Source organism: Lactuca serriola, chromosome 1, assembly GCF_051521515.1.
Source record: "Lactuca serriola cultivar US96UC23 chromosome 1, Lser_US96UC23_V15, whole genome shotgun sequence".
NCBI classification, from domain to species: domain Eukaryota; kingdom Viridiplantae; phylum Streptophyta; class Magnoliopsida; order Asterales; family Asteraceae; genus Lactuca; species Lactuca serriola.
This window is the reverse complement of record NC_136408.1, coordinates 137,747,723-137,819,811: the sequence shown is the minus strand read 5'-3', so window position 1 is coordinate 137,819,811 and position 72,089 is coordinate 137,747,723. Positions and strand designations below refer to the sequence as shown.

At 38.2% G+C, this 72,089-nt stretch overlaps 1 protein-coding gene across 5 annotated transcripts; it reads right to left on the bottom strand.

The window, feature by feature from the left end:
• Window positions 1-42,098: 42,098 nt before the first annotated feature.
• LOC145099286 (disease resistance protein RUN1-like) lies at window positions 42,099-48,452 on the bottom strand. 5 transcript variants are annotated; one of them, XR_013704607.1, is made up of 6 exons: window positions 46,499-48,452; window positions 44,612-45,740; window positions 44,207-44,524; window positions 43,226-44,125; window positions 42,503-43,144; window positions 42,099-42,381 (listed from the first exon to the last, which is right to left on the bottom strand). XR_013704607.1 is itself a non-coding variant. In XM_079036878.1 (6 exons), the coding sequence occupies exons 2-6, from the start codon at window positions 47,053-47,055 to the stop codon at window positions 42,797-42,799; spliced, it is 3,252 nt and encodes a 1,083-aa protein (XP_078893004.1). In that variant the 5' UTR covers window positions 47,056-47,208; window positions 47,471-48,452; the 3' UTR covers window positions 42,392-42,796. The 5 variants fall into 5 exon arrangements, 4 of the variants coding, with proteins under 4 accessions (XP_078893004.1, XP_078893018.1, XP_078893008.1 ...); XM_079036878.1 differs by lacking the exon at window positions 42,099-42,381 and having other exon boundaries at window positions 42,392-43,144; window positions 46,499-47,208; window positions 47,471-48,452; XM_079036892.1 differs by lacking the exon at window positions 42,099-42,381 and having other exon boundaries at window positions 42,392-43,144; window positions 46,499-47,194; window positions 47,471-48,452.
• Window positions 48,453-72,089: the final 23,637 nt, after the last annotated feature.

Genomic DNA, 72,089 nt, shown 5'->3' with positions numbered 1-72,089 from the left:
GTTTTTCGTGATTTTAAAGCGGGATTTTCTCCAGAAATTATATTTTAACATAATAAACTCTAAATATTCATAATTTAAACATATTTTGATGAAAATCATTATTTAAATAATAAAAATCAAATGGGTGAATTATTAAAGGTGGAGTGTTGACTTTGCCTTATCCAATGTCACAAGCAACCACCCCACACCCACTCTATGACCAGCCATACCTCCCCACCTTACCTAGGTCACTTCAATATCCCTTACACTCAATTTACACTCATTCTCACGTTTTTAGAGCTGGAACAAACATCCTCTCTCCTCATTTCTCTCATTTTCTCTCATTTCACTAAGTATCAAACACCACTTTTCTCTCAAACTTTTTCTCCACCAAACTCGAGATTCAAGGCTGATTACCAAGTGTTCTTCCACATTTGGTAAGCATAATCCATTCTCCTTATGATTATCTCACTTATTTTCACTCAAATCATGGATATCTTACACAAATTCCATCATATTTGTGTTAGAGCTTCGAATCTTCAAGTGTTCTTGGCTTGAACACTTCTCTTATTCAACACTTATCTACTGAAATCACTCAAGGTGAGTTCATACCCCTACATTTTCATGTTTTCTCAAGTTTTCAGGGGGGGAATACAAGTTAAAACACTAAGAACATAACTAAATTTTTTCTAACAGCCTTCATCGGAAAAGTTCAACTCCATTCACGGACTGTTTTGGGCATCTTAAACATTTTTGTTTTCAAAACTGTACAAGGTGCGAATAGTTCAAGTTTTTAGCTTTAAAATGACTACTTGCATATCTCCATACGATTTTTCTACAATTTATGGTGATTTTTACAAAACTGCCTATCATTTCAAACAACAATCCGGACCAGTCTGTGATTATGGACTTTTTCACCCAAGTTGGAGGTCATTAAAAATCGTGATAAAAATTATGAGTAAACTAGACACATTTTGTGAACTCTCAGAATTTACGGATCTAGTTTTCGACTTCGTATGATTTTTCTATGATTTTTCCAAAACAGGGCAGAATGGCTAAAGTTAGCCAACAGCATGTAAATATCATAACACTTTGTATTATGTTGAGCAAAGTGTATAATCATAAGTTCTAATTATTGAATGTGTTTCCTTGTTAGTTTGTCATTATGAACTGAAACTAAGTAATTCATAATAAATATTAATCATTCATTTTAGAACACGTATATTAAACTATAAAGGTATAGTTTGACAAATTCATAACACTAATACATTTTCATAAAAGAGTTCATACATATTACATACATTTTAGATAAACTATAATAGGTATAGTTTATGATACATCACTCAACACACTCGTACAAAAAGGGTACATTCATACAAGAAAGATTTATATTCACACACATTTCACGTAAACTTGTTAACCTATATTGTGAGACTCTCTCTCTCTCTCTCTCCCCGTACGTCCGAGTGCGGGATATAATTCCTGGTAGTTATAATCAGAATCTCCTTGAGGGAGAACGTGATACTTGTATATAGATCTATATTGGGTTTGACACCCCACACCTTGCTGCTAGCTATAGTGGGACCTGCAGGTCTACGGGTGACAAATGTCATTTTAGTTTTCGCGACGCCTGAGAACGTCGTGGCAGGTTCACATAGTCATAGTATGATTATAGCGACTCACATAGGGATATAACAATCCATAAGTTTACGGGATTTTATATTTAAAACCTAAATGAGTTTTATGTCGATTTAAAATCACTTTTATCTCTATGAGTACAGATATTACTGTACACTTTTGGTTTTGGTAGTTACGACTACACATCATTTGAAACCACATTTATACTTTTAAGTATGGTCAATACTTGTTATTTCTCGGTCCTCTAATTTAAGACTACATATATATAAAGTATTAACAAACATGAGAACATACAGAAATTTCATTTAATTCAAACGCGTCCATGTCCATTTAAGCACATAACATTTTCTATTAATAAGAAAGGTTAATTATACATTTTGGTCTTCAGTCATAAGACTACATTACACAAATTTTAAAGAAAATATCGGATTTTCTGGATACATATTCTAACGCTTTTACAAGGAAAACGATTTACTTTTCTAATGAAATCTCTTATGAACTCACCAACCTTTGTGTTGACACTTTTCAAAACTACTTGTATTCTCAGGAATTCAGTGAAAACAGGAAATCAACAACGTTTTGAGGATGGGACGATAAATCGTCAAACAGTTCATTTTGTATCATAATGTAATTGATGTGAATAATGTAAACATGTGCTTTGATGTAACGTTTTCAATTATATTTGTGTTGGTTGTATTTACTTTGAGCACTATTATACTCATTGTTGTGATACTCTACATGAAGTCCTCCACCCCCGGACGTTTCCGCCATCCTTGGTTTGGGGGTGTGACAGATTGGTATCAGAGCATTGTTTATAGTGAACTCAGTATATCAAACCACATAAGATATACAAACTATAAATGCATTGGGACTAAGTCTCTGATTTAAAGTTTCAAAACAACTATACTTTTAGAAATAAATAGTTTCTTATTAAAGGTATACATGCATACATACATATTAAGGTCGGCACCACTCTAGAACAAAACAAAAGTAATGATTGTTGAATATCACAGGTAAGCTCGGGGATGTATGGTCAGTCTTGGGAATGACATAGCCTGATCAACTATGCTGGTCCGATGAGTGATTAGCACATGCCCAAGAATAGTTGTGATATGGCAACAAGTCTAAAACTTACCAACACTACCACAATGAGAACATTAGAACAGAACATGAGTTTAAAATACTATAGGAGTATTTTGTAATATCATTACTTATATGAAAACTAAATAGATCCTTATTAATAGGTCTATAGTCCCTAAGTGGATAGTTTAAGGTTATATATAACTTAGAAATTATAGACTTAGAATTTGTGGTCATTACTTTACTTCCTTTTCCTTGTTTGGATGTGGACCTAGAGTGGGATCACTTATTCAAAGGTCTATCGTATCTTGTTATATGTAATTAGTATGCACTATGTCATTATAGAAGTAACTAATAAGGATTACCCCTATAAGTAATTGAGAATAGGGTTAGACGCATAATACTTATCTCCTCCACTTCTATTCTCGCAAATACGGTATAGCAAAATCCTACTTACCGGACGACCCTTACTTTCCTAATCCGAACTCGAGGAATGGTGAATGATTATGAGAAGAATCATAAGCGGGACCGGAGGTAATCAATCCTCCATGCATAGCAACGGTTCCGTGAACCGTTTCGACTATAACGAACCCGTGAACCGTTGGGCAATCGTGATCGAGGGTTGAATGTCGACAATAATGACAACAACCACCATGTGGAGACCAACGAGGATGCTATGACCTCAACCACGGGGGACTGACGGACAGAGCCCTCCCGGAAAAGACCCGGCGGATCGCGATCATCGGGGATTAAAACAGGAAGACTACAATCTGAGTTCAGAAAACTGGGCACTACTATAGACCCCACCATCTCATGTACCGGTGACTCAGAATTATACTACTATTCCCAAGACCAACTCTCTTTTCAGGACCTTATCGCCACTCGTGAAGAGGAAAGAGAGTAAAAGGGTAGGACACACGACATTCAAAGAAAGGATGATTGTAGCCAAGCGTTGATTGGCAAAGCTACAAAACTACATCGACCTTGCCTCAGGCATCACAAGGGATGGATCATCGCAAGTAGAGTTCGTACCGCTCACCAGACCTGGTAAATTAGCTTCATAAGTATGCGCTGGTGCTACTCTATTGTAAGTAAAATCACGACACTACAAATTAAGTGGTCATACTAATCGAGAAATCTATCTACTATCAAAACCCACCGATGCACAAATATGAAGTAGACTGCATCGAGGTCAAAATTTTCACTGAAACCATGATTTCTAGAGTCATATTAACAAGATGGGCTTAGGATGTACCTATCCAACTCGAATGTCTGTCTAGCCTTAATTATATAACTAAGCATACATCAATAGGTCGTGATAAGGACCTAGCTTGGGTCAAGTATAAGGTTTCACTTGGATACAGAACTACTAAAATACATGAGTTTATTTTACAAAGAATCTCGTTATAAATTGTTTTCAGAACACCCTAAACAACCGAACTTTGATACAAATCGATATGAGATAAACTTAGTTAGAAAACTCGCGACATATAGCCATTCTAAAAACTCATTATCGTCTCACCTTTAAACAATTGTTGAGAAGTTTCTTCTTCATAGACCTATGGAGTGCGAACGTTCCAACACTAATACACCGGATCCCATCAAAATTCATCAGCCAAGTGTGTTCGGACAAACATGATTCTAAGAGGAGTAAAGCTCAACGTCTGTATGAAACCTACTCCTACCTACTGCCATAACTCCATCTCGGGAGCGTTAGCAGAAACACTAAGAATAGTATAGTAATGTGCAAAAATTTATATGCGTAAATATAAATTGTAAGGATGCACTTAAGACAATCATTTCCACTAACGAAGTCGTTTTGCGTCATGAAACAGAGCTATGTCTTCACCAAGAGGCAACAAACCGACTAGCAAGGCGCCAACACTTCAGATAGACGTTGCTACTTTTCAAGCTGCAGTCACGGCAGCCATGGCAGCCGTCATGGTGCATTTCAATACTAACAACGTCAGCAAGGGTGGAAGCGATACTAACAATACAAATTGTGGTAACAATCAGGGACACCAATGGGTACCTACCAACAAAAATACCTCAAGCCACGAACCTACGAACAAGAAGAGAAAGTTTTGGGACATGAAAGAGCGCCACCAACCTAAAGGATACACTAAAAGACAACAACCTAGGGCCGCCCCTACCATTACAACAACAGTCATGACACATGCCTCGACACTAGCCTCGGGGTCTGCCACCCAAATGCCTGCCAGACCATATGAGGGATCACTCCCAAAGTGCAACAAATGTGGCTTTCATCACCATGGGGCTTGCCAGGAGATGCACTGTAAAAACTGCAACAGGAAAGGGCATACCGTCCGTTTATGTAAGATCCTGACCCAGCACTTCCCTTCAATCACCTGCACCAAGGTAGGCCCAGTATGCTACCTATGTGGTGAAATGGGACACTTCAAGAGAGAATGTCCAACTGAGAAGAATGACGAAGGAACAGGAGGAATGTGATGAACACACCAACAGGAGCAGCAAGGGAACCATGTTAGGACTTTTGTAATGTTCCCAACGATAAAATGTTTAAGTACTATATGTTTGTAATGAATTTGGTACGCTTACTAAAGTAAACCTTCCTTCTAAAAAGTAGCTAAAATATTTTCTCTCTCATACAAATCAAACCAAAGACATTCATATGTGACCTTAGGAGCATTACTTGTAAGTTGTGGTGACCTTGTCCATACATCGGGGTTAATTTAAAATCAAAATACTTAAGTCTTGAAATAGATAATTCCATCCTGACTCCGATTCCATGTCTAGTATTAGGGGTTGAGTGGGGTCACCCACTCGACGATTACACGATATCAATTTACATACGACGATCATATACCGCTCGATCGTGAGGAGACCTGTCAGGAATCATGATATCAAGTATCATTACTGGCTATCGAAAACACATCCACTACTAGTGCTAGGCACTGTGGTATGAATTATCTGCAATAATCATAACATTTAACAAAACAGAACACACAGAAAAGAAATACAGGACACTCTATCACTCTAGTGATCTCTTCCTTCGAATACAAATTATCTCATGTTATCTAAAAAAGATATTTTTGTCGTTATCTAATTTTGATTGATATAGCCCTCGTTTTCCCGATTTAACGACTACAAAAGGGCCCTTCGCCTAACCCCCCGAATATCGAAACTATCGTCTCTCATAAACATCCAGCACGGACCTTTGGGTCATCTCTCGCTGTGGAACTCCAAAACACGCACCAGAGGAGTGTTATACTTCCCAAAGCCTTATCACATGTATATACAGGAGACCTTCGGGAATGTCGCGCATGTAGCAGACAAGATTCAAGCATAGAAGCTTGGGACAGATATGGTACGAGTCCTGCCATGAGCTTCGGGCTAAGGTTGCCCAGAAGGACGAGTAAATGTCCTACCATTCAAAAAAGGCCTAGTCGCGTAAACCAAACCCAAATACTTCCTACTGAGCTACAAGAGGTGTCAGGTCAAACCTGTCGAACTACTCAACAATGAAATTGAAGAACCAAGATTCTCACCCTGGAAAACTCTGGTCTTATTCTTCAAATAGAAAAAGCAAATTGCTCATAATTCCATCGATTTCAGAGGCCCCGACAACATCTCTAATAGAAACCTTTACTATCTGCCTCGCATAGACGAATAGGCCGACCAACCGCAACGAACGAGGTACCCTTCAGGATTTGGACCTGAGATCAGAATATCACCAGTCACGAGTATTGAAGAAGGATGTCCGAGAACAATCCTCCAATTTCGATGCAGACGCTGAAAGTTCGTAGTGATAACCCTCGGATAGGACCAAACCCACTCGTTGGATTCATGAACGTAATAAATAGGATATGCCATTCTTGCTAGGATCAGTTCATCATCGTCATTACAAATGACTTACTTATCTACCCTCGTAGTAAGAAGGAAACCAAGGAGAGCAGCTACAACAAACCACGAAAGCATTACGATCAGAGAAGTATTACCCGAAGTTCTCTAGATACGAGTTTTGGAATTGAGGAGTTCAATTCTCAAGACACATCGTTACCAAGGTGAAAATTCATAAGGACCCTTTCAATTGATCAAAACCGTTGAGAAACAGTCAGCACCGAAGGCGTTAGCAGAAATACGCCAAAATTCTGGGTCTCGCTGATCTACCGTCTTAGTTCCTTTGGAACTTCTCGAAAAATATGGACCCCCTCCCAACTTTGACCCTAAAGGGAGCAACCCTTGACAGGAAGAGAAGCAAGAGGAAGAAACCTTTAGAATGCCGGTATAACCGACCAAATTCCTCTAGGGACACTCACTCTGGGAAGGCTTAGTACGCTTCGGAAAGCATGGAAAGCCAATACCCCAAATAATTGTGTCTTCCGAAATTCTTGTCAGAATCAGCCATGTAACTCGCTACTTCAATCTACCCCCGCGAGCTTGGTAAAGTACACTCTACCCAACACGTCCCCAAATTTACAAGAAGTATCTATCCGAGGAGACTCTTGCAATTCCCCTCGACGAGATCGAGTTCCACAAGAGCCTCACCTTCTTGGAAGAACCATGGTGACCATGGACCGAGGTCAAGCGGATGAAACAACGCCACTTCCCATTAGTGAAAGTTCGCTGGAATACTAACCAAGGACGTAGAGTCACTTGGGAGCGCCAGAATTAGTCGATTAGGAAGTACCCCCACTTCTTGGCTTGATTATTCATGCCTACTCCTCGCCTAAATTCAAATTTCGGGAAAAAATTCCCTCTAACGGGGGGATGATGTGACAACCGTCAAATTTCGGTCAAGTCAAAGTCAACTAAAGTCAGCAAGTCAAACCGTTTGACTCAATTTGCCCGTGAGTACTAAAAATTACATTATGAAATTTCTACATAACTCTCTATTCTAATGAGAGATCATAAATCAAAAGTGCGAACATCTAGATATCCTTAACCATAAACTATGGTACGTGGCGAGCCCAAACCGAAAAAACAATGTTGCATACTCATCTAGAGTGTGTAAGATCCTTAAACAAGGCTTAACAGGGTTTACGAACCATGCATTGCGATGCCGGACACTCACAATTGTCACACATGGAACCTCTCTCAATCGTTTTCACTCTATCTCTCTCTATGTCAAATCTCTCCCAAATCTCTCCAAGTATGTGAAATCTCTCTCAAATATCTCTCTGTATGAGAAATCTCTCCAAGAATGTCAAATCTCTCCCAAATCCCTCCAAGTATGTGAAATCTCTCGCAAATATCTCTCTGTATGAGAAATCTCTCCAAGAATGTCAAATCTCTCCCAAATCTCTCCAAGTATGTGAAATCTCTCTCAAATATCTCTCTGTATGAGAAATCTCTCCAAGAATGTCAAATCTCTCCCAAATCTCTCCAAGTATGTGAAACCTCTCTCAAATATCTCTTTGTATGAGAAATCTCTCCAAGAATGTCAAATCTCTCCCAAATCTCTCCAAGTATGTGAAATCTCTCTCAAATATCTCTCTGTATGAGAAATCTCTCCAAGAATCTCAAATCTCTCCCAAATCTCTCCAAGTATGTGAAACCTCTCTCAAATATCTCTTTGTATGAGAAATCTCTCCAAGAATGTCAAATCTCTCCCAAATCTCTCCAAGTATGAGAAATCTCTCCCAAATCTCCCTCAAATAGTTCCCGTAACTTTTTAGAATCATTCGGGTCATTCCGGCCCTTAACCGGGTCAAAAACGGCTTAAAACGGGGTAAAAACGAGAAAAATGGACCTTAGGAACCGAAACCCTTCTCAAGGAGCCGAAGCTCCTTAAGGCCGAGACCTAGGACCGAAAGTACCCTGGACGAACCGAGCCTCTGTTGGCCGAACCCGGAGGACCGAATCACTGTAGCGAAGACCGAGTCTCGGTCTCTGTCTCTGTCGCTTCTCGCTCTGTCGCTTCGCCTCTCTGTCGCTTCCTCTCCTCTTTGTCGCTTCTTCACTCTCTGTCTCTACCCGTCTCTCGATCTCTGTCTCTACCCGCCTCTCGGTCTCTGTTCTCTCTTCCCTCTCTGTCTCTTCGCGCCTCTCTGTTCTCTTCTCCCCTCTCGGTTCCTGCCCTCTCTCTTCTCCCCTCTTGGTTTCTACCCTCTCTCCTCTCGGTTTCAACATCAGAAGGCCGAACCTCGGCCAGATTTCGGAAATTTGTCACTTTTAGCCCATTTTTGATATTTTTAACATTTTAAGCCCGTTTTTCGTGATTTTAAAGCGGGATTTTCTCCAGAAATTATATTTTAACATAATAAACTCTAAATATTCATAATTTAAACATATTTTGATGAAAATCATTATTTAAATAATAAAAATCAAATGGGTGAATTATTAAAGGTGGAGTGTTGACTTTGCCTTATCCAATGTCACAAGCAACCACCCCACACCCACTCTATGACCAGCCATACCTCCCCACCTTACCTAGGTCACTTCAATGTCCCTTACACTCAATTTACACTCGTTCTCACGTTTTTAGAGCTGGAACAAACATCCTCTCTCCTCATTTCTCTCATTTTCTCTCATTTCACTAAGTATCAAACACCACTTTTCTCTCAAATTTTTTCTCCACCAAACTCGAGATTCAAGGCTGATTACCAAGTGTTCTTCCACATTTGGTAAGCATAATCCATTCTCCTTATGATTTTCTCACTTATTTCCACTCAAATCATGGATATCTTACACAAATTCCATCATATTTGTGTTAGAGCTTCGAATCTTCAAGTGTTCTTGGCTTGAACACTTCTCTTCTTCAACACTTATCTACTGAAATCACTCAAGGTGAGTTCATACCCCTACATTTTCATGTTTTCTCAAGTTTTCAGGGGGGGAATACAAGTTAAAACACTAAGAACATAACTAAATTTTTTCTAACAGCCTTCATCGGAAAAGTTCAACTCCATTCACGGACTGTTTTGGGCATCTTAAACATTTTTGTTTTCAAAACTGTACAAGGTGCGAATAGTTAAAGTTTTTAGCTTTAAAATGACTACTTGCACATCTCCATACGATTTTTCTACAATTTATGGTGATTTTTACAAAACTGCCTATCATTTCAAACAACAATCCGGACCAGTCTGTGATTATGGACTTTTTCACCCAAGTTGGAGGTCATTAAAAATCGTGATAAAAATTATGAGTAAACTAGCCACATTTTGTGAACTCTCAGAATTTACGGATCTAGTTTTCGACTTCGTATGATTTTTCTATGATTTTTCCAAAACAGGGCAGAATGGCTAAAGTTAGCCAACAGCATGTAAATATCATAACACTTTGTATTATGTTGAGCAAAGTGTATAATCATAAGTTCTAATTATTGAATGTGTTTCCTTGTTAGTTTGTCATTATGAACTGAAACTAAGTAATTCATAATAAATATTAATCATTCATTTTAGAACACGTATATTAAACTATAAAAGTATAGTTTGACAAATTCATAACACTAATACATTTTCATAAAAGAGTTCATACATATTACATACATTTTAGATAAACTATAATAGGTATAGTTTATGATACATCACTCAACACACTCGTACAAAAAGGGTACATTCATACAAGAAAGATTTATATTCACACACATTTCACGTAAACTTCTTAACCTATATTGTGAGACTCTCTCTCTCTCTCTCTCTCTCTCTCTCTCTCTCTCTCCCCGTACGTCCGAGTGCGGGATATAATTCCTGGTAGTTATAATCAGAATCTCCTTGAGGGAGAACGTGATACTTGTATATAGATCTATATTGGGTTTGACACCCCACACCTTGCTGCTAGCTATAGTGGGACCTGCAGGTCTACGGGTGACAAATGTCATTTTAGTTTTCGCGACGCCTGAGAACGTCGTGGCAGGTTCACATAGTCATAGTATGATTATAGCGACTCACATAGGGATATAACAATCCATAAGTTTACGGGATTTTATTTTTAAAACCTAAATGAGTTTTATGTCGATTTAAAATCACTTTTATCTCTATGAGTACAGATATTACTGTACACTTTTGGTTTTGGTAGTTACGACTACACATCATTTGAAACCACATTTATACTTTTAAGTATGGTCAATACTTGTTATTTCTCGGTCCTCTAATTTAGGACTACATATATATAAAGTATTAACAAACATGAGAACATACAGAAATTTCATTTAATTCAAACGCGTCCATGTCCATTTAAGCACATAACATTTTCTATTAATAAGAAAGGTTAATTATACATTTTGGTCTTCAGTCATAAGACTACATTACACAAATTTTAAAGAAAATATCGGATTTTCTGGATACATATTCTAACGCTTTTACAAGGAAAACGATTTACTTTTCTAATGAAATCTCTTATGAACTCACCAACCTTTGTGTTGACACTTTTCAAAACTACTTGTATTCTCAGGAATTCAGTGAAAACAGGAAATCAACAACGTTTTGAGGATGGGACGATAAATCGTCAAACAGTTCATTTTGTATCATAATGTAATTGATGTGAATAATGTAAACATGTGCTTTGATGTAACGTTTTCAATTATATTTGTGTTGGTTGTATTTACTTTGAGCACTATTATACTCATTGTTGTGATACTCTACATGAAGTCCTCCACCCCCGGACGTTTCCGCCATCCTTGGTTTGGGGGTGTGACAGATTGGTATCAGAGCATTGTTTATAGTGAACTCAGTATATCAAACCACATAAGATATACAAACTATAAATGCATTGGGACTAAGTCTCTGATTTAAAGTTTCAAAACAACTATACTTTTAGAAATAAATAGTTTCTTATTAAAGGTATACATGCATACATACATATTAAGGTCGGCACCACTCTAGAACAAAACAAAAGTAATGATTGTTGAATATCACAGGTAAGCTCGGGGATGTATGGTCAGTCTTGGGAATGACATAGCCTGATCAACTATGCTGGTCCGATGAGTGATTAGCACATGCCCAAGAATAGTTGTGATATGGCAACAAGTCTAAAACTTACCAACACTACCACAATGAGAACATTAGAACAGAACATGAGTTTAAAATACTATAGGAGTATTTTGTAATATCATTACTTATATGAAAACTAAATAGATCCTTATTAATAGGTCTATAGTCCCTAAGTGGATAGTTTAAGGTTATATATAACTTAGAAATTATAGACTTAGAATTTGTGGTCATTACTTTACTTCCTTTTCCTTGTTTGGATGTGGACCTAGAGTGGGATCACTTATTCAAAGGTCTATCGTATCTTGTTATATGTAATTAGTATGCACTATGTCATTATAGAAGTAACTAATAAGGATTACCCCTATAAGTAATTGAGAATAGGGTTAGACGCATAATACTTATCTCCTCCACTTCTATTCTCGCAAATACGGTATAGCAAAATCCTACTTACCGGACGACCCTTACTTTCCTAATCCGAACTCGAGGAATGGTGAATGATTATGAGAAGAATCATAAGCGGGACCGGAGGTAATCAATCCTCCATGCATAGCAACGGTTCCGTGAACCGTTTCGACTATAACGAACCCGTGAACCGTTGGGCAATCGTGATCGAGGGTTGAATGTCGACAACAATGACAACAACCACCATGTGGAGACCAACGAGGATGCTATGACCTCAACCACGGGGGACTGACGGACAGAGCCCTCCCGGCAAAGACCCGGCGGATCGCGATCATCGGGGATTAAAACAGGAAGACTACAATCTGAGTTCAGAAAACTGCGCACTACTATAGACCCCACCATCTCATGTACCGGTGACTCAGAATTATACTACTATTCCCAAGACCAACTCTCTTTTCAGGACCTTATCGCCACTCATGAAGAGGAAAGAGAGTAAAAGGGTAGGACACACGACATTCAAAGAAAGGATGATTGTAGCCAAGCGTTGATTGGCAAAGCTACAAAACTACATCGACCTTGCCTCAGGCATCACAAGGGATGGATCATCGCAAGTAGAGTTCGTACCGCTCACCAGACCTGGTAAATTAGCTTCATAAGTATGCGCTGGTGCTACTCTATTGTAAGTAAAATCACGACACTACAAATTAAGTGGTCATACTAATCGAGAAATCTATCTACTATCAAAACCCACCGATGCACAAATATGAAGTAGACTGCATCGAGGTCAAAATTTTCACTGAAACCAGGATTTCTAGAGTCATATTAACAAGATGGGCTTAGGATGTACCTATCCAACTCGAATGTCTGTCTAGCCTTAATTATATAACTAAGCATACATCAATAGGTCGTGATAAGGACCTAGCTTGGGTCAAGTATAAGGTTTCACTTGGATACAGAACTACTAAAATACATGAGTTTATTTTACAAAGAATCTCGTTATAAATTGTTTTCAGAACACCCTAAACAACCGAACTTTGATACAAATCGATATGAGATAAACTTAGTTAGAAAACTCGCGACATATAGCCATTCTAAAAACTCATTATCGTCTCACCTTTAAACAATTGTTGAGAAGTTTCTTCTTCATAGACCTATGGAGTGCGAACGTTCCAGCACTAATACACCGGATCCCATCAAAGTTCCTCAGCCAAGTGTGTTCGGACAAACATGATTCTAAGAGGAGTAAAGCTCAACGTCCGTATGAAACCTACTCCTACCTACTGCCATAACTCCATCTCGGGAGCGTTAGCAGAAACACTAAGAATAGTATAGTAATGTGCAAAAATTTATATGCGTAAATATAAATTGTAAGGATGCACTTAAGACAATCATTTCCACTAACGAAGTCGTTTTGCGTCATGAAACAGAGCTATGTCTTCACCAAGAGGCAACAAACCGACTAGCAAGGCGCCAACACTTCAGATAGACGTTGCTACTTTTCAAGCTGCAGTCACGGCAGCCGTGGCAGCCGTCATGGTGCATTTCAATACTAACAACGTCAGCAAGGGTGGAAGCGATACTAACAATACAAATTGTGGTAACAATCAGGGACACCAATGGGTACCTACCAACAAAAATACCTCAAGCCACGAACCTACGAACAAGAAGAGAAAGTTTTGGGACATGAAAGAGCGCCACCAACCTAAAGGATACACTAAAAGACAACAACCTAGGGCCGCCCCTACCATTACAACAACAGTCATGACACATGCCTCGACACTAGCCTCGGGGTCTGCCACCCAAATGCCTGCCAGACCATATGAGGGATCACTCCCAAAGTGCAACAAATGTGGCTTTCATCACCATAGGGCTTGCCGGGAGATGCACTGTAAAAACTGCAACAGGAAAGGGCATACCGTCCGTTTCTGTAAGATCCTGACCCAGCACTTCCCTTCAATCACCTGCACCAAGGTAGGCCCAGTATGCTACCTATGTGGTGAAATGGGACACTTCAAGAGAGAATGTCCAACTGAGAAGAATGACGAAGGAACAGGAGGAATGTGATGAACACACCAACAGGAGCAGCAAGGGAACCATGTTAGGACTTTTGTAATGTTCCCAACGATAAAACGTTTAAGTACTATATGTTTGTAATGAATTTGGTACGCTTACTAAAGTAAACCTTCCTTCTAAAAAGTAGCTAAAATATTTTCTCTCTCATACAAATCAAACCAAAGACATTCATATGTGACCTTAGGAGCATTACTTGTAAGTTGTGGTGACCTTGTCCATACATCGGGGTTAATTTAAAATCAAAATACTTAAGTCTTGAAATAGATAATTCCATCCTGACTCCGATTCCATGTCTAGTATTAGGGGTTAAGTGGGGTCACCCACTCGACGATTACACGATATCAATTTACATACGACGATCATATACCGCTCGATCGTGAGGAGACATGTCAGGAATCATGATATCAAGTATCATTACTGGCTATCGAAAACACATCCACTACTAGTGCTAGGCACTGTGGTATGAATCATCTGCAATAATCATAACATTTAACAAAACGGAACACACAGAAAAGAAATACAGGACACTCTATCACTCTAGTGATCTCTTCCTTCGAATACAAATTATCTCATGTTATCTAAAAAATATATTTTTGTCATTATCTAATTTTGATTGATATAGCCCTCGTTTTCCCGATTTAACGACTACAAAAGGGCCCTTCGCCTAACCCCCCGAATATCGAAACTATCGTCTCTCATAAACATCCAGCACGGACCTTTGGGTCATCTCTCGCTGTGGAACTCCAAAACACGCACCAGAGGAGTGTTATACTTCCCAAAGCCTTATCACATGTATATACAGGAGACCTTCGGGAATGTCGCGCATGTAGCAGACAAGATTCAAGCATAGAAGCTTGGGACAGATATGGTACGAGTCCTGCCATGAGCTTCGGGCTAAGGTTGCCCAGAAGGACGAGTAAATGTCCTACCATTCAAAAAAGGCCTAGTCGCGTAAACCAAACCCACATACTTCCTACCGAGCTACAAGAGGTGTCAGGTCAAACCTGTCGAACTACTCAACAATGAAATTGAAGAACCAAGATTCTCACCCTGGAAAACTCTGGTCTTATTCTTCAAATAGAAAAAGCAAATTGCTCATAATTCCATCGATTTCAGAGGCCCCGACAACATCTCTAATAGAAACCTTTACTATCTGCCTCGCATAGACGAATAGGCCGACCAACCGCAACGAACGAGGTACCCTTCAGGATTTGGACCTGAGATTAGAATATCACCAGTCACGAGTATTGAAGAAGGATGTCCGAGAACAATCCTCCAATTTCGATGCAGACGCTGAAAGTTCGTAGTGATAACCCTCGGATAGGACCAAACCCACTCGTTGGATTCATGAACGTAATAAATAGGATATGCCATTCTTGCTAGGATCAGTTCATCATCGTCATTACAAATGACTTACTTATCTACCCTCGTAGTAAGAAGGAAACCAAGGAGAGCAGCTACAACAAACCACGAAAGCATTACGATCAGAGAAGTATTACCCGAAGTTCTCTAGATACGAGTTTTGGAATTGAGGACTTCAATTCTCAAGACACATCGTTACCAAGGTGAAAATTCATAAGGGCCCTTTCAATTGATCAAAACCGTTGAGAAACAGTCAGCACCGAAGGCGTTAGCAGAAATACGCCAAAATTTTGGGTCTCGCTGATCTACCGTCTTAGTTCCTTTGGAACTTCTCAAAAAATGCGGACCCCCCTCCCAACTTTGACCCTAAAGGGAGCAACCCTTGACGGGAAGAGAAGCAAGAGGAAGAAACCTTTAGAATGCCGATATAACCGACCAAATTCCTCTAGGGACACTCACTCTGGGAAGGCTTAGTACGCTTCGGAAAGCATGGAAAGCCAATACCCCAAATAATTGTGTCTTCCGAAATTCTTGTCAGAATCAGCCATGTAACTCGCTACTTCAATCTACCCCCGCGAGCTTGGTAAAGTACACTCTACCCAACACGTCCCCAAATTTACAAGAAGTATCTATCCGACGAGACTCTTGCAATTCCCCTCGACGAGATCGAGTTCCACAAGAGCCTCACCTTCTTGGAAGAACCATGGTGACCATGGACCGAGGTCAAGCGGATGAAACAACGCCACTTCCCATTAGTGAAAGTTCGCTGGAATACTAACCAAGGACGTAGAGTCACTTGGGAGCGCCAGAATTAGTCGATTAGGAAGTACCCCCACTTCTTGGCTTGATTATTCATGCCTACTCCTCGCCTAAATTCAAATTTCGGGAAAAAATTCCCTCTAACGGGGGATGATGTGACAACCGTCAAATTTCGGTCAAGTCAAAGTCAACTAAAGTCAGCAAGTCAAACCGTTTGACTCAATTTGCCCGTGAGTACTAAAAATTACATTATGAAATTTCTACATAACTCTCTATTCTAATGAGAGATCATAAATCAAAAGTGCGAACATCTAGATATCCTTAACCATAAACTATGGTACGTGGCGAGCCCAAACCGAAAAAACAATGTTGCATACTCATCTAGAGTGTGTAAGATCCTTAAACAAGGCTTAACAGGGTTTACGAACCATGCATTGCGATGCCGGACACTCACAATTGTCACACATGGAACCTCTCTCAATCGTTTTCACTCTATCTCTCTCTATGTCAAATCTCTCCCAAATCTCTCCAAGTATGTGAAATCTCTCTCAAATATCCCTCTGTATGAGAAATCTCTCCAAGAATGTCAAATCTCTCCCCAATCCCTCCAAGTATGTGAAATCTCTCGCAAATATCTCTCTGTATGAGAAATCTCTCCAAGAATGTCAAATCTCTCCCAAATCTCTCCAAGTATGTGAAATCTCTCTCAAATATCTCTCTGTATGAGAAATCTCTCCAAGAATGTCAAATCTCTCCCAAATCTCTCCAAGTATGTGAAACCTCTCTCAAATATCTCTTTGTATGAGAAATCTCTCCAAGAATGTCAAATCTCTCCCAAATCTCTCCAAGTATGTGAAATCTCTCTCAAATATCTCTCTGTATGAGAAATCTCTATAAGAATGTCAAATCTCTTCCAAATCTCTCCAAGTATGTGAAACCTCTCTCAAATATCTCTTTGTATGAGAAATCTCTCCAAGAATGTCAAATCTCTCCCAAATCTCTCCAAGTATGAGAAATCTCTCCCAAATCTCCCTCAAATAGTTCCCGTAACTTTTTAGAATCATTCGGGTCATTCCGGCCCTTAACCGGGTCAAAAACGGCTTAAAACGGGGTAAAAACGAGAAAAATGGACCTTAGGAACCGAAACCCTTCTCAAGGAGCTGAAGCTCCTTAAGGCCGAGACCTAGGACCGAAAGTACCCTGGACGAACCGAGCCTCTGTTGGCCGAACCCGGAGGACCGAATCACTGTAGCGAAGACCGAGTCTCGGTCTCTGTCTCAGTCGCTTCTCGCTCTGTCGCTTCGCCTCTCTGTCGCTTCCTCTCCTCTTTGTCGCTTCTTCACTCTCTGTCTCTACCCGTCTCTCGGTCTCTGTCTCTACCCGCCTCTCGGTCTCTGTTCTCTCTTCCCTCTCTGTCTCTTCGCGCCTCTCTGTTCTCTTCTCCCCTCTCGGTTCCTGCCCTCTCTCTTCTCCCCTCTCGGTTTCTACCCTCTCTCCTCTCGGTTTCAACATCAGAAGGCCGAACCTCGGCCAGATTTCGGAAATTTGTCACTTTTAGCCCATTTTTGATATTTTTAACATTTTAAGCCCGTTTTTCGTGATTTTAAAGCGGGATTTTCTCTAGAAATTATATTTTAACATAATAAACTCTAAATATTCATAATTTAAACATATTTTGATGAAAATCATTATTTAAATAATAAAAATCAAATGGGTGAATTATTAAAGGTGGAGTGTTGACTTTGCCTTATCCAATGTCACAAGCAACCACCCCACACCCACTCTATGACCAGCCATACCTCCCCACCTTACCTAGGTCACTTCAATATCCCTTACACTCAATTTACACTCATTCTCACGTTTTTAGAGCTGGAACAAACATCCTCTCTCCTCATTTCTCTCATTTTCTCTCATTTCACTAAGTATCAAACACCACTTTTCTCTCAAACTTTTTCTCCACCAAACTCGAGATTCAAGGCTGATTACCAAGTGTTCTTCCACATTTGGTAAGCATAATCCATTCTCCTTATGATTTTTCTCACTTATTTCCACTCAAATCATGGATATCTTACACAAATTCCATCATATTTGTGTTAGAGCTTCGAATCTTCAAGTGTTCTTGGCTTGAACACTTCTCTTCTTCAACACTTATCTACTGAAATCACTCAAGGTGAGTTCATACCCCTACATTTTCATGTTTTCTCAAGTTTTCAGGGGGGGAATACAAGTTAAAACACTAAGAACATAACTAAATTTTTCTAACAGCCTTCATCGGAAAAGTTCAACTCCATTCACGGACTGTTTTGGGCATCTTAAACATTTTTGTTTTCAAAACTGTACAAGGTGCGAATAGTTAAAGTTTTTAGCTTTAAAATGACTACTTGCACATCTCCATACGATTTTTCTACAATTTATGGTGATTTTTACAAAACTGTCTATCATTTCAAACAACAATCCGGACCAGTCTGTGATTATGGACTTTTTCACCCAAGTTGGAGGTCATTAAAAATCGTGATAAAAATTATGAGTAAACTAGACACATTTTGTGAACTCTCAGAATTTATGGATCTAGTTTTCGACTTCGTATGATTTTTCTATGATTTTTCCAAAACAGGGCAGAATGGCTAAAGTTAGCCAACAACATGTAAATATCATAACACTTTGTATTATGTTGAGCAAAGTGTATAATCATAAGTTCTAATTATTGAATGTGTTTCCTTGTTAGTTTGTCATTATGAACTGAAACTAAGTAATTCATAATAAATATTAATCATTCATTTTAGAACACGTATATTAAACTATAAAAGTATAGTTTGACAAATTCATAACACTAATACATTTTCATAAAAGAGTTCATACATATTACATACATTTTAGATAAACTATAATAGGTATAGTTTATGATACATCACTCAACACACTCGTACAAAAAGGGTACATTCATACAATAAAGATTTATATTCACACACATTTCACGTAAACTTCTTAACCTATATTGTGAGACTCTCTCTCTCTCTCTCTCTCTCTCTCTCTCTCTCTCTCCCCGTACGTCCGAGTGCGGGATATAATTCCTGGTAGTTATAATCAGAATCTCCTTGAGGGAGAACGTGATACTTGTATATAGATCTATATTGGGTTTGACACCCCACACCTTGCTGCTAGCTATAGTGGGACCTGCAGGTCTACGGGTGACAAATGTCATTTTAGTTTTCGCGACGCCTGAGAACGTCGTGGCAGGTTCACATAGTCATAGTATGATTATAGCGACTCACATAGGGATATAACAATCCATAAGTTTACGAGATTTTATTTTTAAAACCTAAATGAGTTTTATGTCGATTTAAAATCACTTTTATCTCTATGAGTACAGATATTACTGTACACTTTTGGTTTTGGTAGTTACGACTACACATCATTTGAAACCACATTTATACTTTTAAGTATGGTCAATACTTGTTATTTCTCGGTCCTCTAATTTAGGACTACATATATATAAAGTATTAACAAACATGAGAACATACAGAAATTTCATTTAATTCAAACGCGTCCATGTCCATTTAAGCACATAACATTTTCTATTAATAAGAAAGGTTAATTATACATTTTGGTCTTCAGTCATAAGACTACATTACACAAATTTTAAAGAAAATATCGGATTTTCTGGATACATATTCTAACGCTTTTACAAGGAAAACGATTTACTTTTCTAATGAAATCTCTTATGAACTCACCAACCTTTGTGTTGACACTTTTGAAAACTACTTGTATTCTCAGGAATTCAGTGAAAACAGGAAATCAACAACGTTTTGAGGATGGGACGATAAATCGTCAAACAGTTCATTTTGTATCATAATGTAATTGATGTGAATAATGTAAACATGTGCTTTGATGTAACGTTTTCAATTATATTTGTGTTGGTTGTATTTACTTTGAGCACTATTATACTCATTGTTGTGATACTCTACATGAAGTCCTCCACCCCCGGACGTTTCCGCCATCCTTGGTTTGGGGGTGTGACAGATTGGTATCAGAGCATTGTTTATAGTGAACTCAGTATATCAAACCACATAAGATATACAAACTATAAATGCATTGGGACTAAGTCTCTGATTTAAAGTTTCAAAACAACTATACTTTTAGAAATAAATAGTTTCTTATTAAAGGTATACATGCATACATACATATTAAGGTCGGCACCACTCTAGAACAAAACAAAAGTAATGATTGTTGAATATCACAGGTAAGCTCGGGGATGTATGGTCAGTCTTGGGAATGACATAGCCTGATCAACTATGCTGGTCCGAGGAGTGATTAGCACATGCCCAAGAATAGTTGTGATATGGCAACAAGTCTAAAACTTACCAACACTACCACAATGAGAACATTAGAACAGAACATGAGTTTAAAATACTATAGGAGAATTTTGTAATATCATAACTTATATGAAAACTAAATAGATCCTTATTAATAGGTCTATAGTCCCTAAGTGGATAGTTTAAGGTTATATATAACTTAGAAATTATAGACTTAGAATTTGTGGTCATTACTTTACTTCCTTTTCCTTGTTTGGATGTGGACCTAGAGTGGGATCACTTATTCAAAGGTCTATCGTATCTTGTTATATGTAATTAGTATGCACTATGTCATTATAGAAGTAACTAATAAGGATTACCCCTATATGTAATTGAGAATAGGGTTAGACGCATAATACTTATCTCCTCCACTTCTATTCTCGCAAATACGGCATAGCAAAATCCTACTTACCGGACGACCCTTACTTTCCTAATCCGAACTCGAGGAATGGTGAATGATTATGAGAAGAATCATAAGCGGGACCGGAGGTAATCAATCCTCCATGCATAGCAACGGTTCCGTGAACCGTTTCGACTATAACGAACCCGTGAACCGTTGGGCAATCGTGATCGAGGGTTGAATGTCGACAACAATGACAACAACCACCATGTGGAGACCAACGAGGATGCTATGACCTCAACCACGGGGGACTGACGGACAGAGCCCTCCCGGCAAAGACCCGGCAGATCGCGATCATCGGGGATTAAAACAGGAAGACTACAATCTGAGTTCAGAAAACTGCGCACTACTATAGACCCCACCATCTCATGTACCGGTGACTCAGAATTATACTACTATTCCCAAGACCAACTCTCTTTTCAGGACCTTATCGCCACTCATGAAGAGGAAAGAGAGTAAAAGGGTAGGACACACGACATTCAAAGAAAGGATGATTGTAGCCAAGCGTTGATTGGCAAAGCTACAAAACTACATCGACCTTGCCTCAGGCATCACAAGGGATGGATCATCGCAAGTAGAGTTCGTACCGCTCACCAGACCTGGTAAATTAGCTTCATAAGTATGCGCTGGTGCTACTCTATTGTAAGTAAAATCACGACACTACAAATTAAGTGGTCATACTAATCGAGAAATCTATCTACTATCAAAACCCACCGATGCACAAATATGAAGTAGACTGCATCGAGGTCAAAATTTTCACTGAAACCAGGATTTCTAGAGTCATATTAACAAGATGGGCTTAGGATGTACCTATCCAACTCGAATGTCTGTCTAGCCTTAATTATATAACTAAGCATACATCAATAGGTCGTGATAAGGACCTAGCTTGGGTCAAGTATAAGGTTTCACTTGGATACAGAACTACTAAAATACATGAGTTTATTTTACAAAGAATCTCGTTATAAATTGTTTTCAGAACACCCTAAACAACCGAACTTTGATACAAATCGATATGAGATAAACTTAGTTAGAAAACTCGCGACATATAGCCATTCTAAAAACTCATTATCGTCTCACCTTTAAACAATTGTTGAGAAGTTTCTTCTTCATAGACCTATGGAGTGCGAACGTTCCAGCACTAATACACCGGATCCCATCAAAATTCCTCAGCCAAGTGTGTTCGGACAAACATGATTCTAAGAGGAGTAAAGCTCAACGTCCGTATGGAACCTACTCCTACCTACTGCCATAACTCCATCTCGGGAGCGTTAGCAGAAACACTAAGAATAGTATAGTAATGTGCAAAAATTTATATGCGTAAATATAAATTGTAAGGATGCACTTAAGACAATCATTTCCACTAACGAAGTCGTTTTGCGTCATGAAACAGAGCTATGTCTTCACCAAGAGGCAACAAACCGACTAGCAAGGCGCCAACACTTCAGATAGACGTTGCTACTTTTCAAGCTGCAGTCACGGCAGCCGTGGCAGCCGTCATGGTGCATTTCAATACTAACAACGTCAGCAAGGGTGGAAGCGATACTAACAATACAAATTGTGGTAACAATCAGGGACACCAATGGGTACCTACCAACAAAAATACCTCAAGCCACGAACCTACGAACAAGAAGAGAAAGTTTTGGGACATGAAAGAGCGCCACCAACCTAAAGGATACACTAAAAGACAACAACCTAGGGCCGCCCCTACCATTACAACAACAGTCATGACACATGCCTCGACACTAGCCTCGGGGTCTGCCACCCAAATGCCTGCCAGACCATATGAGGGATCACTCCCAAAGTGCAACAAATATGGCTTTCATCACCATGGGGCTTGCCGGGAGATGCACTGTAAAAACTGCAACAGGAAAGGGCATACCGTCCGTTTCTGTAAGATCCTGACCCAGCACTTCCCTTCAATCACCTGCACCAAGGTAGGCCCAGTATGCTACCTATGTGGTGAAATGGGACACTTCAAGAGAGAATGTCCAACTGAGAAGAATGACGAAGGAACAGGAGGAATGTGATGAACACACCAACAGGAGCAGCAAGGGAACCATGTTAGGACTTTTGTAATGTTCCCAACGATAAAACGTTTAAGTACTATATGTTTGTAATGAATTTGGTACGCTTACTAAAGTAAACCTTCCTTCTAAAAAGTAGCTAAAATATTTTCTCTCTCATACAAATCAAACCAAAGACATTCATATGTGACCTTAGGAGCATTACTTGTAAGTTGTGGTGACCTTGTCCATACATCGGGGTTAATTTAAAATCAAAATACTTAAGTCTTGAAATAGATAATTCCATCCTGACTCCGATTCCATGTCTAGTATTAGGGGTTGAGTGGGGTCACCCACTCGACGATTACACGATATCAATTTACATACGACGATCATATACCGCTCGATTGTGAGGAGACATGTCAGGAATCATGATATCAAGTATCATTATTGGCTATCGAAAACACATCCACTACTAGTGCTAGGCACTGTGGTATGAATCATCTGCAATAATCATAACATTTAACAAAACGGAACACACAGAAAAGAAATACAGGACACTCTATCACTCTAGTGATCTCTTCCTTCGAATACAAATTATCTCATGTTATCTAAAAAAGATATTTTTGTCGTTATCTAATTTTGATTGATATAGCCCTCGTTTTCCCGATTTAACGACTACAAAAGGGCCCTTCGCCTAACCCCCCGAATATCGAAACTATCGTCTCTCATAAACATCCAGCACGGACCTTTGGGTCATCTCTCGCTGTGGAACTCCAAAACACGCACCAGAGGAGTGTTATACTTCCCAAAGCCTTATCACATGTATATACAGGAGACCTTCGGGAATGTCGCGCATGTAGCAGACAAGATTCAAGCATAGAAGCTTGGGACAGATATGGTACGAGTCCTGCCATGAGCTTCGGGCTAAGGTTGCCCAGAAGGACGAGTAAATGTCCTACCATTCAAAAAAGGCCTAGTCGCGTAAACCAAACCCACATACTTCCTACCGAGCTACAAGAGGTGTCAGGTCAAACCTGTCGAACTACTCAACAATGAAATTGAAGAACCAAGATTCTCACCCTGGAAAACTCTGGTCTTATTCTTCAAATAGAAAAAGCAAATTGCTCATAATTCCATCGATTTCAGAGGCCCCGACAACATCTCTAATAGAAACCTTTACTATCTGCCTCGCATAGACGAATAGGCCGACCAACCGCAACGAACGAGGTACCCTTCAGGATTTGGACCTGAGATTAGAATATCACCAGTCACGAGTATTGAAGAAGGATGTCCGAGAACAATCCTCCAATTTCGATGCAGACGCTGAAAGTTCGTAGTGATAACCCTCGGATAGGACCAAACCCACTCGTTGGATTCATGAACGTAATAAATAGGATATGCCATTCTTGCTAGGATCAGTTCATCATCGTCATTACAAATGACTTACTTATCTACCCTCGTAGTAAGAAGGAAACCAAGGAGAGCAGCTACAACAAACCACGAAAGCATTACGATCAGAGAAGTATTACCCGAAGTTCTCTAGATACGAGTTTTGGAATTGAGGACTTCAATTCTCAAGACACATCGTTACCAAGGTGAAAATTCATAAGGGCCCTTTCAGTTGATCAAAACCGTTGAGAAACAGTCAGCACCGAAGGCGTTAGCAGAAATACGCCAAAATTCTGGGTCTCGCTGATCTACCGTCTTAGTTCCTTTGGAACTTCTCAAAAAATACAGACCCCCCTCCCAACTTTGACCCTAAAGGGAGCAACCCTTGACAAGAAGAGAAGCAAGAGGAAGAAACCTTTAGAATGCCGATATAACCGACCAAATTCCTCTAGGGACACTCACTCTGGGAAGGCTTAGTACGCTTCGGAAAGCATGGAAAGCCAATACCCCAAATAATTGTGTCTTCCGAAATTCTTGTCAGAATCAGCCATGTAACTCGCTACTTCAATCTACCCCCGCGAGCTTGGTAAAGTACACTCTACCCAACACGTCCCCAAATTTACAAGAAGTATCTATCCGACGAGACTCTTGCAATTCCCCTCGACGAGATCGAGTTCCACAAGAGCCTCACCTTCTTGGAAGAACCATAGTGACCATGGACCGAGGTCAAGCGGATGAAATAACGCCACTTCCCATTAGTGAAAGTTCGCTGGAATACTAACCAAGGACGTAGAGTCACTTGGGAGCGCCAGAATTAGTCGATTAGGAAGTACCCCCACTTCTTGGCTTGATTATTCATGCCTACTCCTCGCCTAAATTCAAATTTCGGGAAAAAATTCCCTCTAACGGGGGATGATGTGACAACCGTCAAATTTCGGTCAAGTCAAAGTCAACTAAAGTCAGCAAGTCAAACCGTTTGACTCAATTTGCCCGTGAGTACTAAAAATTACATTATGAAATTTCTACATAACTCTCTATTCTAATGAGAGATCATAAATCAAAAGTGCGAACATCTAGATATCCTTAACCATAAACTATGGTACGTGGCGAGCCCAAACCGAAAAAACAATGTTGCATACTCATCTAGAGTGTCTAAGATCCTTAAACAAGGCTTAACAGGGTTTACGAACCATGCATTGCGATGCCGGACACTCACAATTGTCACACATGGAACCTCTCTCAATCGTTTTCACTCTATCTCTCTCTATGTCAAATCTCTCCCAAATCTCTCCAAGTATGTGAAATCTCTCTCAAATATCCCTCTGTATGAGAAATCTCTCCAAGAATGTCAAATCTCTCCCCAATCCCTCCAAGTATGTGAAATCTCTCGCAAATATCTCTCTGTATGAGAAATCTCTCCAAGAATGTCAAATCTCTCCCAAATCTCTCCAAGTATGTGAAATCTCTCTCAAATATCTCTCTGTATGAGAAATCTCTCCAAGAATGTCAAATCTCTCCCAAATCTCTCCAAGTATGTGAAACCTCTCTCAAATATCTCTTTGTATGAGAAATCTCTCCAAGAATGTCAAATCTCTCCCAAATCTCTCCAAGTATGTGAAATCTCTCTCAAATATCTCTCTGTATGAGAAATCTCTATAAGAATGTCAAATCTCTTCCAAATCTCTCCAAGTATGTGAAACCTCTCTCAAATATCTCTTTGTATGAGAAATCTCTCCAAGAATGTCAAATCTCTCCCAAATCTCTCCAAGTATGAGAAATCTCTCCCAAATCTCCCTCAAATAGTTCCCGTAACTTTTTAGAATCATTCGGGTCATTCCGGCCCTTAACCGGGTCAAAAACGGCTTAAAACGGGGTAAAAACGAGAAAAATGGACCTTAGGAACCGAAACCCTTCTCAAGGAGCCGAAGCTCCTTAAGGCCGAGACCTAGGACCGAAAGTACCCTGGACGAACCGAGCCTCTGTTGGCCGAACCCGGAGGACCGAATCACTGTAGCGAAGACCGAGTCTCGGTCTCTGTCTCTGTCGCTTCCTCTCCTCTTTGTCGCTTCTTCACTCTCTGTCTCTACCCGTCTCTCGGTCTCTGTCTCTACCCGCCTCTCGGTCTCTGTTCTCTCTTCCCTCTCTGTCTCTTCGCGCCTCTCTGTTCTCTTCTCCCCTCTCGGTTCCTGCCCTCTCTCTTCTCCCCTCTCGGTTTCTACCCTCTCTCCTCTCGGTTTCAACATCAGAAGGCCGAACCTCGGCCAGATTTCGGAAATTTGTCACTTTTAGCCCATTTTTGATATTTTTAACATTTTAAGCCCGTTTTTCGTGATTTTAAAGCGGGATTTTCTCTAGAAATTATATTTTAACATAATAAACTCTAAATATTCATAATTTAAACATATTTTGATGAAAATCATTATTTAAATAATAAAAATCAAATGGGTGAATTATTAAAGGTGGAGTGTTGACTTTGCCTTATCCAATGTCACAAGCAACCACCCCACACCCACTCTATGACCAGCCATACCTCCCCACCTTACCTAGGTCACTTCAATATCCCTTACACTCAATTTACACTCATTCTCACGTTTTTAGAGCTGGAACAAACATCCTCTCTCCTCATTTCTCTCATTTTCTCTCATTTCACTAAGTATCAAACACCACTTTTCTCTCAAACTTTTTCTCCACCAAACTCGAGATTCAAGGCTGATTACCAAGTGTTCTTCCACATTTGGTAAGCATAATCCATTCTCCTTATGATTATCTCACTTATTTCCACTCAAATCATGGATATCTTACACAAATTCCATCATATTTGTGTTAGAGCTTCGAATCTTCAAGTGTTCTTGGCTTGAACACTTCTCTTCTTCAACACTTATCTACTGAAATCACTCAAGGTGAGTTCATACCCCTACATTTTCATGTTTTCTCAAGTTTTCAGGGGGGGAATACAAGTTAAAACACTAAGAACATAACTAAATTTTTCTAACAGCCTTCATCGGAAAAGTTCAACTCCATTCACGGACTGTTTTGGGCATCTTAAACATTTTTGTTTTCAAAACTGTACAAGGTGCGAATAGTTCAAGTTTTTAGCTTTAAAATGACTACTTGCACATCTCCATACGATTTTTCTACAATTTATGGTGATTTTTACAAAACTGCCTATCATTTCAAACAACAATCCGGACCAGTCTGTGATTATGGACTTTTTCACCCAAGTTGGAGGTCATTAAAAATCGTGATAAAAATTATGAGTAAACTAGACACATTTTGTGAACTCTCAGAATTTACGGATCTAGTTTTCGACTTCGTATGATTTTCTATGATTTTTCCAAAACAGGGCAGAATGGCTAAAGTTAGCCAACAGCATGTAAATATCATAACACTTTGTATTATGTTGAGCAAAGTGTATAATCATAAGTTCTAATTATTGAATGTGTTTCCTTGTTAGTTTGTCATTATGAACTGAAACTAAGTAATTCATAATAAATATTAATCATTCATTTTAGAACACGTATATTAAACTATAAAGGTATAGTTTGACAAATTCATAACACTAATACATTTTCATAAAAGAGTTCATACATATTACATACATTTTAGATAAACTATAATAGGTATAGTTTATGATACATCACTCAACACACTCGTACAAAAAGGGTACATTCATACAAGAAAGATTTATATTCACACACATTTCACGTAAACTTCTTAACCTATATTGTGAGACTCTCTCTCTCTCTCTCTCTCTCTCTCCCCGTACGTCCGAGTGCGGGATATAATTCCTGGTAGTTATAATCAGAATCTCCTTGAGGGAGAATGTGATACTTGTATATAGATCTATATTGGGTTTGACACCCCACACCTTGCTGCTAGCTATAGTGGGACCTGCAGGTCTACGGGTGACAAATGTCATTTTAGTTTTCGCGACGCCTGAGAACGTCGTGGCAGGTTCACATAGTCATAGTATGATTATAGCGACTCACATAGGGATATAACAATCCATAAGTTTACGGGATTTTATATTTAAAACCTAAATGAGTTTTATGTCGATTTAAAATCACTTTTATCTCTATGAGTACAGATATTACTGTACACTTTTGGTTTTGGTAGTTACGACTACACATCATTTGAAACCACATTTATACTTTTAAGTATGGTCAATACTTGTTATTTCTCGGTCCTCTAATTTAGGACTACATATCTATAAAGTATTAACAAACATGAGAACATACAGAAATTTCATTTAATTCAAACGCGTCCATGTCCATTTAAGCACATAACATTTTCTATTAATAAGAAAGGTTAATTATACATTTTGGTCTTCAGTCATAAGACTACATTACACAAATTTTAAAGAAAATATCGGATTTTCTGGATACATATTCTAACGCTTTTACAAGGAAAACGATTTACTTTTCTAATGAAATCTCTTATGAACTCACCAACCTTTGTGTTGACACTTTTGAAAACTACTTGTATTCTCAGGAATTCAGTGAAAACAGGAAATCAACAACGTTTTGAGGATGGGACGATAAATCGTCAAACAGTTCATTTTGTATCATAATGTAATTGATGTGAATAATGTAAACATGTGCTTTGATGTAACGTTTTCAATTATATTTGTGTTGGTTGTATTTACTTTGAGCACTATTATACTCATTGTTGTGATACTCTACATGAAGTCCTCCACCCCCGGACGTTTCCGCCATCCTTGGTTTGGGGGTGTGACAGATTGGTATCAGAGCATTGTTTATAGTGAACTCAGTATATCAAACCACATAAGATATACAAACTATAAATGCATTGGGACTAAGTCTCTGATTTAAAGTTTCAAAACAACTATACTTTTAGAAATAAATAGTTTCTTATTAAAGGTATACATGCATACATACATATTAAGGTCGGCACCACTCTAGAACAAAACAAAAGTAATGATTGTTGAATATCACAGGTAAGCTCGGGGATGTATGGTCAGTCTTGGGAATGACATGGCCTGATCAACTATGCTGGTCCGATGAGTGATTAGCACATGCCCAAGAATAGTTGTGATATGGCAACAAGTCTAAAACTTACCAACACTACCACAATGAGAACATTAGAACAGAACATGAGTTTAAAATACTATAGGAGTATTTTGTAATATCATAACTTATATGAAAACTAAATAGATCCTTATTAATAGGTCTATAGTCCCTAAGTGGATAGTTTAAGGTTATATATAACTTAGAAATTATAGACTTAGAATTTGTGGTCATTACTTTACTTCCTTTTCCTTGTTTGGATGTGGACCTAGAGTGGGATCACTTATTCAAAGGTATATCGTATCTTGTTATATGTAATTAGTATGCACTATGTCATTATAGAAGTAACTAATAAGGATTACCCCTATAAGTAATTGAGAATAGGGTTAGACGCATAATACTTATCTCCTCCACTTCTATTCTCGCAAATACGGCATAGCAAAATCCTACTTACCGGACGACCCTTACTTTCCTAATCCGAACTCGAGGAATGGTGAATGATTATGAGAAGAATCATAAGCGGGACCGGAGGTAATCAATCCTCCATGCATAGCAACGGTTCCGTGAACCGTTTCGACTATAACGAACCCGTGAACCGTTGGGCAATCGTGATCGAGGGTTGAATGTCGACAACAATGACAACAACCACCATGTGGAGACCAACGAGGATGCTATGACCTCAACCACGGGGGACTGACGGACAGAGCCCTCCCGGAAAAGACCCGGCGGATCGCGATCATCGGGGATTAAAACAGGAAGACTACAATCTGAGTTCAGAAAACTGCACACTACTATAGACCCCACCATCTCATGTACCGGTGACTCAGAATTATACTACTATTCCCAAGACCAACTCTCTTTTCAGGACCTTATCGCCACTCGTGAAGAGGAAAGAGAGTAAAAGGATAGGACACACGACATTCAAAGAAAGGATGATTGTAGCCAAGCGTTGATTGGCAAAGCTACAAAACTACATCGACCTTGCCTCAGGCATCACAAGGGATGGATCATCGCAAGTAGAGTTCGTACCGCTCACCAGACCTGGTAAATTAGCTTCATAAGTATGCGCTGGTGCTACTCTATTGTAAGTAAAATCACGACACTACAAATTAAGTGGTCATACTAATCGAGAAATCTATCTACTATCAAAACCCTCCGATGCACAAATATGAAGTAGACTGCATCGAGGTCAAAATTTTCACTGAAACCATGATTTCTAGAGTCATATTAACAAGATGGGCTTAGGATGTACCTATCCAACTCGAATGTCTGTCTAGCCTTAATTATATAACTAAGCATACATCAATAGGTCGTGATAAGGACCTAGCTTGGGTCAAGTATAAGGTTTCACTTGGATACAGAACTACTAAAATACATGAGTTTATTTTACAAAGAATCTCGTTATAATTTGTTTTCAGAACACCCTAAACAACCGAACTTTGATACAAATCGATATGAGATAAACTTAGTTAGAAAACTCGCGACATATAGCCATTCTAAAAACTCATTATCGTCTCACCTTTAAACAATTGTTGAGAAGTTTCTTCTTCATAGACCTATGGAGTGCGAACGTTCCAGCACTAATACACCGGATCCCATCAAAATTCATCAGCCAAGTGTGTTCGGACAAACATGATTCTAAGAGGAGTAAAGCTCAACGTCCGTATGAAACCTACTCCTACCTACTGCCATAACTCCATCTCGGGAGCGTTAGCAGAAACACTAAGAATAGTATAGTAATGTGCAAAAATTTATATGCGTAAATATAAATTGTAAGGATGCACTTAAGACAATCATTTCCACTAACGAAGTCGTTTTGCGTCATGAAACAGAGCTATGTCTTCACCAAGAGGCAACAAACCGACTAGCAAGGCGCCAACACTTCAGATAGACGTTGCTACTTTTCAAGCTGCAGTCACGGCAGCCGTGGCAGCCGTCATGGTGCATTTCAATACTAACAACGTCAGCAAGGGTGGAAGCGATACTAACAATACAAATTGTGGTAACAATCAGGGACACCAATGGGTACCTATCAACAAAAATACCTCAAGCCATGAACCTACGAACAAGAAGAGAAAGTTTTGGGACATGAAAGAGCGCCACCAACCTAAAGGATACACTAAAAGACAACCACCTAGGGCCGCCCCTACCATTACAACAACAGTCATGACACATGCCTCGACACTAGCCTCGGGGTCTGCCACCCAAATGCCTGCCAGACCATATGAGGGATCACTCCCAAAGTGCAACAAATGTGGCTTTCATCACCATAGGGCTTGCCGGGAGATGCACTGTAAAAACTGCAACAGGAAAGGGCATACCGTCCGTTTCTGTAAGATCCTGACCCAGCACTTCCCTTCAATCACCTGCACCAAGGTAGGCCCAGTATGCTACCTATGTGGTGAAATGGGACACTTCAAGAGAGAATGTCCAACTGAGAAGAATGACGAAGGAACAGGAGGAATGTGATGAACACACCAACAGGAGCAGCAAGGGAACCATGTTAGGACTTTTGTAATGTTCCCAACGATAAAACGTTTAAGTACTATATGTTTGTAATGAATTTGGTACGCTTACTAAAGTAAACCTTCCTTCTAAAAAGTAGCTAAAATATTTTCTCTCTCATACAAATCAAACCAAAGACATTCATATGTGACCTTAGGAGCATTACTTGTAAGTTGTGGTGACCTTGTCCATACATCGGGGTTAATTTAAAATCAAAATACTTAAGTCTTGAAATAGATAATTCCATCCTGACTCCGATTCCATGTCTAGTATTAGGGGTTGAGTGGGGTCACCCACTCGACGATTACAGGATATCAATTTACATACGACGATCATATACCGCTCGATCGTGAGGAGACCTGTCAGGAATCATGATATCAAGTATCATTACTGGCTATCGAAAACACATCCACTACTAGTGCTAGGCACTGTGGTATGAATCATCTGCAATAATCATAACATTTAACAAAACGGAACACACAGAAAAGAAATACAGGACACTCTATCACTCTAGTGATCTCTTCCTTAGAATACAACTTATCTCATGTTATCTAAAAAAGATATTTTTGTCGTTATCTAATTTTGATTGATATAGCCCTCGTTTTCCCGATTTAACGACTACAAAAGGGCCCTTCGCCTAACCCCCCGAATATCGAAACTATCGTCTCTCATAAACATCCAGCACGGACCTTTGGGTCATCTCTCGCTGTGGAACTCCAAAACACGCACCAGAGGAGTGTTATACTTCCCAAAGCCTTATCACATGTATATACAGGAGACCTTCGGGAATGTCGCGCATGTAGCAGACAAGAGTCAAGCATAGAAGCTTGGGACAGATATGGTACGAGTCCTGCCATGAGCTTCGGGCTAAGGTTGCCCAGAAGGACGAGTAAATGTCCTACCATTCAAAAAAGGCCTAGTCGCGTAAACCAAACCCACATACTTCCTACCGAGCTACAAGAGGTGTCAGGTCAAACCTGTCGAACTACTCAACAATGAAATTGAAGAACCAAGCTTCTCACCCTGAAAAACTCTGGTCTTATTCTTCAAATAGAAAAAGCAAATTGCTCGTAATTCCATCGATTTCAGAGGCCCCGACAACATCTCTAATAGAAACCTTTACTATCTGCCTCACATAGACGAATAGGCCGACCAACCGCAACGAACGAGGTACCCTTCAGGATTTGGACCTGAGATCAGAATATCACCAGTCACGAGTATTGAAGAAGGATGTCCGAGAACAATCCTCCAATTTCGATGCAGACGCTGAAAGTTCGTAGTGATAACCCTCGGATAGGACCAAACCCACTCGTTGGATTCATGAACGTAATAAATAGGATATGCCATTCTTGCTAGGATCAGTTCATCATCGTCATTACAAATGACTTACTTATCTACCCTCGTAGTAAGAAGGAAACCAAGGAGAGCAGCTACAACAAACCACGAAAGCATTACGATCAGAGAAGTATTACCCGAAGTTCTCTAGATACGAGTTTTGGAATTGAGGAGTTCAATTCTCAAGACACATCGTTACCAAGGTGAAAATTCATAAGGAACCTTTCAATTGATCAAAACCGTTGAGAAACAGTCAGCACCGAAGGCGTTAGCAGAAATACGCCAAAATTCTGGGTCTCGCTGATCTACCGTCTTAGTTCCTTTGGAACTTCTCAAAAAATACGGACCCCCCTCCCAACTTTGACCCTAAAGGGAGCAACCCTTGACAGGAAGAGAAGCAAGAGGAAGAAACCTTTAGAATGCCGGTATAATCGACCAAATTCCTCTAGGGACACTCACTCTGGGAAGGCTTAGTATGCTTCGGAAAGCATGGAAAGCCAATACCCCAAATATAGGGTACCCGACTCATTTCTGCTATCTTATCCTCAGTACTCGGGCTCTGAGTCTTACTCAGTCTAGTGTTACTCTGGATGGGTAACTCTCCTTTCTTGGAATCTTGCATGCTGAATCTCTTCAACACCTTATCCAAGTAGGTACTTTGACTAAGTCCAATTAGTTTTTTACTCTGGTTTCTCAAGATCCTTATCCCTAGAATATAGGCAACTTCTCCTAGGTCCTTCATAGCAAAACACTTCCCAAGCCAAGACTTAACTTCCTGCAGAGTTGGGATGTCATTTCCTACGAGTAGTATGTCATCCACATACAGTACCAAAAAGCTAACTATACTCCCACTAGCCTTGACATATACACAAGATTCATCTTCACACCTAGAGAAGCCAAAATCTTTGACCTTCTCATCAAAGCAAAGATTCCTCCTGCGAGGCGCTTGCTTTAATCCATAGATGGATTTCTCAAGCTTACACACTCTATTAGGGTACTCTGTGCTAACAAAACCCTCTGGCTGATTCATGTAAACATCCTCAGCCAACATTCCATTAAGGAAAGCGGTTTTGACATCCATTTGCCATATTTCATAGTCATGAAATGCAGCTATGGCTAACAATACCCTAATGGACTTAATATTGGCTACCGGAGAAAAGGTCTCATCATAATCCACTCCAGGAGTTTGAGAGAAGCCCTTTGCTACCGGTCGAGCCTTATAACTGTGTACATTACCATCCATGTCGGTCTTCTTCTTGAAGATCCATTTGCACCCTACAGTCTTACGACCTGGTACATTCTCAACCAAGTTCCAGACCTCGTTGTCATACATGGATTGTATCTCGCTATCCATTGCCTCTTTCCATTTAGCAGACTCAGGTCCTGCCATGGCTTCCGCATAACTGTTAGGTTCATCCAGACCTACTAGTGTCTCATCACTAATAAGTGTGTCACCTTCTGCAGTAATATGGAAACCATAGTAATGCACAGGTACATTCCTAACCCTTGTGGAACGCCTCAGAGGTACAACTGGAGGTATAATTGGATCAAAAGGAGATTCCTCCTCAAGTTGACTGCTAGGGTTTGAGGTTCCTTCACCACTTGACTCTTGAAGTTCTTCAAGGTCAATTAGCCTCCCACTGTCTCCTTGGCTTATGAACTCTCTCTCTCTCTCTCTCTCTCTCTCTCAAGACAGTCCTCCTTGCTACAAAGACCACATTCTCACTAGGTCTGTAGAAGAGGTAACCAAAGGATTTTTGTGGGTAGCCGATGAAAATACACTTCTCGCTTCGAGGTTCGAGCTTGTCATGTGTCTCGCGTCTCACAAAAGCCTCGCAACCCCAAACCTTGATGTGGGCTAGACTAGGAACTTTTCCAGTCCACATCTCGTGAGGTGTTTTGGCAACCTTCTTTGTAGGGACCATATTAAGGATATTGGTGGTAGTTTCTAAGGCATACCCCCAAAATGAGATTGGTAGTGTAGCTCGACTCATCATGGAACGAACCATGTCCAACAAGGTTCGATTATGCCTCTCAGCCACACCATTCAACTGCGGTGTCCTGGGAGGTGTCAATTGTGAGACAATCCCACATTCCCTTAGATAGTCGAGGAACTCAGTACTAAGATACTCACCACCACGATCGGATCGAAGCATCTTAATGTTCCTGCCCAATTGATTCTCGACTTCCTGTTTAAACTCTTTAAAACTTTCAAAAGTCTCTGACTTATGCTTGATTAAGTAGACATATCCATATCTACTATAATCATCTGTAAAAGTCACATAATAACGATTAGCATCCCTTGTGGCATGTTTGAAGGGTCCACACACATCCGTGTGTATAAGATCCAACAAACCTTCACCCCTCTCACAAGAACCTGTGAAGGGTGACTTTTTCATTTTTCCAAGTAAGCATGATTCGCAACTATCATCTGTCTTTAAGTCAAATGACTCCAAGACTCCATCCTTTTGGAGTTGGCCTATGCGTTTCTTGCTTACATGTCCAAGACGACAATGCCATAATGATGCTTTAGCCAAGTTATTATCATTAGTAGAATCAATACACAATAAATTATTTCCTAAGTTATCTACAACAGACATAGCTTTATACACACCATCACAAGGTAATGCTTTAAAATAAAACACATTATTAAAGAAAGCATTTATTCCACCAGTTTCATTATCAAAAGAAAAGGTAAAACCTTGTTTATACAAAGCATGAAAGGAAATAACATTTCTTGCCATTTCTGGCGAATAACAACATTTATTCAAATCTAAAGTAAATCCACTACTAAGCAACAAAGTATAAACTCCAATCTTGGTGAAAGGTGAAACTTTCCTATTCGCCATGATCAAGTTTATCTTTCCATGCTCCACATTCTCACTTCTTCTTAGTCCCTGCAATTTAGAACAAATATGAATACCACAACCGGTATGAAGGACCCAAGAGATAGAATAGAGTGGATTATTAGATGAGATAGTGTAAATACCTACATGGTTGGGTTTAACCTTCCCATCCTTCAAGTCTTGCTGGTACTTTGGGCAGTTACGCTTCCAGTGCCCCTTTTCGTGGCAGTAGAAGCATTCAGCCTCTTTGGGATCAGAAGAAGGTGTAACAAAACCTTTCTTGGTTCCGCTAGAAGAGGAGCCATCAAGGGTCTTACCCTTGGTACCCTTCGAATGGTTCTTTCTCTTCTTCCTTCTACCTTTCCCGATTGCCAGGACAGGTGTTGAGTTTGGAGTAGTAGCAGGAGTGGTCACAACCGACTTACCTTTAAGACTAGATTCTGCGATCTTTAGGAGTCCCTAAAGTTTGCTAAGTGTAACTTCCTCCTTATTCATGTGGTATGTCATGCGGAATTGATCATAACACGAAGGTAAGGAGTGCAAAATAATATCTATTGCTAACTCCTCAGGGAAGTTCACATTCAACTCCATCAATCTATCCACATACCTTTGCATTTTCTGCATGTGGCTTGTGATGGGTTCGCCATCTTTCATCCGGGTTGTGATCATAGAGGAGATGATTTCATATCGCTCTTGACGAGCACTCTGATGGTAGCGGTCTATCAAATCCTGGTGCATCTCAAAAGGATAGTAGTCCTCATAGGACTTTTGGAGCTCGGCTGTCATGGTGGCCATCATGATGCATGCCACTTTGGTTGCATCTCTTTCATGTGCCTCATATTCAGCAAACTCCTCAGGAGTAGCAGTTGGCTCAGGCACCTTGAGCTCCTTGTCAAGAACATATTCCTTGTTCTCGTAACGAGTGACCATCCCGATGTTCCTGATCCAGTTAGTAAAGTTGGATCCATCAAAGATGACTCTCCCACAAAGGTTCATGAGAGAGAAGGAGCCTGTAGGGTTTGAGCCAGGAGTAACATTGTTGGAAGACATCTGAAAAGAAGAAAGTAAGTTTAGTTTAGATATAGGGATAGTCCTTAATAAAACACCCAAATGTAATATTAAGGCTAGGATCCAATCACAATATATTATAACCTAGAAGAGGGATGCCGTAATCCAAGTTATAACATATTTGAAAGGTAGGTGAATGACAATTCACCAATTTCCACCATGAAAACGAAATATAAATTATTAGGTTTTATTTGGCTTTTAGAAATTCCTAGATTCTTTGAGATTCATGGAACTTTTCAATGACATGTTTCAATCTCGAGTGTGCCCCTCATGTTTTGTGACTCGGATACCGAGGATCACAAAACAAGGTGTGAAGTAACCATGCAAGTTACTTGGTACCCTTAATGTTTTTCACTTAATCGTTGTGCCGGTAAACCACACGCGCTCCTTCCGACCTCATGAAAAACCTTAAGTCACCCTTTGCCTTCCTTGTTAAGTCCAAGTTAGTGTGCCGGTAAACCACACACGCTCCACCAACGACTTAAACAAGGTGCAAAGTGTAATTTCATGGATTAGCACCTTATTCACATTTTTCCTAAAGTAACTAAGATTAGGAATTTATAAAACATTTAGTTACTTTATAATAATCATTATACTTTTAATGAGAATTTATAAGTCCTTGTCTTACCCGTTCGGCTAACGACCCTCCACCAGTCAAGCAAGCGGTGGGTGAGAGTGGACACCCATTAAGTTGTCATTTTATAGGCAATGACCTTATACCCACCTTATAGACCGACTTCGTGAATGAGGCGTACTAGTGGTAAGACGACTTTGTTCTTATATATATATATATATATATATATATATATATATATATATATATATATATATATATATTATTAATTTATAATATTATAAGTATAAGGGTTGAATTTTAACTTTTAAAATTCTAAGGGTTGGAACTAAAGTTTTAATCAAGACTTTACTTGTTCCAAAAACTTGAGGGCAAGTTTTGTAAACTTTCAAAACTTTTCTTTTCTTGTAACTTATGAGTTTATTAGGGTATTAAAAATGAAGACTCTTCATTTTTATAACCCATGTGTTCTTTTAATGGTTTTAAAGCAAAGTGACTTTTGGTTTTCTATAACTTGAGGACAAGTCATGGACTCCATTAAAACACATAATAATCATGAATTAATCTACCACATAGGTTACAAATAATTCCTATGATCATCTAAACATCATAAGATCAAGAACATGAATATGAACACTTTCATGAATCAAAAATTACATTTAAAACTTGTAATCTTGATAATTGTCATTGTAAATGGATTAGCATAAACATTACTCCATCTAAAACATGTTTTCAAGTACCAAAACAATTTAGGGTAATGTTTCTAGTCCATTTCCAGCAACTAAAATCGAAATTATGAACACAGCAGCCTCTACTTGTCTAGTGCAAGAACAGACTCGACGAGTAGCTTGCATTTGTGCATGGACTCGTCGAGTCCCCCCATGGACTCGGCGACTTCATATGAGCAGAAAACAAAAAATCAATTTTTTCAAGCAGTTTGCACAAAAAATCAACAAACAAGCCTAGGCTCTGATACCACTGATGGGTTTTGAGCATTCTAACACTTCCTAAGTGTACATGCAACCCTAATAACCTTGGATCTATGTTTGTCTAATTATCATGCAAAGTTGATTTCCAAGGCTATGATCCTATCTAGCATACATGGGGAACAATTTTAACTTGACTAATAGATAGAACTACATACCTTGTTGTTGTAAATGTTTCTTGAAACCTTGTGAGCCTAGCACCCCAAGTGTGATGCCTTAAATGCTTCACACAACACCAAATACTATGGAGTAAACTTGGAGAGAATGTATAACACTCAAAAATCGGCTCTAGCCCTTTTGTTTCTTGTCTAGTGTGTTGTCTATCCGATTTTGGGGACAGACATGGTCCTTATATAGTGTGTTGCATTAGGTAAAACCCTAATGTAACATGACTCTTCATTTCTCAATCCATGGGTTAACTCCATGGAGCATCCTATGAGTGGAACCCAACTTGATAGTCCATGGAGCCTTTTAGCCCACTATATAAGATATGGAAGATTTACATAATCTACCCATATATTTAATTAGTTATCTTTTGATCACTTAATTAATTCTAAATTAATTCTTGATCAAACTAATTAAATAATATTATTAATATATTAGAACTTATAATATATTAATAAACCATATGTGTTATTTCTCTCATTTAGTTTATCCAATTGCATGGTACCATGCAACCCAAATGGACCATGTTGGGTCGGGTCAAGTACATACCAGAAATAGGTATGGACTTAGACACCTTATCCAACAGAATCATCGATTTGGGTTTCCTAAAGAGCTTGTGTGTTTCATCATAGGCAAACCAAATCCTTGAACATAAGGAATCAACAATTTATTCGTAGAAGTGAATATTTGATAATTTCATGGGAGAAATTGAAAAGGTGACGTGGCATCACGAGATTTAGACACATGGCACCATGAAAATATGACATGTGGCTTGTTCTAGAAGCGGTATCGGTGGCCCATCCCGATCGCGACATGTGGCAGGCAAGCGCAGGAGCTAGCACAGCCCTGGTGCGAGGCGCACCTCTAGGTAGTGCGCACCGCAGAGCCTTGTACCCTATATATATATTCTTCGAAATTGCTTTCATTTCACACAAAAAAATCAAGTCCATTTCTCTTTAGAGCATTCCTCCATTTTGAGTCCGACTTTTGTGAGATTTCTTATGATATTTTAGTAAAGTTTGAGAAGTCTAGAAGTCCGACAAATAGAGTTTTCGGTTTGGAGCTCTGTCCGCATACTTTCGTGGTTTTCACTAAAATCTCTGTAAGTTAAGCTACACACTTTTATTTTCAGTGTAACTTATATTTATGGTCATAAGTCATTATTGTGAACATATAAATAAGATTTATCAGTAATTCCATGTCATTTTAAAGGTTGATCTACTTATGGCGATGATGTGTAGGCTGGACCAACTAGTAAGGTGTTTAAAGTGAGATTTCCAAACCGTATACTCTGTATACCAAACGGACCATACCTCCGATATGATCCTACCTAGTTGTCCCTTATCAACTATAGATCAATAGACAATGAAATTCTTGAGGTATCTAGACTATTAATTAGATATAAGAGGTAATAAACTATGACTTATAGATAATTAAACCTAGGTAATATCAATGGAAAATCCAAGTGCTAAAGTGAAGCACTGTCCAACTTTCCAGTCATCCACTTTAACAAGTGAATGTATAGTTACTTTCAACTTACACACATATATATATATATATATATATATATATATATATATATATATATATATATATATATATAATATTTAAGATAATTACATGCTATATATGCCTGTTATCTATGTTCCTGATATCTATGTTAGACGAACAATATATACAAGTTTTATTTGATTTGAAACTATATATGTATTTTTATTACCTATAAATATATTGAATAAAGAATGGTAGATATAAGATGATATCGATGTTGAGAGATGAAATATGATATAGATAATGAGAGGCCTATTAGATAAATATTGGCAGTTGTGGACTTAGTGCCTATTAGATAGATACTGACAACTACGGACTTAGTGTCCATTAGATAAGCGCCGGTAGCGATGAACTTCGTGCCTAAACACCGACAACGATGGACTTCATGCCTATTACTCAGGACAAATCCTTAGGAATAAAAATAGAAAGAAACTTACTAACATGTATTGTAGAGAAATCTCTGTAATAATACTTTCCGCAACGATGATTAAGATGATTCCTAAGGTAAATCCTTAAGAATAAATATATAAGAAAGCCTACTGGTTAGTATCATAGAGGAATCCTTGAACTAGTATTGTCAGCAAAGATGATCCTTAGGTTAGATCCTTAAGAATAAAGAAGATAATGAGGATGGAAAATTAGGTTAATTGTTTGATAACCAAACATATTAATTATATTATTGTGGGTTGAAAATTCTATGTACTCATCAGGTTTTCCAGCCTGATCCACTCAACTTCTTTGTATTATAGGTAGCGGTATAAAGTTGCATGTATGATGAGAGATTCAAGGACACGTAGATTATTAATATAATGAGACATTGTAAGTCTTTGTTTATGCTTATGTTTCTAGTATTGACGATGCCATCACGAGTTTTATAAATAAAATACATTTTTCTTGGAAATGTGTTGATAATATTATTATCATATATTTGGGACAAATTCTTTAAAGTAATTTTTTTTTATAAAAAAGATACTCTAATTTAATAAGCATAAATAAATTTTTTTTTTCTTACCGTAGAAATACTAGAAATACGGATGTCACAAAGAAGGTATTGTTGTTTAAATCTTAGAAAGCTTGTGCAAATAAGGTTTGTACAATTTGCATTTAGAAAAAATACATTGGGTGAGAATTAGCAAAAAGATGCATTGTAATGATCACGTGATAAGCACATGTGGGCTGGTAATTCTTTCTTGGTAAGCGCTCGGCAGGCAAGATCAAAGTTTCCATCCCGATGATTCAAAGTGTCCGGTTCAAAAAAATAGGGCTGGCAATTCTCGACACGACACGCGACACGACCTGCGACACGACACGAAATAAACGGGTTTGGGTTGAATTTTTTAACACGCCAACCCGCCAACCTGCCAACACGTTTATTAAACGGGTGATATATGGGTTTCTCAAAAAATAAATGGGTTGACCCGCCAACCCGTTTATATTTTTAATTTAAAAAAATATTTTTTATTTTTAAATGTATTTATATTGACTTGTGGTCCTACCTCATAAGGTCGTAAGTAAGTTTGTAACCAATTGATTTTCCTCATTTTTTCCCTAAATCAAATGGCGTATCGGCATATGACTGTATAAGCGATTGAGGCATTGAACATGTTTCTATGAATGTTTTTAATTTTCATTTGGATGTTTAAGACTTTAAGACTTAAGTAGTTAAGTGTCTAAAATTTAGATATGTTTGCGTCAACCATTAAGAATTTATTCATGTTTAATTGTTAATTTTATTTATGAAATCTGACCCACGAACCCAAATCTAACCCACAAACCCGCCAACCTGTGAACCCATATAAATAAATGGGTTCGTGGGTCATATATGGGTTTATGTTCCAAACCCGCCAACCTGTGACACGCCAACCCGTGACCTGTATATTTAAATGGGTCGTATTTGGGTTGACATATTTTGACCTGCCAACCCGCCAACCCGCGACACGCCAACCGGAACACGACACGATTGCCAGGCCTACAATAAAATCAATAATAAATGGGTGGATTTGGGTCATATGATCCATTTATTTAAATTTTTTAAAATAAACGAGTCATAAGACATGACAATAAAAATATTTAATAAAAACGACATTTACCACCAATTCTGCCAGGTTGAAAAAATCGCCTATGCCGTAGGACGTATTCTCCTGTCGTTTGAAAAGGGTTTTGAAAAGGGGAGAGATCTCCGCCAATTATGTGATTCCATGACTTGTAATAACCCAACACGTCTTCTTCTTCTTCTTCTTCTTCTTCTTCTTCTTCTTCTTCTTCTTCTTCTCTCCATCATACACAAAACTCACCCCACACTCCTTTACACGTTCATTATTCCTCGAATCTGTAACAGTAATAGTAACCTGATCACCAGCCTCCATCTCATTCATCCCAAACATCTAATGACTTAACAACATGCAACACTTTGGGCCTCCAAAAGGTCTGTCTGGGTAACGTTCGTAACTCCACATGCGTTTCTTTGTTACATTACTAATTTTTATCATTGGCGAACGAGGGAACTGACAATCGTGAAATCGAGATGTCTCAACAAAATATTGAAACCCAAGAAAAGGATCATTTGGAATAGGCGTGTGCACAGAGCAGAAGTTGAGTCCTGTAAGGAGGTTGTTTGGAAATGATGATGGCATGGTAAATGTTATTGATCGCCCTGCATTTCTATGCCTAAACCAAATTGGCATCTCGTCCGCCTCATACATTGTGCTGAATATTCCAAATTGATAAAACATCTGCCAAATACACCAACCTTAATTAATCGCCATAAAATATATCATACATATTTACATAAAAGCATAGTTGGCTACACAAACCTGCATTTCAGAATCCAAAGAATTAGTTCCCAAGTGCCTTTCGTTAAGGAAGTCTAATTTAGTCCAACCCAATCTACGTAGTACCTTGTTATCAACACCCACTATTGGTTGGATTTTCACCATGCCTTCAATTTCATAAGACCCACGTTCGAAACCTCTCAAGTGAAAGAGTACCCGAAGTGGTGACATTTCTGGATCAAATACAATTTTTTCTATAGAATGATTACGATGAGGATAAAGAACCAACTTTCTTAGTGTAGGTGGAGGATGCTCGATTGACTTCAATTTTTTACAATCTTCCATACTAAGTATCTCAAGCCTAGGAAGGGTTCTCACACAATTGGGGAGGGAAATGATAGGATTCCCATTTAAAAATAATTCCTTTAACATGGATAGGCAACTGAAGTCCATGGGAAAAGATTCAATGGACAAATTATTATTTGCAAGTGACAAACTTACTAACGATCTTGGTAAAGAAATTGCAAAGGCCTTCAAATCACATGGTATACCACCTGGAAAGGCGGAGGAAGAAGCTCTTGTGTTTATGCCAATGTTGTTAGCCTTGCACACTTCCCATAAATCCGTATCCCTATTCTCAACACGAGATTCACCAAGATTACATCCATCTAGAAGTATTGTTTTAACCTTCTTTAACATGCTTATGTTTCTTGGAAATTTTTCAAGCTTGTTGCAGTTGCTCATATCAATAAGGACAAGTTCAACACATTGTTTAATCGAATCACAAACCTCAAGCAAAACAATGCAATTTCTAACTATTAACCTCTCAAGTGCGGGGAGTTCGTCAAATCCACCAAGCATACGAAGTTGTTTACAAAAACTTAAATTAAGAATCTTCAATGATCCAAGCAACCTTTTGTCTTTTAAACACGATGCATCCAACTACAGAAATGGAAATAAGTTAGAACAGTAGTGAAATTCATCAAACTCAACATGGAAGAATAAGAAATGAAAATAAGTTACATTTTGCCTCTTCTCATGTCGTTGTGGATTACTATAACAATTGAAAAATGATTCAATATTGCTATATGACATGTCAAGAGCAACAAGATTTTCCATAGGTAAGTCTAAAGGTATAGAATTTAAATGAAACCCATGCATACATAACCATCTTATTTCTTCTGGAAAGTTCTCATAAGACCCATTCATTTGCACATAATTGAGTTGTAGTAGCATCAAATTATCCATGTTACTCAACGCCTCTGTTTGAAATGTTGCACACAAATTCTGTTTCTCAAGCATCCGCATATCAAGGGCAAGGCCTACAAGATTTCCCTTACCCTAAGAAGATACAGATAGCCAAAATAATTAGACAATACAAAGCAATTTGAAAATGTACACTACTAAAAAGTATAAATAAGCTCTTACTTTTTTTTGTTTCAACACTTTGAACGACTCCTCATGACACCATAATCGACTTCGCTTCCATGGGTTATCAGGTGATTCTTGATGTACTTCCCATCTTCCCATCTGTTGAAGCAACTGATGCATCTCCAATTCGTTATTCTTTCCGATACTAAGAAGATATCTATCAATGAGATTCGTAATCCCACATCTTGTGTTTATACCACATGCCCTTAATATTGTTTCGGTGAGATCTTTATCGACTCCAACAAAAAAACAAGAAATATGCTTAAATAAGTCTTTATCATTGTTGGATGGCAAAGAATCAAAACTCATTTTCAAGACATTATTTATAGGGGAACTGATTTCTTTTTTTAGCCCTTCTATGCATCCTTCCCAGTAAGCTACATCTCGATTATGTAGAGACTTGCCTAAAACTTTGAGAGCCAATGGATGTCCTTGACAATACTTCACAAGCTTATAAGACACCTCTTCATAACCTGCCTTGGGCTGGTTGCACATAAATGCATGGAGACACAAAAGTTGTAGTGATTCAATCACATGTAAGCCTTCAAGGAAATGCATTGCATGCTTAGGTTTAATGTTTGTTTTGAAAAGTGCACAACTCTCTGTCAACCATGAGTCCTTTGTTGTTATTATAACTTTGCTTCCAGGATGAAAACCTTTGCTTCCAAGTAATGCATCCAACTGATCAGAACTATCAATATCATCAACTACTAGAAAGACCCTTTTACGGGCTAATGTGTTCTCTATCATTGTGGTGTATTTAGAAACATCATAAACTTGAATTGAACTTGTCTTTGAAATGTCATGGCACAACTGTTTTTGTATATCAAGCAGCCCATTATACTTTCCACCACATCTCCTGCCAATATCTTCAATATAGCTGCTTGTGTCAAATTCACGACAATGTAACCCGTAGACATATTTGGCTAATGATGTTTTCCCGATTCCACCCATACCCGAAATAGTGAGTATGTCAGCCGTATGTGAGGATCCATCTTTCAACCATGAATTGATGAACTTAATTGAAGACTCCATTCCAATGAGTAGGGGTTGGGCAATCCTTAAGGGTACATCTATTCTACGGTGAATGTCATTCACAATTTCTTTAATAAAGTCCTTCTCTAGCCTGATTTAATAAGAACTTTAAAACATTATAATCCACAATACTTACAAACGAGATTTGGAGGTTTTATATATCCGACAATCCAAATCAAAATTATATCATAGCTATTTTTTTATTAAATTCCTCAAATCAATACCATACTATGTTTTCACTCCTACCATACAAATATCTAATGTTTAAGGGCATAAAATATTTATGTATGCTAAGATCAAAGCTAGAAATGTAATAGAAGATTTCACTAATGGGTCACCCAACTTCCGTATGTTTTTACAATAATATACAACTTAAAAATGTGGTTTTGCATGCGTATGAAAAAACTAACAGCTATAGGTTATGCTTTATTACTTACTAGTAAGAGAACTTGTTTATCATAAAACAGATTATGATTTGAAGGTAGTATGGTATACTAATAGTACACACATAGCACCTCATTGAAAATTCGGTTTTTAACGGAAAGCATGACAAGATAATTGAAATTGTTTATCTAAATATATAACTTATGACAAACTACTAAATGCACAACAAACGTGTCAAACTTATCAGAACCGTTAATCTTTCTATATAATTCATTTATAAGATCACATAATACAACATATAGGTTTAATTTTGTTCATCTTCTTTGTCCTAGACATGATATATATACCTATTTCATACTGAGGAAAGATATTAAAATGCATAGGAAGAAGCTGATATTTGCATCTTTCATGCATTAATCACATAAAATTGAAGCCCTATGGAAATATGGGTAAGAAAGTTGTTACCTTCCATTTACATTTTTCCCCTTTAAGTGAGAAACTTGTGTAAGTGCTCTATGCCATCGCTCCATCTTTTGAGCCCACTGACCTTTTTTATCTGCATCTGTCTCTTCATCCATTTTCTGTTTATGCTTAGCCATTGCATCCCCAAAGCTACTTTGTTGGTTCCTGACATGTGTGGGCTCCACATGATAAAAGATTGGAATAACAATATGGTTGGATGTCATATGCTGCTCAAGGATCAGCACCAATTCATCGAGACACCATGTTGAAGAAGCGTAATTCTTAGACAACACTATAATAGAAGCCCGAGATGCCTTAATTGCATTCTCCAATTCCGGTTTCAGATCTTCCCCTGTTTCAATTTCTTCATCATCCAAGAAGGCTGTGATATTGGCTTCTATAAATGCCTCATAAAGGTAATCGGTGAAACTATGACGAGTGTCAAGACCTCTAAAACTTAAAAATATGTCATATCTATAGCCATGAGTTGATGAACTATGACCACAAATTAATGAAGAAGATGAAGATCCTTCTGAGAGGCGTTGAAAGAGAAAATCCATTATGAGTTATCACCCTTCACACGATTTTGTGTATATATTTAATATTTTTACTTGCATGCTCTGAAACTCCTCCACGCGTTATCGGTTATAAAAGTTGGTTTCATGGATTTACTCAGTTCTGCTTCAATGTCAGGATCCCCTACATAATAGCCTCTACATAAAATTCAAATTACTAATATTGATAATATGTAACTCGAATCACAATAAACAATTTAAACCTCAAATAAGCATAATACCTTTAAATTATTCAAAATAAAAAATTTAAGAGATTGCAATACATATGAACTCTAATTGTGTTAATACACTAATTCATATCCCCAAACTCCGAGTTTCAAGTTGATTTTGGAGTTATATGGTGAATAATGTGGATATTTGTGTTTTAATCGTTGATTTTTATTTTGTGTTCAAAGGCTACCTTTTATCAATACAAAACTCGGTTGCTTTGTGTGCAAGGGATGTATGGGAATCAAGCTTAGGCATCTAAACACTGCAAAAGGAACATGGAACAGCAGCCTCATGGTAGTAGCAAATTAGTTCAGGTACAAGAAAATAACAAACCAATTTATTCATTTAACCAACATAAACATTCATACTATTGACTAAATAAAATCCATTTTAATTTCACTTGAGTAATCTTCAAACAAATTCAACACCAAATAAATACCATTCTATAAACAACTACATGATCCACTATTACCTCCCATAAGAGAAACTGCAACACTTATAGGAAATTTCAAGCTTTCCCTAAATATCAAAAAACAATTAAAAGATCTTGACAGAAAAAGGAATAAGTTTCTTGACATGGTTGTTTATAGATCCCCCAAATTACCAACAAATATCTTTTACAACTTTGAAATTCTCTATCACTGGATCAAGTATCACCATAAATCTAAAGGAATTCAACTAACATTCATGCGCTTGTTCCAAAGGAAATGTTTTTGAAACATAAAGGTCATGTCCTTTCAAAGGTTTCAGTTTCAAACTCTAAGAAGTAGCTGAAATAGACAAAATTCAATCATTTGTAAACGAAATAAATAAATGATTTATGATTAAGAAGATGAAATTGTCTAACAACTGAAACTAACTTGTAAGAATATCCCTTCATAGTTACCTGCCTGCAGGAAGACAAGGAGACCTGACGCAGTGATGATAGAGAATCAAAAAACAGTGATGTGGCTAAGATATATGTGGAGTTAAGATTACAAAGGATTGTCAGCAAGGAACCCGCGAGTCAACGAGGAAGGAAGGGAGACTGACATAAGGAGAATTCCAAGAAAAATAATGGTAAACTGGGGAAAATCTATGAAGAAAATAAATGGTAAATTGGGGAAAATCTATGAAATTGTTCAAGTCAATAGGGAAAAGGCTAGTCAACGCCAGATACTGGAGTTGTATTGTGATTTTCTTTTGCCTTACGCTCGAAGCCTGTCGAGGGTTTTGCTTCTTTTGAATATATTTTTGATTAACCATTACAAATGAGTTTTTCAAAAAATAATCATATTGTTTTTATTTTAGATATCATTTACTCTTAATTTTGGATTTTATCATCATATTTTGCAATTATTTCGGTTTTATTTTGAATCTTTTTTACAAACAATTTATGTATTTATGTCATAGAAGCTGAAATTAGAAGACATTTTCTTTGCCCACCGAATGTTTGATAAAATGCCAAAGTGGAGTTTTCACATGTTAGAGCTAAATTTGATGAACTAGGTGCATTAAAACTCATAATATTTCATGATTCTTCACCTAAAAATGTAAACATTTGGGTTGATTTGTGAGCAACGTCAACACCTGCCTACCGGTTCTCTTTTACCATCATCGCCTTCGTCGAGTTTGGCCTTACTTCTGTTGTCGCCTATCTGGACAATCCCTAGATTTTTTTTTTTGTTTTTAGAAACCACACAGATTATGTTCGACAAAAGAAAAGGAACTAAGTTTATGATATTTGGTAAATTATATGGATCATATTTGTAATTTTATGGACATATTAAAAAAGAAAAATCACCAAATCTATTAAAGCAATTCAATAAAAAAGTTTCATTTTTTGTAACTTTAATGTCTTTGCTAATACACTTAGTTTGTGAATCATGAACTAGATGTTGAATGATCATCACTATTAATTTCTTACTATCTCAAATTTAACCCAATTATGTTCGCAAAAATTTAAATCCTTCAAGCTCTTTAAGGACTTAATTTTATGTAAGAGAAAATTCAGTAAATGACCAAAATTGAGGGGTTCTTTGAAAAAAATAACCATGGAAATGAGGAATTCAGAATATGACCAAAGGTTCCGCAGAGGGAGTGCTGCGGAACCATAAACACCTCTACGGACTCTTTATTGCTCTGAGGATCAGGGGCATTACAGTAAAAAATAACTCGAACGCGGAAGGAAGTTAGGGTAATCGATTCGCGAAAGGAAGCTGCGGACGTCGGACTGTGATCGGAACGGACACAAAAATGTCACAGCGAGCTCGATTCGTGGAACAACTGCACTCCGATATATTATCCGATAGATATGGAACTCAAGTAATATTTCAATTTTTTTCCTAATCTTCGTATAAACTCGGAAGTAGAAATTGACTATATGAGTTGGAAATTGATAGGTTAAATGCTATATATAAACATGTATTCTTGTTAGGGTGTAAGGACTTAAGTTTGTGAAATAAGAAATCGATTTATCCTATTCTTTTCTTCATGAACAGATCCACAGAGGAACCCTCTGCGGAACGATATATGCCTTTGCAGAGACGTATTTTTTGGTTTTTTTTTTCGATTTTTTATAATTATTATCTCTTAAAATGGACCATTGAATATTGAGATCATTTTTATGTTGATTATATGTAAATTAATATTAAAATCGATTTCCAATTATTTCTGTAATTTAAAAAAAAAAGCATTGAAATTTCTATAATTATTATTAGAATGGACCATTTATGTAAAAAGTTATAGAATAAAAACATTATTTTTGTTGCATAAAATTGTTAAAAAAACAATATATAAGTACAATGCTTTAAAAACAAAAGTACAATGATATTTAAAGTTACTTTTGATGGGTTTGAACCATAAGAACTTTCCTATGTGCACATGCAAACCCTAATGCTTGGATCTAGGTTTCTCTAATTGAACATGCATTATATCCAAGACTTACAATTCTAGATCTAATGTAAACAATTGAATCTTATCATATGAAATCGGATCTAGAACAATACCTTGAGTTACTTGCTTGATACTTCTTCTTCTTGGAGCTTAGAGTCACAATTGTTACTCCTCTAATGGCTTACAAACACCAACTAGCAAGAGGATGATCTTGAGAGAGATGGGAGGGTGAGAAATCGGCTCTAGGGTTTCTTGCCTTACATGAATGCCGATTTCACTCACCCAAGGGATCTATTTATACTATGAGCTACTAGGGTTTCACCCTTAACCCTAATTGAATAACTTAGGCCCTAAGCAATCCAAGATCCTCCTAGATATTAGGCTTGGACGATTTTATGGTGTCCTAACCCTAAAATCCATCCACCCTTATATCTATAAGGATACATAGCCCAAAACACAACTATCACACATTTGACAGTTTATGCCCCTTTATTCAATTAACTTCTTTAAGTCACCAAATTAATTCTCAATTAATATATGACTTATATTAATCAAATAACATTATTATTTCTTTAATATATTATTCTCATAATATATTAACAATAATATCTCTTCTCTCTTAACAAATCATCCTGTCAAGTTGCTATGGTGAAGGCAACCCAAAAGGGCCATGCACAACTGGGTCAAGTACTTACCAAATATAGTTACAGCCTTAGACACTAATCCAACAGTCTCCCACTTGGATAAGTCTAGTAACTATATATGCAAACACAATCCGATTAGCAATCGTAGCTCTCAAAGACGCTGTCAAAATCTGATCTTATTAGTATCCTGTCCTTTAGATAAGGGATCGTACAGTCCTCTGTTTAGATATTGTGTGGACAATCTCATGGAATTTATTGTCCAGCAGTTGGTTTCTCAATGTCAGATTCATTTGACATAGAACTTAATTAAACACATCAATTCAGTCCTGACCGGGCCCGAAACATAAGTCAAATCAAATCATCGAAGGGCCCTGATATCGCTTTTACTCTCTTAGGATAAAAGTAACAGATAAACTTCGACTTATATGCATTTATTATTTACTAATCAATCATATACAACAATGTGTTTTTTGACATTAATTTACTGATGCGGTTTCGCATAGTCAATGCACAACCAATTAATAAACAATAAACCATATATCTTGGTTTTAAGACCATATGATATTATCGTCTTGCGATCACTTTTGTCATATTCCATAAAGTGATTCCAGCAAGCGCAGATTTATTCCAATGCTCAAAACTTGTTCATAAACACTCATGAACGTTGCAGCAAACCTTTTCTATGTATAATACCTTTTAGACACTCTACACACCAATACATGACAATCTTCATTCGTACCTACTTCCAACATATGAACGATTATGGACCATTCGAATAATTCGATTATTCTTAATAACTCAATTATTCAGGAAGTCAAAACATGCAAAATGAAACAATAGTTAAACAATTAACATAAGACAGTAGCTTTACTCATAAATAATACTCCTTTATTTAATCATCAAATGTCAATTACATTTATCTATTACATGTTTCCAAAACTATCTAATCTAAACTAATATCGTCTTTCAGCCCAACACTCCTAGCATGCTGCAAATGCTTAACCCTACTCAGTCCCTTCATAAGCGGATCTGTTGGGTTATCCTCTGACGATACCCTCTTTACTACGAGGTGGCCTTCTTCTACTCAATGTCTGATAAAGTGTTATTTTCTGTCGATATGCCGAGATCTACCATGATCCCTTGGTTTCTTGGTCAAGGCAACCGCTCCTTCATTATCACAGAAAATTTCCATAGGCTCCTTTATGGTAGGCACAACTCCAAGATCACCAATGAAGTTCTTCAACCACATCGCCTCCTTTGATGCTTCACTCGCTGCAATGTACTCTGATTTGCACGTTGAATCAGCTACGGTTTCTTGTTTGGAACTTTTCCAAGTCACTACTCCTCCATTAAGGGTAAAGACCCAGCCCGACTGCGAACGGTAGTTGTCCTTGTCGGTCTGGAAGCTGGCGTCACTATACCCACGCACCTTTAAGTCATCACTCCCTCTGAGGACTAAAAAGCATTCCTTGGTCCTCCGAAGGTACTTAAGTAAATTCTTGACCATAATACGATGAGCTCTGCCCGGGTTCCCTTGATATCTACTGACCATGCTCAAAGAAAAGGCCACATCAGGGCGAGTACATGTCATAGCGTACATGATTGAGCCAACTGCGGAAGCGTAGGGTACTCGGCTCATCTCAGCTATCTCGGCTTCTGTACTCGGACTTTGTGTCTTACTCAATTTGGCATTGCTCTGTATCGGTAGTTCTCCCTTCTTTGAGTTTTCCATACTAAAACGTTTTAGTACTTTATCCAAGTAAGTGTTCTGACTAAGTCCTATTAGTCTCTTACTTCGTTGTCTCACTATCCTTATTCCCAAAATATACGAAGCCTCTCCAAGGTCCTTCATAGCGAAGCACTTCCCGAGCCAGGATTTAACCTCCTGCAGAGTCGGGATGTCGTTTCCTATGAGTAGTATGTCATCGACATACAAAACGAGGAAGCTAACTATACTCCCACTGGCCTTGACATATACACATGATTCATCTTCATTGTACAACTCCAAATTCTTTGACTTTCTCATCGAAGCAAAGATTCCATCTGCGATATGCTTGCTTAAGTCCATAAATGGACTTCTCAAGCTTCCACACTCTATTGGGATGCTTTGGATTGACAAAACCTTCTAGATGAGCCATGTAAACATCCTCAACCCACTTCTCATTAAGGAAAGTGGTATTGACATCCATCTGCTATATCTCATAATCATGAAATGAAGCAATGGCTAGCATCACCCTAATAGACTTTATCTTAGCAACTGGTGAGAAGGTCTCATCATAGTCAACTCCGGGAGTTTGAGTAAAGCCCTTTGCCACCAATCGTGCCTTATACGTGTGCACATTCCCATCCACATCGGTCTTCTTCTTGAAGATCCATTTGCACCCAACCGTCTTAGGTCATGGCACATTGTCAACCAAATTCCAAACTTGGTTGTCATACATGGAGTGAATCTCGCTGTCCATTGCCTCTTTCTATTTTGCAGAATCTAGGCCTACCATGGCTTCCTTATAACTATTAGGTTCATCTGGATTTATTAGCATACCATCACTAATATACGTTTCCCCTTCGGTAGTAATATGAAAACCATAAAACTGGGGTTGAAATCTAACTCTTTCGGAACGTCTAAGAGGTAAGGACTCGTCAATCAGTTCAACCAGAGTTTCCTCCTCGGGTTGAGCGCCAGCGTTAGAGGTTCCTTCATCGCTCGACTCTTGAATCTCTTCAAGATCGATTTGCCTCCCACTGTCTCCTTAGCTTATGAGTTATCGCTCTTGGAAAACCCCTCTCCTCGCAACGAAGACATCATTGTCACTCGGTCTATAGAAGAGATATCCAAAGGATTTCTGCAGGTAGCCGATGAAAATACATCACTCACTACGAGGTTTGAGCTTGTCGTGAGTTTCTTGTCTTACGAAAACTTCACATCCCCAAACCTTGATATGTGCTAACGAGTGAGCTTTCCCTGTCCACATCTCATGAGGTGTTTTGGCAACCTTATTTGTGGGGACTCGGTTAAGGATATGGGCGACAGTCTCTAAGGCATACCCCCAGAATGAGATAGGTAGTGAAGCACAAATCATCATAGAACGAACCATGTCTAATAGGATTCGATTTCGCCTTTCTGCCACACCATTCAGCTGCAGTGTCCTAGGTGGCGTCAATTGTGAAACTATTCTGCATTCCTTAAGATAGTCGTGGAATTCAAGACTTAGGTACTCTCCTCCTAGATCGGATCGAAGCATCTTGATTTTCCTGCCTAATTGATTCTCCACTTCATGTTTGAACTCTTTAAACTTTTCAAACGTTTCTAACTTGTGTTTGATTACGTAAATATACCCATATTTACTACAATCATCGGTGAAAGTCACGTAGAAGCGGTTCCCATCCTTGGTGGTGGATCTAAAGGGCCCACACACGTCGGTGTGTATGAGATCCAAGAAACCCTCACCCCTCTCATAAGTTCTAGTGAAGGGTGACTTGGTCATCTTTCCAAGTAAACAAGATTCACATGTTTCATCTTCCCTAAGGTCGAATGACTCCAACACTCCATCCTTTTGGAGTTGGGCTATGCGCTTCTTGTTGACATGTCCAAGACGACAATGCCACAAGGATGCTTTATCCATACTATTGGAAGAAACCATACACAACACATCATTTCCTAGGTTATCTACAACCATAACAATTTCATAAATTCCATTACAAGGCATTGCTTCAAAATATAAAACACCATTTAGATAAGCATAAATCGAACCATTCTCATTATTCAACGAATATCTAAATCCTTGTCTAAATAAACCATGAAAAGAAATGATGTTTCTTGCCATGTCTACCGAGTAGCAACAATTATTTAAAACTAAATTCAATCCATTACTAAGCACAAAAGAATACACTCCAATCTTGGTAACATGCGACGTTCTTCTGTTCCCTATGATTAGATTTATTCTTCCAAGCTGCACATCCCTATTTCTTCCTAGTCCCTGCAAATCAGAACAAATGTGGTAACCACACCCTGTATCAAGAACCCAAGAGATAGCATGAGATGAATAATTAGATTTAATTGTGTAAATACCTACGAAAGATGGCTTCATCTTCCCATCCTTGATGGCTTGCAGATATTCCGGGCAGCTTCTCTTCCAATGCCCTATTTTGTGGCAATGATGGCACTCTGCCTCCTTTGGGTTTAGGTTGGGCTTAGCAGGATCAACCTTGGTCCCACTAGAAGAGGAACCATCTTGGGACTTTCCCTTGTGGTGGTTTGTCACACCCCAAAACCGGAACGGCGGAAACGTTCTGGGGTGGATGACGTCATGTCATGTATCACAACACATGCATTATAGTAATCAAAGTACAACAACCATTGCATTAATAGTAATAGTTTTACATGGTTTACATTACAATACATCAAAATAATACATGTAATAATATAGGTGCAGCTTGGTACTAAACTGTCTTCGTCAAAAGCTCCGGGGATGTACCTATCTAATGCTGACCTGTGAATACGAGTTATTTGAAAAGCGAGTATCAACATTTTTACAAATGCTGGTGAGTTCATAAGTATTTAGTGTCATTTTATTCAAATAACTTTAATAAAAGTGGTAGTTTTAGAGTATACATTAAATTAGTGTCTTTTCCAGAAAATCCTATATTTTCTTTAATAAAAGCAGTCTTCTACCAAGACTGGACGAAGTTATGGGGTAAAAAGTAGTTTTCCCTTAATCGCTATCATTATCAAAATACAGAATTTGATTATTAAAGAAAGCAAGAGAAATCAGGGAAATAACATATGCCTCAGCAGTGAAGACTGCTGACTAAGGCAAAAGGAATCATAGACTCCAGGAGGGTATCGAATGAACGGTATGCCTGGCTCAGTCTAACAAAAGGAGACACAGACCCCAGACTGTATCAAATGAAAGATACAGCTAGTAAGGTCTAAAACAGAGAATACAGACCCCAGACAGTATCAAATGAAAGATACAGCTAGTAAGGTCCAATACAGTGAACATAGTGTATACAGTGAAATACTGTGTATAAAACCCGTTACCTTAAATCCATGAATTATAAGGTAACCCTGAGATACTCGTAACCATACTGATCGACACTAGAGAATCTTGACGCCCTGCAAGCGTCGGTATAATTATGACATTTGTCACCCCGTGGCTTGGTAGGCCGTGGACTGTAGCTAGCAGTCAGGGTGCAGGGGTGTCAATCCCATATAGATCTATACACATAATGTCTGCTCTCCCTACAAGAAACTCTGGTTACCAACTCGACAACGGAGAAGGACGTGTACTGAGGATGTATCTCATATAGTGAGATCTAATGTAGTAATACTGAACTAGTGATAGAGACTCATAACCGAACTGACTAATGTAAACCCATATGACCATGCTTGTATACATAATATATAATTAATGGTCGAACGACCTTCGGATGGACATTCGATCCCACCAGAACACATCTCAACGAAGAAAAGGAAACAGGGCGAACAAACCTTCCTAAGTCCTTCAACCATTATTTACATGCATCTATACACGCACAGGCATACATCTAACTATGTGGAAGTGTTATCAAGTATAAGCGTATCACGAAGTGGAGACACTCTCAAGTATAAGTGTATGATGAAGTGGAGGCGTTCTCAAGTATAAGTATATCACGAAGTGGAGGCATTCTCAAGTATAAGTGTATCACAAAGGAGAGGTATTAACTAAACAAAAGTGAAGCAGTAGTATCTTAACCAAGTAGAAGTATAAAAAATAGACAAAAACTTTGGAGAACCTTTATATATTAAGAAAATCACGACTTGGTATTCCTTTGTAAATTTAGTTTGAAAACCTTTAAAAATCATTTGATTAAACATTACAAGTAAAAGTTGAACAAGTAACTACGTTTTTAGAAAACCATTTACAGTGTCATTCTCGGTAAAACAGTTAACAGTGTGGTAAATCTTGTGCATGCGGGTTATCAATCACATGCGATTGATATGATAACTGGCATGTTTCACTTGTATTCCCCCCCCCCCTTATAAAACGTCTAAAAACATTTAAAAGGTTCATTCAGGGGTATGAACTCACCTGATGTAAGTGGATTCGACAAAGGTGTCGGTTGGGTGCTCGGTGTCAAGTAAAGACTTGGACTCACTTAGTGACCTATTAACATATGATAACATATGTTTACATACAATTAGTACATATAATACCAATTAAACAAGTATACGCATCCTAAAGTGCGGAAAACACTTTGATTAAGTGTTTGGGGTGTCCCGGGTAACATCTAAGGGTGTGTATGGCTTGAATAAGGAGTTTACTCTCCTACAACTTGTTTTATACAAGTTCACGGTTGGGAGGCCATATTCCCCATGAGTTTACGGCCGTAAACTCATGGGAGAAGTGTTTTCGGATAATATCTAGTCCCAAGTGCTTCTAGAATTGGTTTTAAGTAATTATCCAAGGCTATAGGGGTGTTTAGGGTCCCAAGGGTGCACTCCCTTGGAGTTTACGGTCCAAATGACCACTCCTTGGGAGTTTACGGCCGTAAGCTCTATGGCTTGGCCGTGAACTCTCATGCACCCTCTAAACTTTGATTTGAAGCCCTTGATTCAACCCTAGGATTTTCTAATGAAGGTATAAGGCCATTTAGGGGACAAAAACTATCATTTGACATCGTTTGGGGGTGTTTATGGCCTAAGCATGTGCGTGGGCCGTAAACTCCTTTTTACCCCTCATTTCTTTGTGTTTAATTGTTCCAAACCCGAAATAGCAAGTCCCTAATTTATGTCTTAAGCCTATGGGTGGTTTGGGAGTGATTTTGAGGCTTGATTTGCATATTTTGAGGAGTTTACGGCCTAATAATGCTCTTGGGCCATAAACCCTCTTTCAAGCGCCTAAACTTGTTGATTTGAGGTTCAAACACTTTTAGGCTTAATCCTAAATTAGTTTCCAAGCCTAAGGGAGGGAGTTTTGGGCATTTTGGCACCATTTAAGGTGTTTATGGCCTAAGGAGGTTCTTAGGTCATGAACTCCTTCTAATTGGCTTCCTTGGGTATTTTTTGGTTAAAACAACACTAAACAATGTCTAAAACAAGTTAGGGTAGAAGATCTTACGTTTTGGAGGCGGAAACTCGCGGATTTGAGTCGGAAACGAGCTTGAGAGAGAGGGTAGAGGGAGGAAATGGGTTTAGGGTGGTAAAAGCTTCAAATGGAGTACCCAACTCCCTATATATATACCTTGGGTGTTGCACCCGGTATACGACTAACCGATACTAAAGTTCACCGAGGTTTAAGCTTTTTACCCGGTTAAATGGTCGTAATAAAAATTAACTTTTTCCAACTAAATGGAAATGTAATTTACGTGTTTTTATTTATTTATGACGACGATAACGACATAAAATATATAAATAAATAAGACATTTATTTATTTGATGCCCTTAAATTAACCGAACTTTTATACGATGGAATATTCCGTTAACGGAAACCGGGTAATATAACGGAATAACTTTGGGTTGTCACATCATCCTCCCGTTAGAGGGAATTTCGTACCGAAATTCAGGTTTAGGCTAGGAACTAGGTATGAATGACCGAGTAGAGGCAGGAGGGTACTTCCTATTCAGTTTGTCCTCGCACTCCTAGGTGAACTCTGGCTTGTGTTTGTCATTCCAACAAACCTTCACCTACGGGATGCGGATTCCGTCTCGTGTAGTTAGCGAGTTACGACTGGTGTATATACGAGGTTAGGGTTCTCAATGGTTTCTATCAAGATGAGTGGGATACAAAAAGTGACGTCGGGCAACACTGAACAAGTCTAAAGAGTGGATCGGTCTAGGATGAAGCTTGTGGAATATCTGAAAGTAGTAGTGGTCTGAAAAGGGTTGGACCAAATCTCCGCGAGGATTCTCAGATGGTCCTAAGCTCTTGGAAGGGTAGAGCTTTTCAGCACTTAGAACATAGTGTACTTATGTGGCAAGATCATCACTAGCGTGATCGCCATTCCGAAGTTCTGAACGTTCTCTCTCATTCTGAAATGTAATCCTTCAGGTTGGTTCTTAGGAAGCTCGGGTTGTCCTTGGTTTCGCGTTTCCTGTCAATTGGCTTTTAGAGGCTTTCTAGATCATCGAATGGGTTGCGTGTCTACGGTTATCTGTTTGCTGTAGAGTGTCTATCTCAAGCTCGTGCAAAATGAACCTGCACTTCTGATGCTTGAGGTATTTCTAACGGAAACCCTCAGGGCCGGGGAAATAGGGTTTCACCATACAAGCGTTGGACTATCTCTGGGGGTGATTCTACTATCTCTACGTGAGATAGTATTCATGGAACACCTGATAGTCCAATGAATCTCTAAGACTTTGGTTGATTCTAGTGCGGAAAGCACATGCTCCTTCATAACCCCTCGACTAACACTAAGGCTGGTGTCAAGTCTATAATCTCTTCGGGATCTGGGTCATGAGGCTTTACGCAACTACTTTCGCACTTTGAGCAAGTATTCTTGGCTGCGGAGGTCATCCTGTGGTTCTGGGTATTCTAGTGTTTACTTCAGAGGATGCAATCTATCGCTTATAAGGCGGCGGTGACTTCCTCTATGAGAGAGGGCAGAGGATCCTAGGCACTACTCGTCAGTAACAGGGTTGACGAAGTGCCTGAGTAGTGCGAACATCTTCGGCAACTACTCTTCCGAAGGTTCTGAGTTTTCTCGGTCTAGGTCAAATCTAGTGGGTATAGGTTCCCATCACTCGAAAATTTAATCTCTTTACTAACTGAGGATGTTAGTTACTATGTGGGCTTAACCGGTATGAAAACAAATCTCAGATTTGTGATCATTATAGTAGCTCAACCCACAGTGGTTCTCTTGACTCCAACTCTTATTTTATGGAATAGGATGAAGGGATTTACTATGAGGTTCGCGGTAGAGCTCATACTCGGCTTAACCACTAAGACTTGGTGTATGCAAGCCGTATATATTTGAGGTCAGCAGGATGTTCAGTTGTGCGACTCCACCCCAGACCCACAACCCAACGAGGAACAGGGAGCAGGGAGGAAGCACACATCTTAAATCTTTTTGATCTCAACTATATACCACCTTTATGCATATACCTGGTTATAGTGGTTAGTCTCATGAGTTCTGTCCTCTGGGTTCACGAACCTGACGTGCGAGGTACGAAGGGTCTTTCTGGGGAATCTACAGAGTATGCTTCGGATGGTTATCGTCTTCTGGAGTATCTTGCAGTGTCTTTCGCTTCGGTTTCATATGACTAAGAGGGGTCGGTCAACAGCGCACGGTACCCTTCTCTTGGGTACTTCGGAGGTTTGAGATAAGAGGGATGACTGACAGATTGCATTAGCTTTTATTATTCTCATTTTGTTTAGGTTCGGAAGAACCTTTATTTGCCGAAAGGGCTATGGAGAAAGTTCTTTTTACACAGCACTAAGGATTTACACATGGTTGCACGAAGTCGAACCATGATTAATAGAGGCGTTGAAGTTGGCACACTTCGACATGATATAAAATGAGGGTCAATAGAGTCATGTGTCGAACAGGCACACCAATTCTAGGCGTCTCGGGTTTCGTCCCGTGTATCACTGCCGCGGATACTTGGACCGATAGAGTCGACGCGGAATTATAGAGAGTCCTGAATGTTTCTGAATAGAGTACCTTTTTATGAATGGATTCTCACGAGGCATTTCTATAATCGCCTCACACATACTAGTCATGCATAATTAAGATGGGGACGACTGTTGACTGAGCGACTTCGCCTTAAATCCACAACCAAACGAGGAACAGGAAATGAGGCGGCCTTCACTCACTCTAGGTCTATCCACCTCATTTATACATGGCCGTAACATATATGTTTAGCCATTATAGTTTTACCTGATGAATTTTAAATTTTATAACAATGCTGTGACTTTTGCCTTAACGGGGAAATAATTACATTTGGAATTAGTCTTTTTATGTTCTTGGTTAGTTATCTGAGATTGAGAGACGTACCAAAATTTACCAGGTTCCTTGATGCTTCTCCCTAAGCATTAGAGCTAGACTCCTCCTGTGTCCTTGTCTTTTCCTTCGGTTGGGAAGTCCCTTTTGGAGTGTCCAATCTCCCCACATAGGTGGCAAACTGTACTGGTCGCCGCATTGGTGGTTGATGTAATGAACTCAACTGGGGCTCTGCAGGTACGAGAGGTGTGCCCCTTCCTGTTGCACCTAGCACAGAAGAGTTCTCGACAGATACCATGATGATGGTAGCTGCACTTGCTGCAGTGGGGAAGGTTTCCTATGTATGGTCTTGTAGGTGTTGGGATGGAAGGGTTGGTAGGGGTATTGACTGTCTCAGCTCGTTGCCTTACGAAAGGTCCTTGAGCCGAGGTACTTCCTTCCTCGTTCTTGAACTTTATCTTCGGTGGAGTTGGTTGGGGTTCTTGGGTGGCTGGGTATGTAGAGGTTGGTTGCTGTTGTCCACTACTAGGATCGGAATTTCCGATAGGGTTCTTGCTAACATTGGCGTTGTTAGCATTCAGCTGAGCCATGACAGCTGCTACGGCTTCCGAAACTGCAGCTTGGAATGTAGCTTCATCGAATAGGAGAGTTGGTTTCTTGTCGGAGGATGGGTTACGTTTTTTCGGAGGCATGGTTTTCCGACACAAAAAAAGGAATATAAGCTGATGAGAGATGAAGGTTAACCCGGGACACATTTTTCCTTACTGTATTAGGCATAAATTTTTCCCGTGCCTTGGATATTGGTTGTCTGAGTGTCGACCTACATCCCTATGATGTAGTCCTGGTGTACAAGGTAGGAGTATGAGTATCGGAAAAAGGCCATAAGGTGCAAGTCGTTCCTACTAAGTTACCTTTATACTGGGAAAGGTTTCACTCTCCGGCCTCGAAAGATTTGAGAACAGTTCAGAACGAAAACCGCGGGAAGAAAGGCTCATGAAGACTTATGGCCAAACAACCTCAACATAGGTGTGGGGATCCGATCTAGACGTGTTACTGGCAATGGGAAATGACGATTTACCTAACATATAGCGTGAGTAGTGTAACGACTAACTCACTGAATTGTATTATTTTATGGGTGTATTAGCGTGACGAACACGAGGGAAAGACACTTCTCGGGTTCCATGTACTGGCTCCCTCTGTCTACCTCGTGTTTTTGACTGGGAGTGGCGTTGGTTTCCTTCGGTTAGTTACCTAGGGTTCTCTTCTCGTATAGACATATTGAATTTCTACTCCGCCTTACTTCCGAATCCGACTCTGAGTGTCATCACTTCATGATGGATGACTGGAATCTCGGAAGTTTAGGCGAATTTCTCACCGATGTCCCTAGAAGATATAGACACTTGGTGATTTCAATAGTCTAGACCTAATTCATTTATTTCCGAACCGGAAATCTTCTCAATGAACCTCTTCGGGGTCGAAATGAACTCTTCCGTCGAGTACTGGAGTGGATAGGGTTTTCTACAGGGTTTATGCGAGAATGGAAATGTCTAAAGAATCCTAAGAGATTATTAACATTTCTCTGAGTGATCCATATCGAGTCCTGCTACGATTACACAGGGTATACAAATCATATATAGCTTAGATCCGATAGGCCTTCGAATATGTAATACTACTCTAGATCCACATCCCAACGAGGAAAACGAAATAGGGTGAAACCACACATTCTTAGCCTATGGGATCCTTATTATATATAACCTTGGGAGTATACTCTATGTAATTGTAGGTATATCAATAAGGATCTTTTTAGTTCTTCACACAAGGTTAGTTATGCATCCTAGAATACCCCTATGGTATTTTAATTCTTGTTTGTTTCTTATCTTCTGATTATGATTCTGGGATTAGTGTGAGACTTTTAGTATTCCAAAATACTCCTATAGTATTTTAATCTTCATGTTTGGCTCTAGCATTCCTATTTGGTAAGTTTCAGACCTGTTGCAACATTACTATCACTCCCAAGCACATGTTCATCGCATCTCGAATAAATGTAGTTGATCAGGTTACATTTATTCCAGCTTACGATTACATAACTACCTAGGTTTGACGGCGATGCTCAACATCCGAAGACTTTTATTATTGTTCTTCTTGTGATACATGTGTTCAAGTGTTTAGATTCTGGATGTTCTTATACTTTGGTAAAATATGGTTATATTTTAAAGTATAATTCTTGGTCAGAGTGTTTTATCCCTATGTATTTATAGGCAGTATATCTTGTATGAATTGATATACTCAGCTCACTATAAACAATGCTTTGATACCAATCTGTCACACCCCAAAACCAGAATGGCGGAAACGTTCTGGGGTGGATGACGTCATTGTTGGATTAGTGTCTAAGTCCATAACTATTTTGGTATATACTTGACCCGATGGTGCATGGTCCTTTTGGGTTGCCTTCACCAAAGCAACTTGATAGGATGAATTATGGAGAGAAAGGATTAAATATGATTTATTAATATACTATGAGAATAATATATTAAAGGAGAAATCATATTGTTTGATTAATATTAGTCAAGAATCAATTAGTAATTAGTTTTGTGACTAAAAGAGATTAATTAAAGTTAAGGGACTGGAATTGTAATTATAAGATAATTGCAATTTGGGCCATGGATTGCCTTATATTATAAGGTGGACGAATTCTATGGGGGAAGCCCATATGAAATCGTCCAAGGCCTTGAGGAAAGGGCTCCATGGGTTGCTTAGGGCTTAAGCATCCAAATTAGGGTTTCCTTGTTAGATAACCCTAATAGCCTTTGTATATATAGACCCCTTATGACCCAAAAATGTGGCGAAGACTTCTCTAGGATTTGTAGACGATTTTGGGCAGCCTCTATCCTCTCTCCTCTTCATCCTCTTGCTTATGGTGTTTGTGAACCATTAGAGGAGTGACATTTGTGACTCTAAGCTTTCTAAAGTCAATACAAGGAGGAATTGAGATTGTTATTGCTACATAACAATCAAGGTAATATCTTAAACACATTCTTATGTTAATATGATTACTTGTATGCTAGAATTAGGGTTTATAGTCTTGGATAACTTGCATGTACAATAGAAAAACCTAGATCCAAGCATTAGGGTTTGTATGAGCACATAGGATGTTCTTACGACCAAAACCCATCAGTGGTATCAGAGCCTTGATTGGTTTCTATTGTATTGATGCATTATGTAACTGAAAAATTCGATTTTTGTGTTTCTGGGGGCTGGACTCGCCGAGTCCATAGCTGAACTTGCCGAGTCCATGATGACTCGACGAGTCCATGCTTGACTCGACGAGTCGGCTCGTCAGGAGGGAAAACCGGGATTTTTTGCTGTTTTTGCCTAAGGATAGTTGCCTTATCATATTAGATCAATATTTATTCGATTTTATGATATATTTGACTATATTCTTGATCTAATTGAAGATATTTACCAATTAATAAAATAATTGTTTCCTTCTGTGATAACTGATTAATTATTTTGATTAAATTGGTAAATTGTTTTGCAAGAAATCATTAAATAAATCAAATATAGATAATTATGTGATTAATTGTTAATTTTAGATTATTTATTATTTGATCCTTGTTGTTATGAAAAGTTTCATATTTTCCCCTTTAGATTTTATAGTTTAAATTTGAACCCAAAAGTTTTGTTGTTTTGAAATTTAAATAGTTAAAACCCTAATGTTTTGAAAAAGGTTTCAAAACTTGCCCTCAAGTTTTGGAATTTAAATTTTGATTAATAGTTTAATTTTGATGTATATTTAAATTCTAAACCCTAATGTTTTGAAATGTTTCAAAACTTGCCCTCAAGTTTTGGAATTTAAAAGTTGATTAAAAGTTTAATTAGAAATGTTAAATTCTAAGACCCTAGTATTGTTTTGAAAAAGTTCAAATCACACCCTTATGGTTTTACTAATTAATTAAGGAGTATAATTACAAGAGGTTTAATAAATGCATAAAAGTTTAGGTTTACAATTTAATTGAATTAAAAGTATAATTGTTAAATTTGACCACCTAGTATTTGAAAAGTGTAAAATACACCCTATTCTATATATAACATCAAAAGTCTAACATTATATATATATATATATATATATATATATATATATATATATATATATATATATATATATGAGTAAAAGTCAGTCTTACTGTTAGTAGGCCTCATTCACGAAACTGGTCTATAAGGGGTGTTTAAGGAAATTGCCTATAATATGGCGATTGAATGGGTATCCACTCTTACCCACCGCACTCTTGACTGGTGGAGGGTCGTTAGCTGAACGGGTAGGATAGGACGAAACCTTCCATTATAAGTATAATGAAATACAAAAGTAACTAAATGTTTTTACAAATTCCCAATCTTAGTTACTTAGGCAAAGTGAATTGATGTAATTCCATGAAATTACACTTTGTGCCCTTGCGAAGACATTAGTGGAGCGTGTGTGGTTTACCGGCACACTAAATGGTTCTAAGAAAGCGTAGCAAAGGGTGACTTAATGTTTGTCATAGTTCAGTGGAGCGTGTGGGGTTTACCGGCACATCGAATAGGTGACTGTAACATGTGAGGGCACCATGTAAGTTTGCATGGTTATTCACACCCGCTTTGTGATCCTCGGCATCCTAGTCACAAACAAGAGGGGCATATCGAGATTTAAACATGCCATTGAAATGTTCAATGAATCTCAAAGGATCTAGGAGTTTTCATAGGTTTAAAACTTAAATTTCTTTTTCGTTTTTCATGGTGGAAATTGGTGAATCGTCATTCACTTACCTTCAAATATTCTGCAACTAGATTACGGCATCCCTTTTCTAGGTTGGAGCATATTGTGTTGGGTCCTAGCCTTAGTATCTCATTTGGGTAATTTACTAAGGACTCAATTGATCAACTAACTTGAATTCGTTTTCTCCCGTTTTGTAGATGTCAAAGTTCGACAACTATGGTCTTCCCAAATCCCGTGGAACAAGCATTCCACATGAAGATGATATTCCACGATTCGATAAAGGAACAAGAAATCATGCTTCACTTCCTCCTTCTCCTCCAATTGTTCTCCCTAACCCACAAGATCAAAGAATTGAAAGGTTCAATATCACTAAAGCCCTATTGGAAATGAAACATGAAGATGGTAAACCCGTGTGTGCCCACGTTCTAGGAATGAAATCACACATTGATAGGTTGATAATGTTGGGTGTGTCATTCCCGGATGAGTTGGCTGTGAATTGGGTTTTGCAGTCACTTCCTGAATCATATAATGAGTTCAAAAGAAAGTATTGTATGATGGATCATGACGACAACCTCATTGACCTAACTTACATGCTCATTGCTGCTGAATCAGAAATGATTTGGCGAAGCAATGGAGCATATTTGTTAAGAAAGTCAACCGACCATGCTTCCGAGGACGTTCTAGGAGAACCGACCTACGTTTGCTGCCAAAAGAAAGGGCGTTGGATAGAAGTCTGCCCCAAGAGCCTGAAAATTCCAAAGATGGGAGAGTCAAAGAGTATGATTGCGCTTCAGGTAAAATCCACTATCTAACTTCGTTAAGTTCCTATTCATTGATTCAAAATACATGATGTGATAAGTTTGCATTTGAATATTTTTGTAGGATCGGTGAAAAGAAAGGAATCTTGGTGAAAGAGAAAGATGAATCTAATCACAAGAAATGGATCTTGATCGCATGGACTTGAAGATTAGATATTGAGCTAAGATATTTATGATAGAGTTGTTAGAATTTTTTTTTTGAAATACATAGTTTTCAATGGATTTTGCATTGTAAGGACAAATGTTTTCTGCTGCTTTTATAAATAAAATAAATTTTCGTTTGACTTTTTTATTTATTTGTTTACTTCCTTGCAATGAAATCGTTATGAAAAATTGATGTTTGAATATTTCTAAAACAAATGGATATGATTCTTATTTATGGTGTTTATGGAAAAAGTCGAGAATTTACCAAATAGGGAGAGTTTCTCATCGCCCAAGTTTCAATTGGACAAAAATTTGGAATCACGCAACTTGGTTACATGATGAATGAGAAATTTCATATTTGGAAATTAGACTAATTCGTTGACAAAGTGTCAAGTGAAAGGACTAGGAGATCGAGCACACAAAGTTGTGTGTTGATCAAAGTCCACCACAAGAATAAAAAAGATATTCGTCATGATTTACTAAAGGTTTAGTAAATATGATTATACTTATAAGATTAAGTGTAATTATGAATTGATTGAAAAAGTTTAAATCAATAGCAGCACGAATAAGAAGAATCAAGTGGGCAGAAAGATAAAAGTTTCTCCATTCTAAGAAGAAGGGAGAGTACCTTTTATGCTTTATGATAGGTCTTAATGATTAAGAATCATATCTCAATTGATCCTCTAAGTGAGTTTTAGTACAATTGTATGTTTAAGAAGAGGAATCAAGAATTGAAGAAATGGTAAATTCAAAAGGTTAATCATACTTCGTTCGAATAACAAGTCTTAAAGTTAAGATTGTGACAATGAGTTAAAAGTATTAAGAAGGTTTATAACATTCATCAAATGTGGAAAGTTGTGATGTCTTGGATAAGACAAAGGCCAACTACGACCAATTTATGAAGTGTGTTGATAAAAGCTACACTAACTCTTGAATATTTGTTTTGTCAAGAAATGGTTATTGACAAGAGAATCTTATATGTCAAGGAGTCAGTAGGAGTCTTAATGGTCTTGAAAGGTTTCAAGAACAAATCAAATAAACCTTATCAATCATCACTAGCACACAAGTTGAGGTTTACAACCTATCGTGTTGACACTATTTTGTTTTCTATGCCATTCCAATTGAGTTAATTGTGCATATGAGTCCTATGAGTTCTCGTTTGAATGCATAAAAGGCAAGAACCTTGGTCAATGGAAAGTATTTTGATAGGCAAAGGTGAACTGCTTAACTACTTTGGTTTTGACAAATTCACATGGATAGGAACAAATACACCGTTTAAATCTAAGTGTCATAAGATTTCCTCCTTCATGAAAATGATTGTGAGGAAATGCTTTCACTAAGAAAGATTTTAGGAAGATAGTGATTGTAAAATTGCATTCTCGAATTCGATTATGATTACAGTATCCCTTTCCATAATTTGAATTGTGAGGTTTGGAAATTAGTTTTCAGTGTTTAGACACACATATGAACTATCTAAGGCAAAGGTGTATAAGTTCGAGAAGCCTTGATAAAAGATTATCAAAGCACTAAGTATTAGAAACATGGACTTAAGAAATTCAATAGGTATTTTTTTTATGAAAGTTAAGATGTTTATGAATACATGTCAAAGCTAGTGGGAGCATAAGTGTTATGTTTATAATAATCATCATGAAAGTGGGAGCATAAATGTTATGGTTGTATGATTATTAAGGCAAGTATTGCAAGTTGGCAATATTAATTATAGAAAACAATAGTCATTCTTTGCAAAGTCGTAAGGATGGAATAGTTGTTCTGCTATAATTAAGGGAGAGAATATTATGCTTCATTTCAAATCTAAAGGCTTAGGTTGAGAAATGTTAATACATTTAGTCAAAGGTACATAGTGTGTTCTTAAAATTTCGATTATGATTACGACATTCCTCTTCACAATTTGAATTTTGAGAACATAGCAAATAAAACATTATGCATCGTGTCCCATACGCTTCGGGTATAGGATCGATTGCAAATGCTTTAATATTTGACCATTCTAAAATTTTCCAAATGTCTAGCGCATTTAGAGGGAAAAAGGACTAGAATCGGTGTTGACTAAAATAATTAAACAACTATCAAAGGACAATCCAAAGTTCGACGAGGATTGGTTGCTTATGAGTAGTTGGAAGCATGGTATTGAATGGACCATATTGACATTATTATGAATAGAAAAGATTCTATTAAGAATGAGTTGTCATATGGAAATTATGGAAATGTTTCCATATTGGATGGACCATATCGACATCATTAAGAATAGATAAGATTCTATTAAGAATGAGTTGTCATATGGAAAATATGGAAGCGTGTCCATATTGGGAATTGAATGTTGAAAATCTATGTCTAGATTAGAAACGTTTATGCAAAAGGATGTTCAAAGGAATGTACTTTGAGTGAGAGACATCATATCTAAGGAATTGTCTTGTAACAATCTCCAATAGAAGATTTTGTAATATAATTGGCAATAGTCTTTATGACTTTGGTGCAGTGACATTACGGAAGAATCATTGCATAGAATCTTAGAATCTAGCATATTCTATAAGTACCAAGAATTTGATATTCTTTCACTTATGAAAAAGGATTTGGAGTTGTAAAATGAGAATGATTGGAAATGTGTTCAATTTGATCTATTTCACAAAGTAAGAATCATAGGTAAACATTGTGTGCATGATAAGAGCATGGGACAAGTGTAATAATTCAAGTAAGAAGTTGATTACCCGAAATGACAAATAATGAGTAATCGATATGGTGATAAAAAGGAGTTTTATTTATACTCAAAGGTTTGAGGCCATATGGGATTAGTATTATTCTTGTGTTTCACTTTGCATGTTTTGACTTCCTGAATAATTTAATTGGTTCAGAACAGTCAAATTATTCGAACGGGCCACAGTCGTTCATATGTTGGAAGTAGATATGAATGAAGACTGTCGTGAATTGGTCTGTGGATTGTCTAAAAGAGTATTAGACATAAGCAAATGGTTGCCGCAACGTTCATGAGTGCTTATGAATATGAATTTGAGCATTGGACTAAACCCACGCTCACTTGGATCACTCCATGGATTGTATCACGAGTGATTGGTGAGACGATAACATCTTATATTCTTGAAACCGAGATGTGTGAGTTGTATCTTGCTAATCGGTTGCACATTGATAATATGAAAACGCACTAGTAACTTGGTGTTATAAAACATATTGTTTTGTGTGATTCGGTGAGTGAGTGCAAGCAAGCATTGTATCAAAGTTTATCCGTTCCTTCTATCCAAAGAAGGATAAAAGCGATATCTTTGGGCCCCTCGATGATTTAGTGATGACAAACGTAAATGCTCGGCCGGGCTAGGGCTAATTTGATTTGTTCAATTAGTCAATCGCCATAAATCGGAAGTCGAGAAATAGTACACAAAGAATGATTTGAAATCATATCTCATACGATATCTAGAATGGAGGAATATATGATCCCTTATCTAAGGACACGAGTATCTGATATGATCAGAGTTGACAGCGGCTTTGGAAAGCTACAATTGCAGATCAGGATCTGAAGTCATACGCATAATAGTTATTAGACTTATCCAAGTGGGAGACTGTTGGATTAGTGTCTAAGTCCATAACTATTTTGGTATGTACTTGACCCGATGGTGCATGGTCCTTTTGGGTTGCCTTCACCAAAGCAACTTGATAGGATGAATTATGGAGAGAAAGGATTAAATATGATTTATTAATATATTATGAGAATAATATATTAAAGGAGAAATTATTTTGTTTGATTAATATTAGTCAAGAATTAATTAGTAATTAGTTCTGTGACTAAAAGAGATTAATTAAACTTAAGGGACTGGAATTGTAATTATAAGATAATTGCAATTTGGGCCATGGATTGCCTTATATTATAAGGTGGACGAATTCTATGGGGGAAGCCCATATGAAATTGTCCAAGGCCTTGAGGAAAGGGATCCATGGGTTGCTTAGGGCTTAAGCATCCAAATTAGGGTTTCCTTGTTAGATAACCCTAATAGCCTTTGTATATATAGACCCCTTATGACCCAAAAACGTGGCAAAGACTTCTCTAGGGTTTGTAGACGATTTTGGGCAGCCTCTATCCTCTCTCCTCTTCATCCTCTTGATTATGGTGTTTGTGAACCATTAGAGGAGTGACATTTGTGACTCTAAGCTTTCTAAAGTCAATACAAGGAGGAATTGAGATTGTTATTGCTACATAACAGTCAAGGTAATATCTTAAACCCATTCTTATGTTAATATGATTACTTGTATGCTAGAATTAGGGTTTATAGTCTTGGATAACTTGCATGTACAATAGAGAAACCTAGATCCAAGCATTAGGGTTTGTATGAGCACATAGGATGTTCTTATGACCAAAACCCATCAGTCATGTCAAGTATCACAACACATGAATTATAGTAATTAAAGTACAACAACCATTACATTAATAGTAATAGTTTTACACGGTTTACATTACAATACATCAAAATAATACATGTAATAATATAGGTGCAGCTTGGTACTAAACTGTCTTCATCAAAAGCTCCGGGGATGTACTTGTCTAATGCTGACCTGAGAATACAAGTTATTCGAAAAGCGAGTATCAGCATTTTTACAAATGCTGGTGAGTTCATAAGTATTTAGTGTCATTTTATTCAAATAACTTTAATAAAAGTGGTAGTTTTAGAGTATACATTAAATTAGTGTCTTTTCCAGAAAATCCTATATTTTCTTTAATAAAAGCAGTCTTCTACCAAGACTGGACGAAGTTATGGGGTAAAAAGTAGTTTTCCCTTAATCGCTATCATTATCAAAATACAGAATTTGATCATTAAAGAAAGCAAGAGAAATCAGGGAAATAACATATGCCTTAGCAGTGAAGATTGCTAACTAAGGCAAAAGGAATCATAAACTCCAGGAGGGTATCAAATGAACGGTATGCCTGGCTCAGTCTAACAAAAGGAGACACAGATCCCAGACAATATTAAATGAAAGATACAGCTAGTAAGGTCTAAAACAGAGAATACAGACCCCAGACAGTATCAAATGAAAGATACAGCTAGTAAGGTCCAATACAGTGAACACAGTGTATACAGTGAAATACTGTGTATAAAACCCGTTACCTTAAAGCCATGAATTATAAGGTAACCCCGAGATACTCGTAACCATACTGATCGACACTAGAGAATCTTGACGCCCTGCAAGCATCGGTATAATTACGACATTTGTCGCCCCGTGGCTTGGTAGGCCGTGGACTGTAGCTAGCAATCAGGGTGCGGGGGTGTCAATCCCGTATAGATCTATACACATAATGTCCGCTCTCCCTACAAGAAACTCTGGTTACCAACTCGACAACGGAGAAGGCCGTGCACTGAGGATGTATCTCGTATAGTGAGATCTAACGTAGAAATACTAAACTAGTGATAGAGACTCATAACCGAACTAACTAATGTAAGCCCATAGGACCATGCTTGTCTACATAATATATAATTAATGGTCGAACGACCTTCGGACGGACATGCAATCCCACCAGACCACATCTCAACGAAGAAAAGGAAATAGGGTGAACAAGCCTTCTTAAGTCCTTAAACCATTATTTACATGCATCTATACAAGCACATGCATACATCTAACTATGTGGAAGTGTTATCAAGT

Coding starts and splice junctions, on each gene's coding strand:
- LOC145099286 (XM_079036878.1), bottom strand. CDS start 47,055: ATGGATTTTCTCTTTCAACGCCTCTCAGAAGGATCTTCATCTTCTTCA. Junction 44,525..44,611: donor AAGTGTTGAAACAAAAAAAA/GTAAGAGCTTAT, acceptor GTATCTTCTTAG/GGTAAGGGAAATCTTGTAGG. Junction 44,126..44,206: donor GACATGAGAAGAGGCAAAAT/GTAACTTATTTT, acceptor CCATTTCTGTAG/TTGGATGCATCGTGTTTAAA.